Source organism: Suncus etruscus, chromosome 14 (assembly GCF_024139225.1).
Source record: "Suncus etruscus isolate mSunEtr1 chromosome 14, mSunEtr1.pri.cur, whole genome shotgun sequence".
Taxonomy (NCBI): Eukaryota; Metazoa; Chordata; class Mammalia; order Eulipotyphla; family Soricidae; genus Suncus; species Suncus etruscus.
This window is the reverse complement of record NC_064861.1, coordinates 86,145,744-86,198,475: the sequence shown is the minus strand read 5'-3', so window position 1 is coordinate 86,198,475 and position 52,732 is coordinate 86,145,744. Positions and strand designations below refer to the sequence as shown.

The following is a 52,732-nucleotide window of genomic DNA, read 5'->3' as shown; positions in this document are numbered from 1 at the left end:
TGGGCTTGAGAGGGCCACATGATCTGGAGATCAAACTCTCCTGCCTTTCTGTATTATTCCCAGCTCTGCACCTTTGCTGTTTGTTTCCTCTTCTTGGGACACCACCACCCTCCTTCTGAAGGGCTGTTTCCCATCCTTAAGTTTCCACTAAGCAGAGACCTACACCCCAGCCACTCCTCCCATCATATGGCTGTTATATTAGCCTCTTATCACACATGGCAACGGTCCTGTTTATTTATATCTTTCTTATCCATCCCCTCCCTGTCTGGAATGTTGACTCCCAGGGCAGCATCCTGCTCACCATGGAAACCTCAGAAAACACAGCACTGCCTGCAGGAGGGATTTGGGACCACACCCAGCAATACTCAGGGGGTTACTACTGGAGCTGTGCTCAGGGATTTTTCCAGGCGGTGCTGCATGGGGTTGGGGCTTTATTGAGATGTTGGCTTTATGGGACCGAGGCTGCATTCGAGGCAAGCGCCCTACGTTGTACTATCGCTCAATCCGTGTTTTATCTTCTAGACACCACACTTGACATTTTTCCTTGTCTTGCTCCCTTCCTTGTTGTTTTTTGTTTGTTTTTGGTTTTTTGGCCACACCGGCAGTGCTCAGGGGTTACTACTGGCTCTATGCTCAGAAATCACTCTTGGCAGGCTCAAGAGACCATATAGGATGCCAGGATTCGAATCAATGTAGCTCCTGGGTGGGCCGCTTGCAAGCCAAAGGCCCTGCCGCTGTGCTATCTCTTCGGCCCCCCTTTTGTTTTTTTGGGCACTCAGGCAGCACTGGGAGGTTGGCTACTCAGGGGTTACTCCTGACTGTGCTCAAAAATCACTCCTGGCAGGGCGCATGGTTAACCCGGGACCAACCCGGGTTCGATCCCCAGCATCCCATATGGTCTCCTGAACCTGCCAGGAGCCATTTCTTTTTGTTTGTTTGCATGCAAGGCAAATGCCCTACCCATTGTACTGTCACCTTAGCCTCCACCACCTTTTTATTTTTATTTTTTGGTTTTGGGTCACACCTGGCAGCACTCCTGGCTCTACGCTCAGAAATCGCTCCTGGCAGGCTCGGGAGAACTTATGGGATGCCAGGATTTGAACCTGACCTTCTGCATGCAGGGCAAATGCCTTACCTCCATGCTATTTCCCTGCCCCCCCCACTGCCTTTTTAAAGAAATTTTCTGTCATAATCCTTTTTTTTTTTTTTTATCACTCCTGGCAGGCTCAGGGGACCATATGGGACACCGGAATTCGAATCGATGACCTTCTGCCTGAAAGGCAAATGCCTTACCTCCATGCTATCTCTCCGGCCCCATCATCATCCTATTTTAAGGAGTCATCAAGCTGAAGGAACAGGGAAGTTTAGGTGAACTGTGAATGCAGTCTGAAGGAAGGATTCCCCACTCTCCTAGAAAAAGAGTACAGATTAGAGAGTCTCTGGAGAGACTCAGAACAATCCCTAAATGTTGCAAAAGTGTGTGCGTCTTTAAGAAGAGAAAAGAAGACAAGAAAAGAGGAAGAAGGGGAAGAAGAAGAAAATGAAGAGAAGAAAAATAAAAGGAAAAAATAGAAAAGGAGGAAGAAGAATGAGACAGAAGAAAAGGAAGAGAAGGAAAAAAGGAAAATGAACTGAAGATTTATTTATTTTTTTTTTTTTTTTGGTTTTTGGGCCACGCCCGTTTGACGCTCAGGGGTTACTCCTGGCTATGAGCTCAGAAATCGCCCCTGGCTTGGGGAGACCATATGGGACGCCGGGGGATGGAACCGCGGTCCGTCCTACGCTAGCGCTTGTAAGGCAGACACCTTACCTCTAGCGCCACCTTCCCGGCCCCGAACTGAAGATTTATTTTTAATTTTTTCTTATAATAGTGTCTTTGTTTAAGCACAGTGATTATAAACATGTCTGTAGTTGGGTTCCAGTTAAAAAATAAAAATAGGGGCTCGGAGAGATAGCACAGCGGCGTTTGCCTTGCAAGCAGCCGATCCAGGACCAAAGGTGGTTGGTTCGAATCCCGGTGTCCCTCATGGTCCCCTGTGCCTGCCAGGAGCTATTTCTGAGCAGACAGCCTGGAGAAACCCCTGAGCACTGCTGGGTGTGGCCCAAAAACCAAAAAAAGAAAGAAAGAAAAAAGAAGGAAGGAAGGAAGGAAGGAAGGAAGGAAGGAAGGAAGGAAGGAAGGAAGGAAGGAAGGAAGGAAGGAAGGAAATAAATAGGGGCCAGAGAGATAGCATGGAGTTAAGGCATTTGCCTTGCATGCAGAAGATCACTGGTTCAAATTCCGCCATCTCATATGGTCCCCCGAGCCTGCCAGGAGCAATTTCTGAGTGTGGAGCCTGGAGTAAGTCCTGAGCACTGCCGGGTGTGACCCAAAAACTAAATAAATAAATAAATAAATAAAAGAGGAGGGGGAGCTGGAGAGATAGTATGGAGGTAGGGCGTTAGCCTTGCATGTAGAAGGATGGTGATTCGAATCCCAGCATCCCATATGGTCCCCCGAGCTTGCCAGGAGCGATTTCTGAGCTTAGAGACAGGAGCGCCGCCGCGTGTGACCCAAAACAAACAAACAAACAAACAAATAAAAAATATAAGAGGAGAGGGAACTGGAGAGATAGCTAGAGGTGGGGTGTTTGCCTTGCATGCAGGACAGTGGTTCGAATCCCGGCTTCCCAATTGGTCCCCCGAGCTTGCCAGGAGCGATTTCTCAGCGTAGAACTAGGAGGAACCCCTGAGCGCTGCTGGGTGTGACCCCAAAACAAAACAAAAAAAAACTAAAAACAACTAAGAGGCGGATTGGGGAAAGGGGGCGTGGCCACAAGAAAACTGAATTCCAATTGGCTGGAGTACGGAAACACCCGCCCTTTCCGCTTACGTAATACCAAGATGGCGGCGCCCAGTATGGTAGGTGACCCAAGCTCCTAGCGCCCCTAAATGAACTCCGCTCGGCCCTCAGGGCTTCTGCCGGTGCCCTGAGCGCAAAGAGCGGTGGTGGTAAGGAGGCCTCCGCTCCAGCCCCGTGCTGACAGTGCGGACGTGTGGCCTTGGAGGCCGGGAGGAATCAGCGCCGGTTGCCGGCATTGAGGGGCGTTGGAGAGGACGAGGAGGCGGGCACCAAGCGTGAGAGGAGCGGAGGGGAAGTGGGCTTGGTCTGGGACGGGCTCAGCCAATCAGGGAGCGATCCGACTGCGCGCACTTGTTGGTGGGTGGGCGTTGGGAAGCTCTGGCAGAAGGCCAGGGAGGGAGGGATGGATGAACTGGCATTTGGCATCTCTTGGCCACTGACCTAAGGATGCACTTTGGTCAGAGTTAGAAATGCTGATAGGGCCCGGAGAGATAGCACAGCGGCGTTTGCCTTGCAAGCAGCCGGTCCAGGACCAAAGGTGGTTGGTTCGAATCCCGGTGTCCCATATGGTCCTCCGTGCCTGCCAGGAGCTATTTCTGAGCTGACAGCCTGGAGTAATCCCTGAGCACCGCCGGTGTAGCCCAAAAACCAAAAAAAAATTTGCTGATAAAGAAAAATAAAAAATGTTGATTAGGAACCAAGAGGTGAACTTGGGAGGTTTTTTTTTGGGGGGGGGGTCATATCCGGCAGCGCTTAGGGACCACTCCTGGCTCTATGCTCAGAAATCGCCCCTGGCAGGCTCGGGGGACCATATGGGATGCCGGGATTCGAACCACCGTTCTTTTGCACGCAAGGCAAATGCCTTACTTCCATGCTATCTCTTCGGCCCCGAATTTGGGAGTTCTAAAGGAAGGACATTAGGAGTATTCAGTGGAGCGTTTGCACTATTCTAACGGTTCAGAACTTGAAGAAAGTCTCAGAATTAAGTTAAGAAAGCTTAACGTCCAAGTATGGGTGGTTAAGAGTAATTTGGATTGAAAAATAAAGATTTGGGGCCGGGAAGGTGGCGCTAGAGGTAAGGTGTCTGCCTTGCAAGCGCTAGCGTAGGACGGACCGCGGTTCGATCCCCGGCATCCCATATGGTCCCCCAAGCCAGGGGCGATTTCTGAGTGCATAGCCAGGAGTAAGCCCTGAGTGTCAAACGGGTGTGCCCCCCCAAAAAAAATAAAAAAGAAAAAGATTTGGGCCGGAGCAGTGGCGCAAGGGTTAAGGCGTCTGACTTGCCTGCACTAGCCTAGGACAGATTGTGGTTCCATCCCCCCAGTGTCTCCCATATGGTCCCCCCAAGCCAGGAGCGATTTCTGAGCGCATATCCAGGGGTAACCCCTGAGCGTCATCGGGTGTGGCCCAAAAACAAACAAAAAATAAAACAAATCTTTGGGGACCAGAGAGATAGCACAGCAGTAGGGCGTTTGCCTTGCATGCAGTCGATCCAGGATGGACAGTGGTTCGAATCCCAGTATCCCAGATCTCCCACCTCCCAGGAGCGATTTCTGAGCACAGAGCCAGGAGTAACAACTGAGTGCCGCCAGATGTGACCCAAAAACAAAACAAAACAGAAAAGGAATGAGAAAAAAAGAAAATAAAGATTTGGTTAACATTTGGATTAAAGAGGAATTGAAGGGTGGGATAGTATTGCCATTTGGGTGCAAAGCCAACCTGAATTTAATCCCCAGAATCTCATATGCCCCCCCCACAGCATTGCCAGGAATAATTCCTGAGTGCAGCTGCAGAAGTAACCCTGGAGTGTTGTCAGGTGTGGCCCGAAACCTCAAAATAAATAAATAGGATTTGAGAGAAATTGTGCAGACTAAGAGAAGAAGTTTGAGGAGAAATTGAAGCAAGAGTTTAGCAACTTTAAAAGGAAAATTTAGGATGGGGAAATCTCAGAGGAATGAAGTTCAGCAGGTGCCCCTTTACTCTATAATATACAAAGCAGCCAGTGGACCATGCCTTGCTTGTATAAGACCTTGGGTTCAACAAGGTGTGGGTTCACACCACATCCCAAAAAGTAAAAGGGGTTATTTGTACAGTGCATGATGAAACTTATTCATGCTGTATATAAGGCAGGGGTCTCAAACTCGTGGCCTGCAGGCCGCAAATGGCCCTCCATACAACATTTTGTGGCCCTGCCCTACAGGAATCTTTTTTTGTTTTGTTTTAGTTGTTTGGGTCACACCCCCCAAAGTTCAAAGCTTACTACTGACTTTGCACTCAAGAATCACCCCTACTTTGCCTCCTGCGGCCCCCAGGTAAATTGAGTTTGAGACCTTTTTTTTTTTTTTTTTTTTTTTGGCCACACCCGGCGGTGCTCAGGGGTTACTCCAGAAATAGCTCCTGGCAGGCATGGGGGACCATATGGGACACTGGGATTCGAAGAGACCTTATACATATGAAACCTTATACATATGAGACCTTGTACATATGAAAAACTATGCTATAAGAATTTTTTTTTGTGGTTTTTGGGTCACACACGGCAGTGCTCTGGGGTTATTCCTGGCTCCAGGCTCAGAAATTGCTCCTGGCAGGCATGGGGGACCATATAGGAAGCTGGGATTTGAACCGATGACCTCCTGCATGAAAAGCAAACGCCTTACCTCCATTTTATCTCTCTGGCCCCACTATAAGAATGTTTAAAGAAACATCGTGTCTCCCCCCCACACACACACACCTAGATGTGCTTTGAGCTATTTACTGGTTCTGCACTCAGGACTCACTCCTGGTAGTACTTGGGAGACTGTAGGGGTTACCAGTAATGATCCTGAGTTGGCCATGTATTAGCTCCAGCCCCAATGTTTTTTGTTTTTTTTTTTTTTGGCCACATCCGGCGTTGCTCAGGGGTTACTCCTGGCTGTCTGCTCAGAAATAGCTCCTGGCAGGCACGGGGGACCATATGGGACACCGGGATTCGAACCAACCACCTTTGGTCCTGGATCGGCTGCGTGCAAGGCAGACGCTGCTGTGGTATCTCTCTGGGCCCCCCAATGAAGTTTTTCATTTTTAAATAAAAATGGGTTGGAGAGAAATTAAAACAACATGTTTATATATTGTGGGAAAGGTTATTGAAGACAGGAGGGAAAATTGGTTATAAACAGGAGAGGGTCGGAGAGATAGTGTGGAGGTAGAGCATTTGCCTTGCATGCAGAAGGACAGTGGTTGGAATCCCGGCATCCCATATGGTTGCCTGAACCTGTCAGGGGCAAGTTTTTTTTATTTTTTTTATTTTTTTTTTTGGTTTTTGGGTCACACCCAGCGGTGCTCAGGGGTTACTCCTGTCTGCTCAGAAATAGCTTCTGGCAGGCACGGGGGACCATATGGGACACCGGGATTCGAACCAACCACCTTTGGTCCTGGATGGCTGCTTGCAAGGCAAACGCCACTGTGCTATCTCTCCGGGCCCAGGGGCAAGTTTTAAGTGTAGAGCCAGGAGGAACCCAAACAAAAGAAATTTAAAAAAAATTTAGGGAGGCCAGAAGCCTGGAGGGTGGAGGATGCTCCATGGGGCAGAAACCGGACCCCTTGCTCACAGGCTCAGTTCCTCTTCTCTTTAGTCCCTGCATCTGGTGAAGCCAATATGGAATTGGGGTACCAGGAATGTTCGTGGCCTGAGCAATGGTGTGGCCCCGGGGGGCAGTCAGAAGAGCTGGACCCTGCTGCAGTTCCTGAGCGATCAATTCTCCGACGTGACGTTCCTGAGGGAGTACCTGCACCGAAGGCAGATGGCAAATGTGCTCAAGAAAAATAGGTGAGAACCTCTGGCTCAGGCCTCACCAGAGGGGACATACACGCACAACAGAGGACACACATACAGCACAGAGACACACAACACAGGCCTTACCAGAGGGGACACACACACAGCACAGAGACACACACCAGAGGACACACACACACACCCAATACCTGCCTCTATCTCCAGCCTACACACACACACACACACACACACACACACACACACACAATACCTGCCTCTATCTCCAGCCTACACACACACACACACACACACCCAATACCTGCCTCTATCTCCAGCCTACACACACACACACACACACACCCAATACCTGCCTCTATCTCCAGCCTACACACACACACACACACACACACACACACACACACACACACACACACACACACACACACACACAAATACCTGCCTCTATCTCCAGCCTACTTCTTTTCCAAGCACCACAGTTCCTAAAGGCAGTCAGCTGGCCCGTCTCCTCTGTGTCACTGGCACCCCCAATCTAACATGATCCCTGGAAAATTTGCTAAAGCCCAAGCCTTCCCCATCTCAACAACCACTGCACCCTTGCTTGTGGAACCATCCAGACTCTGCTCACCCTGCACAGCTAGCTGACTGTCAAAATGCGAGACCATCCCTACCTACTAGAACCATTTCTCCCTCCTTCCTTATGTGGGCTCTAGACCTTCCTTGGCCAGTGAATCACAGCAGCTCATTGGTCACCTGGTGCTTCCTAATGGCTATTAGTTGGCAAAGCAGCCAGAAACTCCAAATAAAATAGGGGCCCAGAGAAAGCCCACACACACTGAGAAGAGTGCTTTGCTGGAATCCTAGGCTCTACTGCCAGCACTCATGGTGCTCAGAAACAGAGAATGAAAGTAAAATAGAAAAGATTACCCTTGGCTTAAAACCCTCATCTGACTTTTGCTGCTAGAATGAAAGTCCAAATCCAGAGATCATAGTGAGCCCCTCCCAGGGCCACCACACACCCCATTTATGTGGCATACCCCTCTCACTATTTACAGTGGCAGGGGTGGGACCCAGGGCTTTGAGGGCTTGAGTGCTCAGCTGCTGTCCCTGTTACCGTCCTGATTGGAGCTTCCATGCAGCCTGTGCCCACAACTCAGGTGTCCACTCAGGAGTTCTCCATTCTAGCACCATTTCTTAGCATCCATGCTAAGGGAGTCCCCATGCCAGCTTTGTCCCTTTGTGTCACTTTCACTTCGGAATCAAGACTCAGCTACATTTTCTTGCTTCCTGCACTGTGTCTGCTTCGAACAGCCCCACCATCTGCTTTAGCCATGCCCGTCTCCTGGTGCCCAACTCAGAGACACTCAGTGTCTATATCTGTAGCTTGAACACATATGTTGGTCGCTTTGCCTGTCTATCCTGGTGTGACCGACTTTGACCCTCTCAGCAGCTGTGGGGTGAGGTGGGCCCGTGTTCTAGCCTCACCACTGGCCTCTTGTCCCTCGGCAGATCCTTCACCCATCTCAAGAAACGCTACGGCCCAGACATCGCTGGCGCCTATTTCATCCTGCATCAGGGAGGCTCAGTCAAGTATGAAAGGGGCATGCTGGGGTGTGCAACTGGGAAGAAGGGGTGGGGGATGGGCTGGCTTCCAGGAAGCACACCCTGTCCCCCAGCTGTGCAGTTTGTGTTCATTCTCCAGCTTCCGTTTTTCATCTGTAGAATGGGATGATCACTTGGGAGCCATACCCAGTGACAGTGCTCAGGAGACCCTATGAGGTGCTGGGGATTGAAGTCAGATTGGCCAAGTACCCTACCTGCTGTGTTATTACTTCAGCCCCAACAGTGAAAAACTTTTTGTTTTTGGGTCACACCCAGCGGCCCTCAGGGGTTCCTCTTGGTTCTATGCTCAGAAATCGCTTCTGGCAGGCTCAGGGGACCATATGGGATGCCGGGATTCAAACCACCATCCTTCTGCGTCTAAGGCAAACACCTTACCACTGTGCTATCTCTCCGGCCCCGAAAAACTTTATTTTTAAAATAAAGTTCCTATTTGGGAAACTCCTCCTGCCCCTTGTTTGTGAAGTCCCTCTAGTCCATTATTTTAGCTCAATTTGACTCTCTGTCATCCCTCTGGCCCTCAGCCTTCAGATTTCTAAAAGTGACCAAACTCGCTGTTGGGCAGCAACTGGCAGCCATACCATTTTTGAAGCCATTAGCATGTACAGGAAGGTGCCACAAAGGCTGGAACCTGCCACATGCCTGCCCACTCCTTAGGTTCCAGGGCCATGATTGGTTGGACTCAAAAGGGTCTGGTCACTCTGACATCAGAAAGTTCCAGGACATCCATGTGGAGGCTGTGGATGTCAGTGGCTGTGACATCAACTACCAAGGCCTGGACAACCTCAGTGAGTATTGGGGGGGGGGGGGGCAGGGACTGATCAGGGCACTGGCTTCGTTCATAGTGGGCTCACTCGTGCTGTCACCCTCTCCCTGCAGTGAACCTACGGGCTCTCCAGTCCCTTTGGCTACAGCGCTGTCCCTACATCGATGACTGGTGTCTCAGCCGCCTTTATCAGCTGGCCAACTCACTGCAGGAACTCTCGCTGGCTGGGTGCCCCCATGTCTCTGAACGGGGCCTGGCCTGCCTCCACCACCTCCAGTGAGGCCTCTGCTTGTGCTGGGCCCTGAGTCAGGGCATTTCCCATCCCCCCATGGACAGGAGGGAAAGTGGGGAAGGGGCTGGAGGGGTCCCCCATTTGGTCCTGCTATGGGCGTCTTTGGGTGGGGAAACACAGAAGAGCCACTGCTGAGCCTGTGTAGGAATGAAATTCCTCCTCCCTTGTCCCTTGCTTTGATGAAAAGTCTTACTTTCAGAACTGGGGGGCTGCGAAGGGTTGTGTGTAATGAACATGGTTGATTTGAGGGATAGCTCCTTCTTGGGACATCCTCCCGATCCTTCTGTGGCCCCCCTCTTGCCTCCTCTAGGAACCTCCGCTGGCTCGACATCTCAGACCTCCCTGCTGTGTCCAACCCAGGCCTCACACAGATCCTGGTGGAGGAAATGCTGCCCAACTGCAAGGTGGTGGGAACTGGCTGGGATCAGGGGCCTTCTGGAAGCACCACCAGCCCCTCTCCTACCTGTCCTTCAGCCCTCTCCCCCTCTAGCTAGGTCTCAGCCAGAATGCAGATGTGGACAGGCAGAAAGGTTGCAGGACTTGTGGAAGGTTGAAGCACGCTGGTATCAACAGTGCCCAACCTGGCCTTTCCCTGAGTTCTGGCTCCAGTTGGGTTCACTGAGCCTCTGGTTCAGTTGGTAAAGGGCTGTAGAGGAGGGAAAGCCCAGCCCAAACCCCATGGGCTGTCTGCTCCCACCACAGCCATCGAAGTTCAGGGCTCCGGGCCCTGCCCTGCCGCCAGCAGCTCCTTCCACTCATGCTTCTTCCCGCCTCTTCTTCTCCAGCCTCCTAGGTCTGGAGTGAGGGACCCTGGCTATTACGGAGCCCTCAGAGCTGCAGTTTTCCCTACTCTGTATGCTACTAGGTCAAGTGACTTGACCACCCTGTTGGGCCTGTGCGGAGGGTATCTTCCCATGCAGGGCTGCTCAAACTGGGCACCCCAAGATCCACGCTGTTCCCTCTTACTGATGGACTCCATTTGGCTCCAAGTGCAACTTCCTGGTCTGCTCTGAAAATTGATCTGGATTCTTCTATGCCAAGTGGCATGGCTAGCTGCCAGCAGAGGGTGCCAGGAGGCAAAACTTCATGGTGCCAAACAGCTGAGCCAGTGCTTGCTCAGGGCCACAGGAATGCAGTGGCCCAGAGCTGCCCCTGGAACCTGAACGAGGCCCCTTACCATTGGATCCTTGTTACTTCAATTTGCTGATAATGTTGATTAATTAGGTGTATTAAACTTGCCCTGTTGAAGTTCCTATGGGTTTTCTTTGTTTTCTCCCCCTTAGATGGGAACCTGGGGTCTCACATGTCCTGCTGAGCTTCTTCCCAAAGAAGCCCCTGTAGTTTCTCCTGACCGAGCATGGAGAGAGATGGGGCTTGGCCGTGGAACAGGAGTGGGGAATCCTGGGCCCTGGAAACGGTGGCAGGGCTGGGTACAGCTGCAGACAATGTTCGAGTCCCCGCCCACGGCCCAAGGCTTCTAATGTGAGGCACAGGTGGGCCCTGGAGTGCCCTTGACCGCAGACAAATGCAGCCTGTTGACTCCCTGTAGCGCTTCCAGCCAGCCCCGCACCCCAGCCTATCCCTTCCCAGGAGAGCACAAAGCTCAGAGGTGTGTGCAGCCCCAATGGCTGCTGTTCAAGGCTCCTGGGACTTGGGCCTGTGGTTTCAGTGCTGCTCGGAGGGGCTGAGTACAGGGGACAGAACAGACTGGGAGAGGTTTTTACCCTGGAAACCATGTGCCAAAGCTGGAGCAGCAATGAGGGCATTTACCTCCAATGTGGCTAATCTGGGTTTGAATCCCAAAGGGTCCCCTGAGTACTGACAGGAGTGATATCCTGAGTGCACAGCCAGAAGTAAGCCTGGCGCATCGCTGGGTGTGGCCCCTAAACAAACAAAAGAAACTCTTGCCTGAATGGAGAGGACAATCTATTTCTAGAAAGGGCTGTCTGGCTGCAGACCAGGGGTGCCAAGTCCCCTGTGCACAGTCCGCTGGCACCTGTCTCCAGGCAAGGGCTGTGAGCCCAGATTCCCGAGCGTTCTGCGTCCGTAGAGTCTGGAGAACCAGAGAAGGGGAAAGGAGGGGACAGGAGCATTCTCTATGTTCCCTAGGGTGCATGCCCAGCGGAGTTCACCTGTTTCTAAAGTTGGTTGTGAGGTCAACTGTGACACTCAGAGAGAATCCTTGCACCCTCAGCAGTTTCCTGGAAAGGGGCTTCCTCTGTTGGTTCCCAAGCACCCACAGCTGGGGTGGCCCAGGGACAGGCCTCCTAAGTGATCAGAAAGCGGAAGCAGTGGCTGAACAACAACAAAAAGAGCCCATGTGTCCAAAGGGAGGGGGGCCATGGGGAGAACTGGGGCGTCAGACCAGTGGGTGGGGTCACAGTCAGTCTGGCCGTGTGCACAGTAGCTGGACACTGGAACCCGGATAAGGCAGTTAATGAGGCGAGACGCAGGAAGTGCTGCCTGGGGGGCAGGGACGCTGCTGGGTCCCTAGGGGGACCTGTGCTCCACTCCAACATCTTCCCTGAAAGGAGCCTCAGCTCCATCCAGACTACCCGGGCTTCTCGCTCCGGATTGGACCAGACTACGCCCTTGGCAACCAGTCCCGGGTGCCCTGGAGATTCCCAGCACCCCCAGGAGGGGCCCTGTGAGCTTGGCTTGAACCCAGAGAAACCCCAAGAGTCAGGTGGGCGCAGGGCTCCCCGCTCACTGCCCCATCTGGAGCCCTGAAGGGGTGGAGGAGGTTTGGAAACCTCGCAGGGGCGCCCGAGGGAGCGGGGATGTGGCTCAGCTGCTTGGCCTGGCCTGGCCTCGAAGGCCCGGGGCTCCTCTTCCGCACCACATGAATAAAGCAGCAATTTCTTAAGGTGTCAGGGCCCTGAGCCCAGCCCCACCCCGTCCTTTCCCCTAGTTTCCCGGCAGCTTTTCTCCGTTCCTGGTCCCTACTTCCTCCTCTCCCTCCCCTCACCCCTCCAGCAGGCCTCTGGGGCTTCATTGCTCAAACCCGGGGAGTAAGTCGGCGCACGGTCAAACGGACAAACAACTGCCGAGGGTCGAGGATCGCGGGGCCGACCTGGGCGCCACCCACCCGGGTGGTCTGGGAGGTCTGGATCCAGCTGGGGGAAGCGGCGGGTGTGACCCGGGCCCGTGGGAAGGGTGGGTGGGCTCCACCCCGCCTCCGGCCGACCCCAGTCTCCACCTGCCCCCGCCCCGCCCCGCCCAGCCCTGCGGCTGATCGTCCGCCGGCCCTGTCCTCTCGCAGGCACGGTCGCCGGCCCGGCCCGTCTCCGGCTCCCGCCTTTGCACTTCGGGGCTCTGCCGCGCCCGTCCACCGGACGCTGCATCCCATCCGGACCCCAGCCCCAGCTCTCCCCGTTCACCTTCCCGCCGCTGAGGCCCCACGAACCAGCCCGGACACGCCGCCGAACCCCGACAGTGGGTCCGCCCCGCACCCGCGCGGCCCCGCCCGGCCCCCGGGGCCCGCCCGCCTCCTGCTCCCCAAGCCCTGCCCTCCCGGCCGGCGGGGCGGGCCGGGCGGACGCGGCGGCAGCATCGCAGACCCGGCTTGCAGGAGGACACGCCGGGGCGGCCGGACGGGGCGGCCGGGGCGCCGAGCCCGCGGGAGCCCCCACCCGGAGGTAAAGAGGCGGAGGAGCCCGGCCGGGCCATGGGCACCGCGAAGGTGGCTGGCCGGGGCACCCGAAGAGCGGGGCTGGGCGCGCAGCCGGGGCTGAGCCCTCTCTAGGGTCGACGCTGGGGCTGGCAGGGGCTGGGGGTCCGTCCCTGCCCCCGCGAGGCCCTCCGGCGCCCTGCAGGCCCGCTGAGCCGGGCCATGCGCTGCTCCAAGTGCCTGCTCTGCCTGGCCGCGCTGCTCACGCTCCTGGGCCTCAAAGTCTACATCGAGTGGGTGGCGGAGACCCGGCAGAGCAGGGCCTACCCGGGCCCCCGGGGGACCCCGCCGGGCCCCACGCCCGCCAGCCCCGAGCCCACCCTGCCGGCGAACCTCTCGGCCCGCCTGGGCCAGACCAGCCCGCTGCCCTCGGCGTCCTGGAACCAGCAGCAGTGGCACCTGGGGACGCTGCCCAGCTCGGACTGCCAGGCATGGGGGGCCGCGGCCGCCGCCCGCATCCCCGACTTGGCCTCCTACCCCGAGGCCCTGCGCCGCTTCCTGGGGGCTGCCGCCTGCCGGAGCTTCCCGCAGTGGCGGCCGAGAGGGGGCGGCGGGCAGGTGGCCAACTGCTCGGCTCGCGTCCCCTACCTGCTGCTGGCGGTCAAGTCGGAGCCGGGCCGCTTTGCCCAGCGCCAGGCTGTGCGCGAGACGTGGGGCGGCCCCACTCCGGGTGTCCGGCTGCTCTTCCTGCTGGGGTCCCCCGAGGGCGAGGCGGGCCCGGACCTCGGCTCCCTGGTGACCTGGGAGAGCCGCCGCTACGGTGACCTTCTGCTCTGGGACTTCATCGACGTCCCCTTCAACCAGACCCTCAAGGACCTGCTGCTGCTGGCCTGGCTGGGCCGCCACTGCCCCGGCGTGAGCTTCATCCTGCGTGCCCAGGACGATGCCTTCGTGCACACGCCGGCCCTGCTGAGCCACCTGCGTGCCCTGCCCGCCAGCTGGGCCCGAAGCCTCTACCTGGGCGAGATCTTCACGCAGGCCAAGCCCCTGCGGAAGCCCGGGGGGCCCTTCTACGTGCCCACATCCTTCTTCGCCGGGGACTATCCGGCCTATGCCAGTGGAGGCGGCTATGTCATCGCTGGGCGCCTGGCCCCCTGGCTGCTTCAGGCCGCGGCCCGGGTGGCCCCGTTCCCTTTCGACGACATCTACACTGGCTTGTGCTTCCGGGCCCTGGGCCTGGTGCCCCGGGCCCACAAAGGCTTCCTCACATCGTGGCCGGCTGACCGCGCCAAGGACCCCTGCACCATCCGCGACCAGCTGCTGGTGCGGCCCCTCAGTCCCCAGGACAGCATCTGGCTGTGGAAGCAGCTGCAAGACCCTCTGCTTCACTGCTGAGCTCGGGGTTGGGAGGGACAATGGAAGGACATCAGAGGGCTACCTGAGCCACTCCTGGACTGCGTGGGTTGGGCAGGGACAGGAGGATGCTGTGATTCTGTCTACTTTGTGCTCTTGAAGAAACCACACTCACATGGCGAGGCCTGAGTTGTCTTTGCGAGAGCACAGACTCCACCTGGGGACCTCTGGCTCCCCAGGGGGCATCAGGTCTGCCAGGCTCAACCACATTGGCGGCCCGTTTCTAGGGGAGAGCAGAAACTACAGCATATGCACAGACCTCCACTCCCAACCCATCTCAGGAAGCTGAACCTCTCAATGGCCTGAGCTGAGTCGGTTGTAGAGAGGCTGGGTGGGAGGGATCCCCAAGTCCCATGCGAGCCTCAACTCTGACTCCAGGAAACAGACCAGATGCAACAGGGCCCAGAGCAGAGACGTGGTTTATTCACGCACAGACCTGGGGACTCAGAGCCCACCCTGGGGGGCCCCAGCGAGGAGGCTTCCTCACAGTCCCTGGGGTGAAGGCACTCAGGGTAGGTGAGTAGGGGCTGCTAGAGCCCCCCCTCAACTGTAACAGCTCTAAGGGGCGAGGGTGGTAAGCTCCAAGGAGGATCCCATGCCCCTCACCCCCGCCAGCGTCCAGAGGCAGTGGAAGGGATGGGCAAGCGGCCTCACTTGTCGAAGTGCTCCAGTGGGTAGTGCTCGCCATAGGTCTGTAGGTGCCGGGTCAGGGCCTCCTGCTGCTTGCGGAGCTGTGCGGGCATCTCCTGGTACACGTCCGAGAAGAGCAGGCTGACGCTGGGCTTTGGCTTCCGCTCGGCCTGCTCAAAGGCCTCCATCACCTGTGGGCATGGCAGGGAGTGTGGTGTGGGCAGCCTTGGGGACCCCGGGGGGCTTCCTCTCAGCCTTGTCGGTGGGGCCGGATACCCCAGCAGCCTTGTCAGTCTCCCCCATCCAAGCTCTTCCCTTGGTCCTTTGCACTGTGCTAAGTGGGTGGGATTGGTCAGGCCTCCTGGCTGCAAGCTTGAAGAGGGAAAAACCTGAGGCACAGAATGAGGGTCTCGGGTGCCAGAGCAAAAGTGGGGAGGGCATTTGCTTTGCATGTGGCAGACCCGGGTTCAACTGCCAGCATCCCATCTGGTCCCCGAGCCTGCCAGGAGTGATCCCTGAGCACCAGCAGGAGTGGCCATGCTGCTGACCAGAGTCACCCGCCGTCGGCCACAGTCACCTTGGAGGGTGTGTGGCGTGAACTTCCACCTACTCCTGCAGTGTCTTGAAGTGGGAATCTCGACCCCCCCCCCCTTCAGAGGCAAAGCAGCTCAGGGCCAACATAGGAGCCACACCAAGGGATTTCACTTGAGGTGGATCCTGCATGCCCCCAAGCTCAGCTTTATTCCCTATTCCCTGACGCTGCATGCTGGGGTATGGTTGGGGGGGGCAGCAGAGTAGAGGGGGGTGCTTGCCCTCACCTTCTTGCGGGACTGCTTCCGCCAGGCCTTCTCCTGCTCATCGTCCCACCAGCCGCGGCTCTGCATATAGTGGCGCAACCGCGAGATGGGGTGGTCCTGCTTGTCCCAGTAGTTGACCTCGTCCACCGAGCGGTAGGCTGAGCTGTCATCACTGGTGCTGTGGTGCCCGATCCTGCAGGTGATGGAGAAGGGGTGGGAGTGGGGTAATGGCAAGGTGGGCACAGGATGGGGCCCTGGGGCTGACAGGGGCAGGGGAGGCACCTGTAGGTCATGGCCTCGATGAGGAAGGGCTGGTTCTCGGCCACGGCCCGACGCCGCGCCTCCTTGGTGGCGTTGTACACAGCGAACACATCATTGCCGTCTACACGGATGGACAAGAGGCCGTAGCCAGGGCCTCGGGCAGCTGCAGGGATAGACACATCGGTGAGGACCCGGGGTCAGGGGGACATGGGGACAGGGCAGGACAGCCACGCACCGATGCCATCCCCGCGATACTGCTCCGAGGTGGGCGTGGAGATGGCGTAGCCGTTGTTTCGGCAGAAGAAGATGATGGGGCACTCCAGGGTGGCAGCGAAGTTGAAGCCAGCATGAGCGTCGCCCTCACTGGCCGCACCCTCGCCGAAGTAGCAGATGACGGCCCTGTTGTCGTTGGCCCGCTTGGCCGCGTAGGCAGCGCCTACCGCTGCGGGGAGCAAGAGAGGCCTGAGCGAGGGTAGGCACCCCAGAGAAGCAAATACTCACCCCTCAGATGCACACACATCTCACCCACACATCTCTCAGACATTCACGTCATCCCCCCATACATCTCACTCCGCACCCTTCACTCACCCCCGCCTGACACATACACTTCACCCCTCAGACACGTATTTACCTCACCACACACCCTCACCTCAGACTAATATACTCGCCTCATTCTATGCTCACCCCTCACATACTCAACTCACCCCATACTGACCCCTCAGACTCACACACCTTATCTTCCCCAGACTCCCCTCATCACACTCACCTCTCAGGTTCACTCACTTGCCCACCACCTCCGACTTCCCACACCTATTCCCTGTTCAGAGGCAGCCATTCACCCTGAGCCCCTCTGGGCCCCACCCTGGCTTCCCTGATGCTCACACCCCAATCCGACTGACAGCTGAGGCCCCTACACCATGGGCCCAGTCACCCCCAACCATGGCCTCCCTCCCTTCACTCCCACTCTCAGTCCGTGCTGACAAGTCAGAGGTGTCAGCAAATGACATCCCTGCCTCATGCTCCCTGGTGCCACACATGACCTGGGACTCCTCAAAACCAGGCCCTTCCTTTCCCCACTTCTGGTCTGCACCATCACGTCCCATTCCTCCTCCACTTGGGACTTCCCTCTCCCAAACCTCCCCACATACTCTGACTGGCCCCCATCACCTTCCTCCCATAGAAGCACCATCAGGACCTTGGCCTTTTGGTCTCCTGTTCCCAGCACCAAAAATGGAGCTCTGAGATAGGTCAGCCAAGGCTGTATGGAAATCCTGTCCCTTCAGGCAAATGCCACCTTCCCTGCAGCTGCCTGCCCGCCTGCTGCTCTGCCCAGCCCTGCAGATGTGTCAGCCTGAGCCCCAGACAATTCGGGACACAATGTGTCTCTCTCCACTAGAGCCCAAAGCTCGACCCCCTTGGATGAGCTATGCTTCTGCACCTGGGTGCAGACCTGCTTCATCCTGAGGGATGATGGGAATTGGCATCGGTGGGTTCCCCGGGGGCTCAGCATACACCTTAGGAACAGCCACAGGCTGGGTCTGAAGCACAGATGGGGAAAGTCACGAGTGGGGTATTGTGGGCTCCTGCCTGGCCACAGGGGTTGGGACCCAGTCTCTGGGGCCACGAGCAGGGCCCTGTGCTCACCCTGGGGGATCTGTGTGGCCAGCGGTGAGGAGATGGTGACAAAGTGTCGCTCCTTGCAGCCGTAGTGCACAGGCATCTGGCGGCCCTTGCCCAGGTCGTTGACATTGCCATAGCACTGGGCCATGAACTGCTCCAGGGGGAAGTCCCGGTACATCAGCACGCCTGGCGGGGAGAAGAGGGTGGGGTGTCAGTCAACCCTGTGGGGTGCACTTCTGTCCAGCTCCCATCTCCCAGCCCTTAAGAGAGCTGGACCCAGACCTGGCCAGGGGTTCAGGGCTGACTTCGCTGTTCTGGCTTGCCCCAACAGCAGCCACTGCTCAGAGCAGCTGCCCAGGGGACAGAGGGCCTGGATGGGGTAGAAGCAAACATTGGTTCTTTCTCAGGTCAGAAGTACCTGGGACTGGAGTAACAGTATAGCAGGGAGGGCACTGTGTGCTGCTGACCTGGGTTCAATCCCTGGGACCCCGTATGGGCCCCCAAGCCTACCAGAAGGTGATCCCAAAGCACAGAGACAGGAGTCAGACCTGAGCATTGCCAGATGTGATTAAAACACCAAAAAAGGGGGCTGGTGAGGTAAGGTGTCTGCCTTGCAAGCGCTAGCCAAGGAAAGATCGAGACCGGGGTTCGATCCCCCGGTGTCCCATATGGTCCCCCCAAGCCAGGGGCATTTCTGAGCGCTTAGCGAGGAGTAACCCCTGAGCGCTGCTGGGTGTGACCAAAAAACAAAAACAAACAAAAAAAAAAAACACCAAAAGAGAAAAAAGAAAAAAATCTAAGGGGCCGGAGCCACAGCACAGTGGTAGGGCGGTTTGCTTTGCGTGCAATTGACCCAACACGGACCTGGGTTTGATCCCTGGCATCTCATATGGTCCCCAAAGCCAGGAGCAATTTCTGAGTGCATAGCCAGGAGTAACCCCTCAGCATCACCAGGTCTGGCCCATAAACAAAGAGAAAAACAAATTAGGGGCTGGAGAGAGAGCATGGAGGTAAGGCGCTTGCCTTTCATGCAGAAGGACAGTGGTTCGAATCCTGGCATCCCATATGGTCCCCTGTGCCTGCCAGGGGCGATTTCTGAGCATAGAGCCAGGAGGAACCCCTGAGTGCTGCCGGGTGTGACACAAAAACAAAAACAAAAAAACACGAAAGAGAAAAAGAAAAAAAAATTAGGGGCTGGAGAGATAGCATGGAGGTAGAGTGTTTGCCTCGCATGCAGAAGGACAGTGGTTCTAATCCCGGCATTCCATATGGTCCCTTGAGCCTGCCAGGAGTGATTTCTGAGCACAGAGCCAGGAATAACCCCTGAGCACTGCCGGGTGTGACCCAAAAACCAAAAATAAATAAATAAATAAATAAATAAATAAATAAAAATAAATAAAAAGAACTTTGGAACCGAAGCAATAGCACAGTGCCACAGTATGGCATTTGCCTTGCACGTAGCTGACCTGAGTTCAATCCCCAGCATCCCATTTGGTCCCCCAAACCTGCCAGGAGTGATTTCTGAGTGCAGAGCCAGGAGTGACCCCTGAGCACTGTCAGGTGTTTCCCAGAAACTGAAAGGAAAAAAAAAGAACTACCTGTGTAGATGTGTATATTAGGGGAAGGGAGCATAATGAACCAGGAGGTTCGAGGTGCTCAGGGCTTATTTCTGGTATTGTGCTCATGGATCATATCTAATGGTCTGATGGCATTTGGGGAGCCATCTGGGATGCCCTGGATCAATCCAGGGTCAGCTGTGTGCAAGGCAAGAGCCTTACCTGCTATACTCTCTCTGTCCCCTCCTTTTTTAAACTTGGGGATTGATCTCTAAGCAATGACCCCTGAGCATTGCCAGGTGTGGGTCAAAAACAAAAGAAAGGGGCTGAAGCAATAGCACAGTGGGAAGAGAGTTTACCTCACACCTGGCCAACCTGGGTTCAACCCCAGCATCCCTGAGCCTCCCAGGAATGATCCCCAAATGCAGAGCCAGGAGTAACCCCTGAGCACTGCTGGGTGTGGCAAAAAAATCAAAACAACAACAATAACAAAAATCTGATGAGTTAGAGTGAGGGTTCAAAGGGTGGGAGAACTGTGCCCAGGTCCCAGCATGGCATGGTCTCCCAAGCATGCCGGGATGGAGCCTGGTGACAGCAGCACTGCTGGGGAGTGGGGTCACATCATCAGAAGAACAAATGAAAGTAGGAGCCATGAGTCTCCGTCCTGTGAAGAGAAGACACTACAGGGCCTGGCCCTTGCAGCTAAGCCCTCTCTCAGCTGGGACGCTCTACAGAATGTGCCTTCTGCCTGTCAGAAGGGCCCACTGGGGCAAGGGAGCCTGATCTGCCTAGGGGAATAATGGGAGTGGAGCTACTACCAAGAGCCACTGGAGCTCCTGTGCCCTGTGGCGAAGGCTGAGACGGTCACCCCCACACCCCACAGGGACAAGCCCAGTGTCAGAGGCACAGCGGCTCCTAAGCCTCCCACTTTACGACACCTGGCACCCTTATACCTCTTTGCAGCCATGTCTTGGACCTGGATGGACTCGGGTGGATCCAGAAGGACCTGGATGAACCAGACATGCGGCTGCCCAGATTAACAGCAGGAAGGTACAAGGGGGGCATAGTGGGCACAGTTTGAGCTTTTAGACATGGCATCCATCTGCAAGCACCATCTATGAGCACTGTCTGTGTGTGGACAGGGGGCTGCTGCCAGGCAGAGTAGGAAAGCACCCCAGTACAGGCTATGGGGTGCAGTTTATGAGGGTCAGTGAGGAGCAGGACTGGCTGACCAACAAAGACAACTGGGGCCCTGGGGTGCTTGGTCCCCCTTCAATGTGCCCTCCTGGTGTCTGTCCCAGGCCTGTCATAAGCACACGCAGAAAGACTCACAAATGCAGCACTCAGGAGCAGCTGTAGGGATGGGTATGAGGCCCTCAGGGCTGGCCACTAGCTCCTGAAATGAGCTTCCCCACTGTATGCCAGGCTGGTTCTGGCAGGGAGAGGGCGGAGCAGGGCTGCAGGACACAGTTTGCCAGACCTAGCTCTGGGGATCTGGCTTGCACTGGCCTGCAAGGTCCCATGGGAACCACAGTGCTGGCTGGAGGCGGGCGGCCCCACAAAAGCCCACAGGAGTGCCATTTCCTGCCAGTGTCCCTGCGCCCTGCAAACTCCTCAGTCTCAGCATGTAAATAAGAACTTCAAAGACTCGAGGAACCAAGCTGACTCTGTCCCATCCCATACCCTCAGTGCAGGAAATGCCTCTGCCACGCTCTACCTCCAGTGGGGATAGGGTGGCCTGTACTTTCAGGTCTGAGAATGGTGCCTCTCGAGTCCTGAGGACCCTTTTCCACTCCAGCCATGGGGGGACCCTCAACCCCCTGAGTGACCCTCCTCCAGCCCCACTTGTAGGCACTCAGAGCTGGAGGGCTTTTTGGTTTTTGGATAACACCTGTGCAGCCAGGGGTACTCCTGGCTCTGCTCTCAAGAATCACTCCTGGGCCTGGAGAGATAGCACAGCGACGTTTGCCTTGCAAGCAGCCGATCCAGGACTAAAGGTGGTTGGTTCGAATCCCGGTGTCCCATATGGTCCCCCGTGCCTGCCAGGAGCTATTTCTGAGCAGACAGCCAGGAGTAACTTCTGAGCAACGCCAGGTGTGGCCCAAAAACAAAACAAAACAAAAACAAAATAAAACAAAAAAGAATCACTCCTGGTGGAAATCGGGGAACCACATGGGATGCCAGGGAAGAAAACCAATGGGTGTTTCAAACCTGGATTGGCTGCTCCAACCCCCCAAATGTCTTCTTTTGGTTTAGGGCCACACTCAGCAGTGTTCAGGGTTCACTCCTGGCGGGCTTGGGAGATCATAAGGAATGCTGGAGAAGGAAGGAAACTTACCCACTGTGCTATCACTCTATCCCTTGGAATTAGAAGGCTCCAGTAGCCCCGTGGGGTGCCCAGGTTCCCAGCACAGACCCCCAGTCCCTGCATCTCAGAACGGTTCTCAGCCCTGGCAACAGGGAAAGACCCCGCAGTGCCAGCAGCCAATACCCAGGCCCGGTCATCTCGTATTTGAGACCAAGAGTGCTGCCCCATAGACAGCATGGACTCCCTCCAGGCAGAGGGAGTAAAATGGGGGGCCAAGGGGCCGGAGAGATAGCATGGAGGTAAGGCGTTTTTGCCTTTCCTGCAGGAGGTCATCGGTTCGAATCCTGGCGCCCCATATGGTCCCCCGTGCCTGCCAGGAGCAATTTCTGATCCTAGAGCCAGGAATAACCCCTGAGCACTGCTGGGTGTGACCCAAAAACCACAAAAAAAAAAAAAAAAAAAAAAAAAGAGGGGCCAAGAGAAGCTGGACAGGAACCCCATGCTGCAGAGCTTCCTGGGCAAGAGCTGCTGTCAGAGCATGGCCTCAGCTCTCCAACCCTGTGATTCCCCCCTCTGCCGCCCTGGAGGGCTCCTCATCTCCCATTATGAATGAGAAAACAGAGGAAAGGACAGGTATGTGCCCTCAGATGCCCTATAGGGCTCCAGAGTCAGAGGCCCTACAAAACACCCCCCAATACTCTCTCTCTCCCTTCTCCCTCCTCCTCTCTGTCTCTCTGTCTCTCTCTCTGTCTCTGTCTCTCTGTCTCTCTCTGTCTCTCTCTGTCTCTGTCTCTGTCTCTCTCTGTCTCTGTCTCTCTGTCTCTCTGTCTCTCTGTCTCTCTCTCTGTCTCTCTGTCTCTCTCTCTCTCTCTCCCTCCTATTGCATCTTCCTAAGTGCCCATCGATTTCCTTCATTCCTTGCTGTCTCTGCTCCTCGCACTTGGCAGGCAGCCAGCTCCTTACTGGGCCCTGCCAGGCAGCCCCTCTGGCTCCCCAAGGACCAGACTGGAGGGAAGCCAGGAGAACAGGCGCCAAAATGAAGCTGCCCCCCCTCCCCCGACTCCCAGCAGCCCCACCATGCAATTACCAGGAATGTACAGGGCAGAGAGGGGCCAACAATGGTCAACGGAAAGTGACGTAAAGCGACACACTCCCAGCCCTTTCCTGAGGGTCAGAGAGAGGGTGTTTGCCTTGCATGCTACCAACCAGGTTCAATCCTGGCATCCCACAGGGTCCCCCAAGCACCTCCAGTAGTGATTCTTGAGCACAGAATCAGGAAAAGCCCCAAGCACCACCAGGTATGGCCCCAAAACCAAATAAAAACCAAGAGTATTCCTGCTAGAAAGTCTCTCTGGTCTCCAGCCCCTCCGACTGGCTATGCATGGGCCTTGATTTCATGCCCAATGCCACCGGGCTGACCTGTCCCGCGGGCACTGCAGGCCTAGGTGCTGGCATCATTCTGCCAGGCCAAACCACCAGCAGACAGACGTACCTGCTTCCCGGTACTGGCCAAACACCAGGTCTGTGTTGTCCATGGCTGCCGCGCTGCCCACGTGCGTGCCCTCCTCACCATAGTTGGTCATGTAGAAGGAGATACGGCCCTGTGGAAAGGCAGGGATCATGCCAGGTCAGCTGGGCATTGACTGGGGACCCACAGACATAACCTCAAAGCCAGAACCGAGCCAGGCCTAGTGGGGTGCCGGCATTCGGAGGGAGATGGCCTATATGGCCAGACCAGTGTGACAGACATGGGACATGGCAAAAAAGCTGCACTGGGCAAAGGTGGGGGTGGGAGTTTCGGGACAGAAGAGATGAGAAGTGAGGACGGAGGCCACAGACAAGTGGGCAGTGAGCAGTGCGGGGCAGGAAGTGGAGCAGCCCCTCCAGAAGCATCTCAGACTGGCACGGGGGTGGGGTGGTGGTGCTGGTGGCAGAGGTTGGGGGACTGAGGGGTGCAACTGAAGTGTAGGAGGCAGTGGGAAGAGAGCTCCCCAAGTAGTGGGTCCTGCTGCAGAGCCCAGGCTGACTCCTTTTTCTCAACCCCCAGTCCACAGGCCTGGAAAAGCCATTCTGGCCTCCTTTTCTTTTCTTTTTTTTTTTTCGGGGGGAGTACACCCAGTGATGTTCAGGGGTTACTCCTGGCTCTACGCTCAGAAATTGCTCCTGGCTTGGGAGACCATATGCGATGCCCGGGATCAAACCCAGGTCTGTCCTGGGCCAGCCACGTGCAAGGCAAACGCTCTACAGCCTTGCTATCCCTCCGGCCCCTCTGGCCTCCTTTTCTGACATGCAGAAACAGCCCTGGGTCCAAGCTCTATCTGGAGTTTTTACTCTGCTGGTTCCTCCAGCAGAAGTCAGTGGACTGGGGTAGGGTGTGTTCTCCCAGGTAGTTCTATGCTTAGGCTTGGTGGTGCCCAGAGGGTCACCAGGGCTACCCCAGAAGTGCCAGAACCAGGAGGTCTGGGGATCAAACTTGGGGCCTGCAGTCCTGGGTGTCAGCTCCATGGGGTGACTGTTTGATTTTCCAGGGTGTACCTGCCCTTCTTCATTGCCCACCTGCAGCCCAGACAGCACTGAAGCCAACACACCAAGGGTGAAACAAGAGTGTGGAAGAGTAAGTGCAGGGGTCAGGGATAGGTATGGGGGTGGCAGAGAGGATTTGGGTGCATAGCGAGGCTTCAAGTCTCCCTGGGCCTGGCCTGAGGGAAGCAGAGCAGGCTGAGGAGGAAGATTCCACTGCTATGTCTGGACAGACTGAATTCAGCACAGCACATCTAGGGCCAGGAGGACCTGGATTCAGTGGCTGGAGCTGTGTGTTGGGGTTGGGGGCCAAGAAATCAGCCCCTGCCTCTACCCTCCCCCATAGCATGTCCACGGAGGAAGGTATGTCCGTCTGGACTGTGTTCTGCAGGCCCGGCTTTATGTCCCTGCCCAAAGTGGAAGAACCCGACTTTCTCCCATATGGGAGCCAAGGAAAAGTTTGGGGACCTCCCAGTGCCAAGTGAGTAGGCGAGAGGGCAATGAGGAAGGGGAGGGGAGGAGCCAGAACAAGGGCCGGCAGAGAAGACAGGATCTGAGTTCGCCCAGGGCTAAGGTAGGCCACTTCTGCCAGATCCCATTTCTCAATTTTCCTTGCAGATTAACTCAAGTATGAGCAGAGGGTCACAGAGAGGACTACCTAGAAAGTTCTATCCAGGTGGGTGTGGAGGAGAGCTGGGATGTGATAGCTGGCAACTGCCCTGCCTGGAATGAGATGTGATGGTGGGTGCAACAGGTGCCATTTGGTTCATGAGAGGCCTGGTTCAAAATCACCCCTGGACTGGAGAGATAGTACAGTGGTAGGGCTTTGCCTTGCATGCAGCCAACCCAAGAGGGACCTCGTTCGGTTCCGACATCCCAAATGGCTCCCCAACTAGCCAGGGGCGATTTCTGAGTGCAGAGCCAGGAATAACCCCTGAGCGTGGCTGAGTGTGACCCAAAAATCAATCAACCAATCAATGAAGTTTAAAAATTAAATAAATCACCCCTGGCTTGGGGGACCATATAGGGTGCCAGGGACTCTCTTTCTCTCCCCCTCCAACCCCAGGTTTACACTATTTGTTTGTTTGTTTTGGTTTTGAGGGCCACACCCCCCAGTGGTTTTCAGGAGTAATCCTGGCTCTGCACTCAGAAATCTCTCCTGGCAGGCTCCCCTCCCTGGGCCACACTGGTGCCTGGACACCTTGTTTGTAGAATGAAGAATGCAGGGACAGGAGGGGCTGGGAGCTCAGCTGGGGTTTGGGTGGCAGAGCCAAGGTCACAGAGGAAAGGAAGCACAGTGGGGACAGCGCTTGCCTTGCACACAGCCAACCAGGGTTTGAACTCCAGCAGCCTTTTTTTTTTTTTTTGGTGGTTTTTGGGTCACACCCGACAGTGCTCAGGGGTTATTCCTGGCTCCAGGCTCAGAAATTGCTCCTGGCAGGCACGGGGACCATATGGGACGCCGGGATTCGAACTGATGACCTCCTGCATGAAAGGCAAACGCCTTACCTCCATACTATCTCTCCGGCCCCACCAGCATCCTTTATGATCCCGAGCACCCCAGGAGTGATTCCTGAGCGCAACGCAGGAAATAAGCCCTGAGCACTGCCGGATGTGGCCCCCAAACCAAATCAAAACAACAAACTCAAGGGAATACGAGAGAGGTTAGGTGAGCCAGACAGATCTTCTAAGTGTCCAAACTAGGAAACCAGAGGGAACAGCCAAGTTCCCTCCTGGTCCAGCGATATGGGGGCCATCTCACATTCCCCCACCTTTTCAACATCCCAAGCCCTGGCTCTAGGACTCACAGGGCAGTTTCCTCCATTGGTTTCTGCCAGGAGCATGGGGGTGGTGGTGGGGTAGGAGGTTAGCCAGGAGCCTGGAGGGCAGGGAACAGAGGCCCAGGGACCCTGATAAGCACTTGGGGGGGAGCCAGCTCCTGAACCTGGCCCAGCAGGCGCCAAGAAAACAAGTGATGAGCTGACAGGGTTCCTGGGTCAGAGCCAGAAAACAGCCAAGCAAGACCTTTAGGGAAACGGCTCTGTGCCTGAGTCTGGACCCCAAACCTGTCCGACACCTTAATGTGCCTGCGAGGAGAGGGGCACAGCCCTCGGGGCCTGTGAAGGAAGGAGCCAAAACAACAGTGGTAAGAAGGTTCAGCTCTGCACACTGGGGTGGGAAGCGGGGATTGGAGCCAGCAGCACATGAAACAGGGCCCGCAGAGCCAACACACCCAATCTGTGAAGCTCATGGGTAGAGCACAGGCTTCCAGCATGGAACCCCTAGCTTGGCCCCAGCCTCCAGAAACCCGAAGGGTACAAAGCCTAGTGACAGGACTTGGGTGAGCCTTAGTCCAAGGCAGAGGATGCTGACCCAATGTGGAGGGCGGCTCTTAAGATGGGAATGGGGCTCCCCTCTCCCACTCCGCACATAGTGGGGGGGCTATGTGGTGTGCCCCACTCACCCCCTTTGCCCACGCACCTGCCGCTGGGACTCATACAGGATGCGGTCCATGGTGTTGAGCAGCGTCATGCTCCGGTAGAACTTGAGCACCTGCTCCTGGCTCAGCTGCGGATGCAGGAAGACAGTTGTGGGCGGGTGACGCCACAGAGGGGCCGGGGCATAGGACAGGTAGGATGGGGGCACCACTCACATGGGGGTCCTCGCTGGGGTTGATGATCTGGCCCTGGCGGTCCATGACACGGTAGATGGGGATCCCCGAGATGACATTAGGCTGGATGAACTCCAGTTTGTCGATGAACTCGGCCGAGGCCCCCGGGAACTGGGGCTTGTCATCCAGGGAGGAGAAGTGCTCCTGTTGCCTCTGGGGGTGCTTCAGAGGGAAGAATGGGGTGGGGTTGGGGCCACTAAGGCAGAGATGCACCCACACATGGACCCGTGCGGGACTCCTGCCTCTGTGACCTAAAAATCATGTGTGTCTCAGTCCTCCTCCGTGAAACCAGGACACAGAGAATCAAGTCCTCGGCCAGAGTGACAGCACAACAGGGAGGGCATCTGCCTTGTACACAGCCAACCCAGGTTTGATCCCCAGCATCCCATAGAGTCCCCTGAGCCTGCCTGGTGATATTTCTGAGCACAGAGCCATGAGTAACCCAACTGCCGCTGGGTATGGCCCCCAAACCAAAATCAACAACAAAATAAGGACCATGCTCTGGCAGGGCAGGCACTCGCCTTGCACACAGCCTACCCAGGTTCGAGTTGTGCCAAAAGGTCCCCCAAGCCCACCAGGAGGGATGCCTGAGTGCAAAGACAGAAATGAATCTGGAGCACCTCCAAGACAACAACAAATACAGAAACAGAAGGAAGGCAAAGGGCATGGCACATACACGCAAATATACCCCAAGAAGGCAACGTGGACAGATGAGAGAGTCAGGGAGCAGCTGAAAGGGCTGGGCACAGGCTCTGCCTGTACTGCATGGTCCCAGCATAGAGTTAAGTAGACTCCCAAGAGTACTGGCTGACTCCAAAACAAACACAAGAACTTTTTAAATTAAATGAGTAACTTGGGAGGTCAGAGTAATAGCATAGCTGGGAAGGCATTTGCCTTGCTAGCAGCTGACCCTGGTTCAATCCCTGGCACCCCATATGGTCCCACATGCATCACTATGAGTGGTGCATCACTAATTCCTGGGTGCAGAGGTGTGGCCCCCAAAAACAAACCAACAACAACAAGTGGGTAACTGGGTTCCCAAAAGGCAGTACAGCAGGTGGGGCTCTGGCTTTCCAGGCAGTGATCCTGGGTTTGCTTCCCAGCACAAGGAGATCCCTGGGGCCCACCAGATATAAACCTTGAGCACAGCTAAGTGCGGCCTCCAGACAAAAACAAGCTCCCTGAAATGGGCAGCTCATGAACCACTGGCTGTTACCATCAGAAGCCCAAATTCTTGCGACATTCACGATCTGCTTTGCCAGAGCAACAGTACAGTGGGGAGGGCGTTTGCCTTGTACGTGGGTTCAATCCCCAATATCCCATAGGGTCCCCTGAGCACCCCCACAAGTAAACCCTGAAGACAGAGCCAGGAGTCAGTCCTGAGCACCAACAGGTGTGGCCCCAAAACCAAAATAAAAGAAAGTTGTGTCCCATGGCAACCGTAGAGACACACAGGGCCTGTACAGAACATCTGTCTGCTGCACAGGGGTGCTCTCCTCTGGGCCTCCCAAACAGAGCTGGAGTCTGTGCACTCAATTGGCCTTGTCGAAGTCCCTGTGACTAGTCACGGACCCTGGGATCATACCGCCCCCTACAGGTTCTCTTGTTCTTCAGGAGCAGCGAATCCGTCAAGTACGGATGGATGGAAGCCTGGTATGGAGAGCCGAGTCCCCTGCAGCACACACAGCCCCAGCTGCCTCGATTTCCTTGCCTGCCCCAGCCCCATCCAGACTGGACCTGCTGACATGCTCAGCAAATATTTGAGCATCTGTATTCACCCATGCCCCGAGCTGGGAACCTGAGCACCACAGGCCTTGCTGGCGGCTTGAAGGTACATTGAATGGCAGAGCGAGAGAGAGAGAGGTAGTTTCTGCCAAGGATGCTCAGGGGATAGGGCTGAGCCTTGGTCTGCTGCAGGGCCCCAGCACTGCCAGAGTTCACCCCACAATGATTAAAATAATAACAGAGAGGTCAGAGTGGCAGTACAGCGGTAGAGTGTTTGTCACTGAACACTGTCAACCTGGGACAGACCCGGGTTCGATCCCTGGCATCCCATATGATCCCCTGAGCCTACCAAGAGCGATTTCTGAGCACAGACCCAGGAGTAATCCTGAGTACCATCAGCTGTGGCTCATTCCTCCCCAAATATAATAACAGAGTCTATAGAGAGAGAAAATGAGTTCAGGCATTTGACTTGGATGCAGCCAACCCAGGTCTAAGCCCTGGTGCAGCACAAGGTTCTCTGAAACCTGCAGAGGGTGACCCATAGGGGCTAAGCAACAGCAGGGAGGCATTTGCCTTGCAAGCAGCTGGCTCAGGTTTGATTCCCAGCATTCCATAGGGTCCACCAGTCTTCCAGGAGCTCAGTCTTCCTGAGAGCTGAGCCAAGAGTAAAACCTGACCACTGCAGGGTGTGGCCCCAAAACAAAACAAAAGAAATAATAAAAAGAGAGATCCCTGAGCACAGAGCCAGAAGTAAACCCTGAGTACCACTGGGTTTTGCCAAGATAACAAAAATCAACAAAATAATGAGAATGTACTGTGCCACATTCAGAACATTAAATAAAAAATTATTTTGGACTTTGCATGCGGCTAACCCAGGACAGACCTGGGTTTGATCTCTGGTGGCCCATATAGTCCCCTCAAGCCAGGAGCGATTTCTTTTTTTTTTTTTTTTTTGGTTTTTGGGTCACACCGGCAGTGCTCAGGGGTTACTCCTGGCTGTCTGCTCAGAAATAGCTCCTGGCAGGCATGGGGGACCATATGAGACACCAGGATTTGAACCAACCACCTTTGGTCCTGGATCAGCTGCTTGCAAGGCAAATGCCGCTGTGCTCTCTCTCCAGGCCCCAGGAGCGATTTTTGATCGTGTAGCCAGGCATAACCCTTGAGTGTCACGGGATGTGGCCCAAAAACAAACAAGCAACAACAACAGAAGAATTTTGGGGCTGGAGTCATAGCACGTTGGGTAGGGTATTTGCCTTGCTGACCAGGCTGACCAGGGTTTGATCCTCCAAGCCTGCCAGGAGTGATTTCTGAGAACAGAGCCAGGAGTAACCCCTGAGCACTCCTGGGTGTGGCCCTTAAAAAGGAAAAAAAAAATCTTCTCTGAGGCAAAGTCTTGGAGGGTACCAGTGAGCAGCTGACATGGGAGGGGGAGAAAACATGTGTGTGTGGGAGACAGTCTGTGGGGAGACAATGACAACAGAGCTGGTTCCTTGAGGCACCTGGGAGAAGCAGTGGGTGGGGCAGAAGGATCCCTGGGGAACAGAGGTTGAGGAGGCCTCAGGGGCCCTGTTTATCGCCCCCTGCCTCACTCCATCTCTGAGCTTCACTTCCCAGAGAGGCGTCCTTCGCTTTCTCCAGAAAACTAATTCCCCGAGGCCCAATCAGTGCTCAGAGGTCAGAGAGTCGGAATGGGGCGGGGGAGAAAGCAAGAGAAAGAGTAAAATGACTCAGGTGTTCACTCTAGGTGCTCCCAGGGCATTGATTCCCAGCACAGTCGGTTGGGCACCAACCCTTAGTAGTCATGATGGGTGCAGGACAATGGCTCTAGGGCTGGAGCAAGCTCGAGGCCCTGAGTTCAATCCTCACACATGCCCTCCCCCAGGTGTGTGGGGTCCGGTATGGCCATTAGTCCCCAAGCACTGAAAGCTGAGCAGCACTGCCAGCCTGAGCACTAAACTGTGCGTCTGGGGGGTGAGTTGGGAGCTGGAGTGGCATCAGGCTCACTGAGCATGGCCTGGGAGGCCCAAAGAGTCAAAACTGGGCTTCTAATGGTGGCCCAGAGGACCCCAAAACTGCTGCTCCAATGACAGTTTCCAGATCCAGCTCCCTCCTGGTACAGGTAGGTGTGGGCTTGTGCATCCATCTCATGGTGGCTTGGCCTGAGGATTCGTCTGCCATCTGCACTGTAGTGAAGGAGGGTGGGGGGCACCTGAGGCAAGGAATCCCCACACCTAGCACTGGGCAGCTCAGCTGGGGCGTCTTCCCTCTACCTGCCAGCCAGGGAAGCGGGCACCACCAAACCACGCAGGCTTCCCAGCTCTGGAGAGGACCAGAGGCACCACTGTCTGTCTCCCCACAAATTCCAATTTCAAGTGGGACTACATAGGCCACAGACAAGGGCTAGACTGAGTGTAGGGAAGGTCCCACCCTTGGAACCAGGTTGGCCAAGAGCTAATTTCTTTTTTCTTTTTGGTTTTGGGGGCCACATCAAATGGTGCTCAGAGATTACTCCAGCTCTGCATTCAGGAGTCACTCCTGTCTATGCTCAGGAATGCCAGGGATTGAACCTGGGTTGACAATGTACAAGGCAAATGCCCTCCCTGCTGTACTGTGCTCTGGCTCTTTAGTGCTAATTTTTAAACTCATGGCCGGGATATCTGCAGAAACACGCATGCTGTCCCCGGTACTTTTTGCTATTTCCCCAAATTTCCTCATGTGACTACAGCTCTGCAAAAACAGGCCTGCTAATCTCTGAGAAGCAAAGCAAATTGGCTGAGATCCCGCTTGTTTCTGGGGTGTAGGCCGAGAAACCAACTCAGGACTCCTTAACAATCACGTTTCCTTCCTCCTCTTCTCCTTGAGCTCTAAAACAGCTGTGAGCCACTGGCAGAGAGGAAGGGAGGGGGCGTCAGGACAACCTCCAGGGCAATGAAGAACTGAGTACAAGGTAGGGTAACAGAGGGGCTCGCAGAAGGGGGACGCTTGCACGCCCCAGTCCTGCCCAGGTCACCGCCACACAGACTCCAGCCTGCCCCGTCTCCCGGCTCCACCTAGATCATCTAAAATAGTATGATCCAAAGAGAAAGTCGGTGGCCACTTGTTAAATTTAAACCCTGTAAGTTAAAAGAAGGTGAAAACTTCAGGGTGACACTGGGGCCCTCTGTGCCCAGCAGCTCTTGAGGGCAAGTGGCTTCGGCCCTGACACTGCAGGGTTCACAAGGGTGCCACTGAGTTCCGGCTAATGTCAAAACTCCCCTTCCCTAAATGCTGGATTCTTTCCTCCCACCCCCACCAACCCACCTTCCCCACCCCCACCCCCACCCCCATCCACCCAGTCTCCTTTTTGTTTTTGTCTCGTTTAATTTTAGGGCCACACCCAGCACCACTTACGCTTGACTCTGCACTATGACAGGCTCAGGGGACCCTATGGGATGTCTGGGATAGAGCTGCGGCCAGCCACTTGTAAAACAAATGCCCTACCCACTTTACTATCTCTCTGGCTCCCCATGTCTCTCTTGCAAATCTCTCTCTCTTCTCTCTCTCTCTCTCTCTCTCTCTCTCTCTCTCTCTCTCTCTCCTCTCTCTCCTCTCTCTCTCTCTCTCTCCTCTCTCTCTCTCTTTCTTTCTCTCTCTCTCTCTCTCTCTCTCTCTCTCTCTCTCTCTCGGTTGTAAAGCCACACACAAACTAATTTCACTTGTAAAACAAATGCCCTAACCACTTTACTATCTCTCTGGCTCCCCCTGTCTCTCTTGCAAATCTCCTCTTCCTCTCTCTCTTCCTCTCTCTCTCTCTGTTGTAAAGCCACACACACACACACACACACACACACACACACACACACACACACACACACACACACATTTTTAAAGCCCTGAAAGATTTGCTCTCTCACACACACACTAAATAATTTTTAAAGCTCTGAAAGATTTACTCTCCACACCAATAAACAAGTAATACAAACTAAGGGCAACAGGGCCTGAGGCAGAGAGGAAATCATCCTGGTGACCTTTCCTTCTCCTGCCCCATAAGAGTCCTCCCGCCCCACAGGCCAGCCAATGGGCACCTGGCACTGAAATCAGCTATGCAGGATCTGATTGTGCCAGGAAAAAAAAAGCACCCAGCAGCCCTTCCAGAATTACCTGCTTCCAGGGCCTCCCTGCCAAGGTCCCCACGTTTCAACCCAGGCCCATCCTCTTTCCCCTCTTCCTGGGAGCTGCTGCTCACGATTTCAGCTTCCCCTCCTTAAGGCTTGGAGGGTGGAAATCAGCCCCAATACCCCTAAATCTAGACCAATTTCCATATAGGGCCTTCACCTAGCCAGGTCACCTACCCAAGGTCACCTCCTTTCTTCTCACAAATTCCAAGGTCAGTTTCCAATTCTTTCCAGCACCCTCACTGTTCACAACAGCCAACACTACCCCTGCTCTCACTATGTGCCAGATTCAATTTCCAGTGCCATCCTCAGGAGTGTCTAAGGATGCTGCCCTAGGATGTGGGTGTGGTGACCATTTGACCATCCAGAACCTAGTTGAGTTCTGAGAGAGGTGACCCCTAGCCAGGGTCTGCAGCGCTGCCAGCGGCAGATGAGGGAGAAAAACCCCTGTGATCGAGCTTCACACGCCCAACACACACAAGTGACCATCACTCCTCTCCTGTCTAGGAAGTTTTGATTCCCAGCTCTTCTGAGGACCACAAGCAGGAGCTTCCAACTAGATTTCTGTTGCAAGAACTTGTCACTAGCAGCATCAAAGGGAAAGAATAACGACCAGTTAGAGAAAGGAAGTCGTATCTAAGAGACAAAGGCCACGTTGCAGTAAAGCACCTCTAGGCAAAGTGAAAAGTCCCTCTTCCTCCTCCCCTCTTTAAATCCATAGACTTAACCAACCTAACTGTTCGACCAAAACAGACACGATCCCTACCTGACCTTCCATGAGAACCAAGAGACCCATGAGCAAGTGATTTTTCATGACACAGTTCATGATGACATCAGAAGCAAAGCAAAGCAATGCAGGACACCATTAAAGCCTGGTGGGGTGGGGGTGAGGACTGGACACCTGATCTCATGGAAATGCACAGGAGTCTCTGGCTAGAAGTGGACTCCCACTAAGTCATTCTCGATCTCCAATTCAACTTTCCAGGTGCAGCCAAAATTCCCACTGCCCTGATATGCCAGGACCAGTTCTCAGGGCTTGCAATGAAACCAATGTTCACAACCCTACTTAGGATCAAGAGTTTCCTCCTCCAATCTGGGTGGCAGGAGGACACCTTCCTCCCTTCCAGCCCACAAAAGAGCTGCCTCGTTTTCCCCATTTTAAAGGGGCAAAAGTCCTGCCCTTGAATGTCCTCTCCAAGCCTTCCTCCAGCCCTTGGTCCAGTGACAGCCCTTTCCCATCTGCAGGAGCTGCATGCCAGGAAGAACAGCGAAGAATGTCCCGATTCTTCCCTTGCAGAAACCCCGTCCCCGGTGATCCCGATTACTCACGGACGTAGCCAGACTCCGAGTCCCATGCGGCCGCAGAAAGCGGAGGCCAACTTGGCCTAGGATTCGTCGTGGCCCGCATACTCGCGCCACGGCAGCCGCCACCGCCATCTTGGCCAGTAAAGCCACGGCGGCCCGCCCCTCCCCTCCTTCTCTTTCTCATTAAGGCTGCCCCTCTCAGAGCCTGACTCAATGCCAGAATAATTCTGCGAAAAAAACACTTAATGATACATCATACCATCTCTATGTCCTTAAAAAGCGTAGATATATATTTTAAAGAAAATATCTTTCCCTAAATTGCTCTCATAGCCTCATTTTAGTTCTTTCTGTAACAGGCAAAGAATAAGACAACCTCATCAGAACCCTAGCCTTTTAGGACTCGGGGACCTCGGGTAGGACAAGCCCCAGCTAAGGCCCGCCCCCTGTTCACTATCGTCCAATGGCTTTTCAGATTTTGGAGGCGGGGTGGTGGGGCCAGATTGTTAGTAAACGAGGAGCCACGTGCGGCGCCGAGTTGGGCCGCCAGGAGGAGGGGAAGAGGCAGGGGGCCTAGTTGGCGCCTGCGTTCTGGGGACACTGCTTGTACGCATGCGCGCTTTCCCTCCCGGAAGTGATTTTGATTGCATGTGAGGCTGGAGATGATCATGGACATGCAGATCGACTCCAAGGTACGCGCTGAGTGTGCAGCAGAGACTGTTCCTCGGGGCCCTGGCTGCAGCCTCCGGCACTTTGCCTGCGAGCAGAACTTGTTGTCCCGACCAGATGGCTCTGCCTCTTTCCTGCAAGGTAAGAACTTAACTCATTTAGCCAGAGCCATGGTGCTATAGTGCATAGGACCCTTGCCTTACACATGCACCCAGGTACGATTTTCAGCATCCCATTGTATGGTCCTGAGCCTCACGGGATCTCTTTTTGCATCTTCTTTTGCATCTGGTGAAGTGTCCCAAAGAGCTGCTCCAGGAACCCCCTCTAAGGAAACCCCGACTAAGGCTGCTCCTGCGCAGGTTTGCTTTGGGGATGAAGGGACATAGGTCTGTCCACATGCTGAGTGTGTGCCCAACACTCAGGCTGCAAGGCCAGTGGGGTCTGTGCTGTCCATCCACGTTGCCGCCTCACTGCAGATTTATTCCCCCTCTTTTCTGCAGGAACTACAGCAGCCCCATGCCAACCCCTTACACCCCTTCCATAGAAACAGCCCAGCTTTGAGACTTATCTCACCAGACTGTCAAGCCATCAAATTTATTTTATTTTATTTATTTTGGTTTTTGGGTCACAGTTGACAGCACTCAAGGGCTACTCCTGGCTCTACGCTCAGAAATCGCTCCTGGCAGGCTCGAGGGACCATATGGGATGTCTGGATTCGAACCACTGTCCTTCTGCATGCGAGGCAAACGCCCTATCTCCATGCTATCTCTCCAGCCCCATCAAATTTATTTTAGATTTATAAATCTTAGATTGCATGACTGAGCAACACCTCAATATTTCATAGTAGTGTTAGCTCAGTAGACTCACAGGAAATCTGGTAGGAAATTTCTATAGAAAACTTCCAAGCTCGTTGAACCTAAACAGTAACACAGAAGAGAAGGCTCAACTAACACCAACCACAGCCCATCAGTCCTTACACATTGACTTTAGAAGCACCATGGAGAAATATAACAATCATGTCACATTAACCCTCGTGATCTAAGTTTTGACAATTTCATCTGATTTTGGGTTGTAACAAACAATATGAAGTAAATTTGTTTGTACCTGCATAGAGGCAGGCTAAAGTGTTGGGTGGGAGATAGGGGACACTGGTGAAGGGAAGGTCACAATGGTGGTGGAACTGATGTTTAAATATTTAATGCCTGAAATGACTACGTTATGAACAATTTGGTAAATCACGGTGTTTCTATAAAAATTAGAAAAAATGGGCCAGCAGGGCAGAGAGATAGCACAGCAGTAGGGTGTTTGCCTTGCATGCGGCCAACACAGGACAGATGGTCCCAAATGGTCCTCTGAGCCTGCCAGGAGTGAGTTCTTTTTTCTTTTTTGGTTTTTGTTTTTGGGTCACATCCGGCAGTGCTTGGCATTACTCCAGGCTCTACACTCAGGCTCAGGGAACCATATGGGATGCTGGGATTTTCTTTTTTTTTTTTTTTTTTTTGAGGGGGGACGTGTTTGGGCCACACCCGGTAACGCTCAGGAGTTACTCCTGGCTATGCGCTCAGAAGTCGCTCCTGGCTTGGGGGACCATATGGGAAACCAGGGGATCGAACTGCGGTCTGTCCAAGGCTAGCGCAGGCAAGGCAGGCACCTTACCTCTAGCACCACCACCTGGCCCCTGAACCACCGTTCTTATGCATGCAAGGCAAATGCCCTACCTCCATGCTATCTCTCCAGCCCCCCAGGAGTGATTTCTGAGCACAGAGCCAGAAGTAACCCCTGAGCACCATCAGGTGTGACCCAAAAATAATTAGAAAAAAATGTAAAGAATATGATGAAATAGTTAAATGAAAAAATAAATAAATAGAGCCACTGCGGGCTCCAAACTGAGCAGAGCTGCCTTCAAGACTGGTTTTCTCAAGGAGAAAGTGTTGGAGCAAAATCAACAAAAAAAAGAAGAAAAATAAGAAAGTGTTGGAAAAAAAAAAGAAAGAAAGTGTTGGAGCAGAAAGCCAACAAGGACTGTATACCAGGCCTAGGTGCAGAGGCGGGGTCCCCATGCCTAGGGAACCCCCAGATATAAAATGAATAGGAACAAGAATGGTAAATGTTGGGTGAGATCTTTGTCTTTTTGGGAGACTACACCCAGCATAGTTCAGGGATCACTCTGGATGGGCTCAGGACCATATGGAAAGCCAGGCATTGAACTCCAGTTGGACATGTGCAAGGCAAACATCCTACCCACTGTGCTATCACTCCAGCCCAGAGGTATTTGCTTTGTTTCCTTGTGCATGAATGTGTAGGAATCTCACTGTAAAATGTATTTTTTTTTTCATTTCTTTTGTTTGGTTTTGGTTTGGGGAAGGTCATATCTGGCTCTATTAAGGGAATAATCCTGGTATGGTGCTCAGGGAGCCTTGCTGTTCCAGGCATACAGTCCAGGGCCTCACATGTGCAAAGCAAATGCTTTACCACTGAACCACACTCCCAGCCCTATTTTTTTTCCCCAGCCCTATTTTTATTTATCTTTCTTTCACTTGGTGGGAGGAGGCCACCAAGAAGTCAGAGGTGACCCTGACTTCTGTGATTAGCAGTTGAGGGAAGGGAACTCGACTGGTGGTTAGTCGGGTGGAAAAGCTATGACACGTTAAGTATGTTGGAGGTTCATCAGGGGGCAGTCTCCCCACCTCACGTCCCCCCACAGGGCAGTGCCTTGACCCTCCCCATTTGACCATTGAGAGAACAGGCTGCAACCACACAGGGTCCCACCAGAGCAGGCTGTGGTGGGGTGATGTGAGGGGTTGCACTACTGCAACAGGCAGATATGCTGAAGTCTCCTTACCGTTCTGCAGGGGACACCTCTGTCCTGGCCGGGGTGTACGGGCCAGCTGAGGTCAAGGTCAGCAAAGAGATCTTCAACAAGGCCACGCTTGAGGTTGTCCTGAGGCCCAAGATCGGACTGCCTGGTACTGTGCTGGCCACTTGGCTGCTCCCTCAGTGTTTCTGCACCTTTTAAGCTTCAGTGACTGCTCTGGCACTGTCTCTCCCCCTGGCCCTTTCTCACTTTAGTCCCCCCAACTCTCTGTCTCTCTCTCCCCTCCCCTCCATTCCCTTTCCCCTCCCTTCTGCTCTCTTTTGCCTTCTTTCCCTCTCTCTTTCTCTCCCTCTCTCCCCCTCCCTCTCCCCCCCCTTCTTCTCCATAAACCTGTTTCTTCCCCCTTGAGCCTTAGTCTTCGCATCTCAAGGGCCCACTAGGGTGGGGGAACAGACAGCAACTGATGTGGGGAGGATGGACTCCATGCTTGGTACTACTGGGCAGTCAGGAATCCTTTCACCCTCTTGTGGGGCTGTAGACCCTTTTCTGAGGGAGGTTGGAGGCACCAGGTAAGAGAGCAGGAGCAACCTGCCTCCCAGCTTCCTCACACCTCCCCTATTTTCCCCAGGTGTCGCAGAGAAGAGCCGAGAGAGGCTCATCAGGAATACATGTGAAGCCGTGGTCCTGGGGGCCCTGCACCCCCGAACCTCCATCACTGTGGTGCTGCAGGTCATCAGCGACGCTGGCTCTGTATCCTTTCACCCCTGAGCAGGCTGCCTCCTCCAGGAAGCCCTCTTTAGGCTGCCTCTTGCCATTGGCAGCACACATACCCTATGTTAGCATCTCCAAACACTTGCAGGGTGTCTCCCATTGAAGAGGAATGGCCGGCACAGTCTGAGTGCTCATCAGGAGCCGGGTGCTCCACTCATATATACAGAACCATTTTATTTTAATTCCTGGTGTGGCAAACAAGGGACTTGTAACCCTGCGAGGTGAGCATAACTACCCAGTGTGGTGGCAGTACCAGGACCTGAGCACAGGCCTTCTGGTTCTGGCTTCTTAGCCCAGCCATTGGTGATCTCACAGTTCTGGGTTTTAGGTGCAGAACCGGGCCCAGAGAGAGGCAAAACCTGCCCAGAGCGGCACTGCCAGGATGGTGGAGACAGGACTCATGCCCAGGTCTCTCAGAAGGCCATGACTTGGGACTAGAGTCTCTGGCTTGGTCTAGAGAGATCTGGTTCTTTGGGCCCAAGAGGCAGAAGTCTGTTTCCAGCGCCCTTGCTAGGGCAATGGGAAGAGAGATGCTGTAACCCATTAAGAGAGAGAAGTCAGGGGGCTGGTGAGGTGGCGCTAGAGGTAAGGTGTCTGCCTTGCAAGCGCTAGCCAAGGAAGGACCGCGGTTCGATCCCCCAGCGTCCCATATGGTCCCCCCCAAGCCAGGGGCAATTTCTGAGTGCTTTGTCAGGAGTAACCCCTGAGCATCAAACAGGTGTGGCCCAAAAACCAAAATAAAAAAGAAAGAGAAGTCAGGCTGGAGTGATAGCACAGTGATAGGCTGTTTGCCTGGCCTTGCATGCCGACCCTGGAGACTGGACTCTGGAGCTGGGGTGACAGTGTTGACCCCAGCAAAGGCAATATACTGGCACTGCCTATGTGCTTGGTAACCCAGACCTGCCACAGGATGAGGTGTGCGGAGGGGCCGCCTGCCTAACAAACAATTTCTCTTTTTGGGCTGGGGAAGGAGCCACACCCAGCGACACTCAGGGTTTACTCCTGGCTCTGCACTCAGGAATCAGTCCTGGCTGGGCTCAGGGGACATATGGGGTTCTGGGGATCGAACCCACTATACTATAGCTTCAGTCCCACAACCTGCCGTTTCTTAACCACTGGCACTCAGCTCCTTGCCTGCTGCCTGAACGCTGCCTGCATGGCCTTGGTGGATGCAGGGGTGCCCATGCGGGCTCTCTTCTGCGGGGTCACCTGTGCCCTGGACTCTGATGGCACTCTCGTGCTGGACCCTACAGCCAAGCAAGAGAAGGTAGGTGTGATGGCATCTCGAGGGGACCACTCCCCACCATCTCCTCTTCCTCTTGCCTCCTGGCTTCCTTCTAAGAGACTCAAAAGTGGGCCATTATGATAGTACAGCAGGGAGGGCATCTGCCTTGCACATGGCCAACCCAGGTTTGATCCCCAGAATCCCATATAGTTCCCCAAGTACTGCCAGGAGTTATTCCTGAGCACAGAGCCAGGAGTAACCCCTGAGCATTACTAGGGTTACTCAAAAACAAACAAACAAACAAACAAAAAACAAACAAACAAAAAAACAACAGCAAAATGAGGAGGCTCAATGGGGCCGGAAAGATAACACAGCAGGGAGGGCATTTGTCTTGTACACAGCCAACCTGAGTTTGATCCCCAGTATAGAATAACATCCCTGGATGGGGCTGGCTCCTCCATCCCATCACCATCCATCACCATCCAAGGGCTTTGATTTAACACCCAACATCCCATATGGTCCACTGAACCCTATCAGATGTGGCCCAAAAACAAAAACAAAAAAAGAAAAAAAGAAAAAGAAAAGGCTCAAAGGTAGGGACTAGAATTCTAATAAAGCATGTAAAATGCTTGTGTGGTCCCCAAAGCCCTGGTAGGAGTGAGCCCTGAGTATCAGCAAGTATGAGCCGCCTCCAAAAACAAGTGCAGGAGCTAGTGAGCAGTTTCCACACACTGACTCCGGGTACTGGCACATATTTATATTTGTTCAGTGCATGCATAGTCCAGTGGGACCTTGAATGCCCAGAACTGGGGTTTGTGGTCCTAGGGGAGCTGCAGGAGCAAGAACAGAGGAGGAGGCTGGTGAGACAGTTTGGTGTGAGGCACTGACCTTGTAGCTGATCTCGGTTCAGTTCCCAGCTACATTGCGGGGTACAGCTCCAAAATTGGAAGAGAAAAAGATAAAAAGCCTGAGAGGGCTCAGGAAGGGTCCTCAGAGTCGATCCCCAGGACCAAGTGAGGCGAAGCCCCAGAGCACTCACCTGAGCTCTGCTGAATATGCTCAAGAAACAGGAAGGAGGGAGGAAGGGAGGCAGGGACAGGTGGTTTGGGTGGAGCTGTAAGACCCTGAACTCTGTGTTTCCCTGGTCATCCCCGATAGCCCTGATGATCCCCAGCACTGCTGGGAATGGCCCCTGTGAAAGACAAACAGACTTTTAGCCAGTCTCAGCTGCCCTGGGTTTGGGTTGACCTGGCTATGTCCTGGCTGCTGAGTGCAAAAACACACATACTATGTATACACACCTACACACGCACAGACACATGCTCAGAGACACATGTGTGAGCACACTACACGCATGCAGAGACATACATGTACACACATGTACAAAGACACTCAGGAGTTCCCTGGAGCTGGGTGTCTGCTCTTGGGGAGAGGGGTCTTTGTTGTGGCCCCTTCTTCCAGCCTCCCTCCAGATTGGCCATAGAATGAGCTAGTGAGGAACCAAGGAAGGGGTCAGTGCACCTGCTATAGCCCCTGGGGCACAGCAAGGGAAGCGAGGGGCAGGAATCCTAATGCTTGGAGCAATCAACACCCCCCCCACGCCAGCATGCGGTGTGAGGAGGAGTGTTTGGAAGGGTGGAGGGATGCATTTGCTGAAAGGCCCCACTTGGCCACTCGGCTCAAACCCCCTCACGAGCTGCCCTCAAGCCAAAGGGCACAGGGGACAGAGCCATGTCCTCGAGGGTCCAGATAGACCAGTTTGGGGGAGACCTATCCTGGAAGAGCCCAGCTCCCACCCTGTGTCCTTCCTCCCCAGGAGGCCCGGGCAGTCCTGACCTTTGCCCTGGACAGCGTGGATCAGAAGCTGTTGATGTCCACCACCAAGGGACTCTACACAGATGCTGAGGTATCGTCCTTATCTGGGGGCAGTGGGGGTGAATCTGCACCCCTAAAGGGGAAAGAGAGCCTCTTCCTTGGGTCTCTTCAGGATATGGGGGGATTCACATTGGGGAGCCACAGGAAGCTTTGTGGAGATTTTCCAGGAAAGCCTTATTGATGGAGAAAATCAGGAGGAAGGGGGTTCCCCAAAGTCCTTCCCCCCAAATAGTTTGGGCCTAATTTCCATCTCGAGGGACTTTTGCAATCTGGAGCTGCCGTGAGTCTGACAACATGTGTCAGTTCAAGTTTTGGGGCTTAGGGGTGCCAGGGATGGAGCTCAGGCAGGGAGCACCTGCCTTTGCACAGGGAGGCCCTGGGCTCCATCTCCCCCTCTCCCAGGCACTGAGAAAATTAGAACAACTTGGGAGTTGCAGAGGCTGTGACTAAAATTCCACCCTCGTCCCATCTACTCAGAAATTTTAGATGCCCAAGTAGTGGGGAACCCGGCGACATGCCTGGAGATACCCCCTCACGTGGGGGTGGGGCTGGCTATAGATGGGTGTGGGGATGCAGGAGGACCCCAGTCTTACCAGCTCTCCCTACCCACAGCTCCAGCACTGTCTAGCCGCAGCCCAGGCCGCCACACACCACATCTTCCGTTTCTATCGGGACTCTCTGCAGAGGCGCTATTCCAAGAGCTGACGGGTCACCACTCGCCACCCCCACAATAAACCAGCCCAGACTCTCCTCTCCGACCTGCCTCCATTCTCTGTTCAATTACCCTGGGAATTGTGACTCAGGGAAAATGGGGCGTCTGGAACTGGAACGATAGTCCAACAGGGAGGGCATTGGCCTTGCAAGCAGCTGACTGGGGTTCAATTCCCAGCACCCCATACAGCCCCCTCAGCCCCATAAGGAATGATCATTGAGTCCTGCTGGATATGACCCCCAAAAAAGCAAGCTGGACTCCTGTCCCAGGTGGGGGTGGGAAAGAGCCAGTGCCCCATTTTCTAAAATGTGGGTCTGACATTCCCACAGCTGCCTGGGCCCCTTTCCAGTGGGACACCTGATAGGCGAGAAAAGAGGAGTCAGCAGCTTTTGGGAGACTTCAGGGGCCGGAGCACAGGCAGGAGACCCAGTTCCCAACCCTAGTTTCCTCCCAGAAAAGCAAGAAAGAAGAATTTGGGAAGAGCTAAGTTCCACACCTCCATTGAGGTTACCCGATCTGGGGGGGATACCTGAGAATGATCTGGAAGGCAGCTGAGAAGTCAGTTCATGGACTCAGGTGGGAACAAATTGGCAGAAATTTGGTGGGTACTGGGGAGTCATCAGATGGCCCATGTGGCTATACAGCAAGAACAGGAATGGGGGAAGGGGATTCTTCAGGGCTTCAGAAAGGTCCAAGCACCACTTCCTTTAATTTTCCCCCTCAAAGGTTCAGGACCATTGGGGAAGTTGTCCCCACACCCACAGCAGTTAGGATCGTACCCAGCTCGTGTGAGCAGCTCTGGGCTTTGAATTCATGGGCTTGTGTTTCCTGGCCAACAGGTAAACGACTAAGCTACTGAGCCTTCTTCCTGGCCCCAATGGCTCAATTCAGAGATCTGGAAACAAGCCCAAAATCCACTGGAAATCTCTAGAGGGAGGCGGAGTAAGAGGAGTGGGACCCCAATCTCCCTGACCAGAGGAATCTGAGGAGCCTGAGTCAGTGGCATCTGTAGCACGATGATGTATGTGGTGGGGAGGGTGTTTGCCTTGCATACAGTCGACCCTGGTTCAATCCCCAGAATCCCATATGGTCCCCTGAGTACCACCAGGAGTGATTCCTGAGCTCAGAGCCAGGAGTAAGCCCTGAGTAACCTGAGAGCATTGCCAGGTGTTCCCCCAAAGAAACCAGTTCCCTAGATTCAAGCACTCGTCATTTCCCCACATGGGACTTGAACAGCCCCTGCTGTTCCAGGAGGAGCCTGAAGGGCCGGCCTGGCTGGTCCTTAGGTCCCCTTTCATTCCACCTGGAATGAAGCCTACCCAGAGGGCCCAGGACAGCCCAGTTCCTTCCTTCATTTGTGCTCATCTGCTTTTTCCTTCTGCAGCCATGGGTGATGGGGGGGAATATTGACACTGGCCATGGAGAACTCGGGGGGGGGGGGGGGGCATTTGCATCTCAGAATTTGGAGAGAAATTAGTTCCATTTTGAAGAGGAGGAAAAGTGAGTCTCTGAAGTCCTACAACGAAAGTGAAAAAGAGGGGTCATAGCAATTGCACAGTGGTAAGGTGTTTGCCTTGCACGTGGCCAACACAGGATGGACCCCGGTTCGAATCCCAGGTCCCTTAAGTCTGCCAGGAATAACTCGAGCGCTGCCAGGTGTGACCCAAAAACCAAAATAAATAAAGTGGAAAAGAAGAGTCTACTGATTGGCTTAAGATTTTGTTGTGGGCCTGAGCTATATCACAGCGGTAGGGCCTTGCACGCTGCCGACCCCCCGGGCAGACCCGGGTTTTATCTCTGGCATTTCATGATCCTCTGAGTCTGCCAGGAGCGGAATAACACCTGAGCACGGCTGGGTGTGGCCCATAAAACCAAAACCAAAAAGCCGCCTTCTGCTCAGTCAGAGTCGCTGTCACTGGAGGTTGCGGGCAGAGGATGGCCTGGGTGTGCATCGCACATCTCCTTTTTGCCTACTGTTTTCTCCAGGAAAAACAACAACAATCCAACCCTCCACCTCCCTGGAGATCCCTGGAGGCCTGCCTCTCTGTTAACAGACCTGCAGGCGGGCCTGGCGGTGGCGCTGGAGGTAAGGTGCCTGCCTTGCCTGCGCTAGCCTAGGACGGACCGCGGTTCGATCCCCCGGCATCCCATATGGTCCCCCAAGAAGCCAGGAGCAACTTCTGAGCGCATAGCCAGGAGTAACCCCTGAGCGTCACAGGGTGTGGCCCAAAAACCAAAAAAAAAAAAAAAAAAAACAGACCTGCAGGCAGGACAGATTCTGTCTCAGAAGGGACACTAGGTGGCGCCAGGCCACAGGACAGCCAGGAGGGCTCTTGCCTTGCATGCAGTTGACCTAGGTTAATCCCCAGAATCCCTTATGCTTCCCTGTGTACCACCAGGAGTGATCCCTGAGTACAGAGCCAGGAGTCAGCCCTGAGCACCGCCAGATGTGTCAAAAAAAAAAAAAAAAAACCCTATAAGATAAAGGAATACTAGGGAGGCCTTGCAAGCAGCCGATCCAGGACCAAAGGTGGTTGGTTCGAATCCCGGTGTCCCATATGGTCCCCCATGCCTGCCAGGAGCTATTTCTGAGCAGACAGCCAGGAGTAACCCCTGAGCACCGCCGGGTGTGGCCCAAACACCAAAAAAAAAAAAAAAAAAAAAAAGAATGCAATGTTATGGGCCTGAGAGATAGCACAGGGTGGAAGGCACTGACTTGTGGCTGATCTAGATTCAATCCCCAGTACCCTGTAGGTACATTCAGCATTGCTGGGTAAGGCCCCCAAACACCTGGCCCCCAAATAATAAAAAGGTGGGGCCGGAGCAATAGTGCAGCAGGTAGGGTGTTTGCTTTGCAGACAGCCAACCTAAGTTTGATCCCTGTCATCCCATAGGGTCCCCTGAGCCAGCCAGGAGTAACTCCTGAATGCCATCAGTTGTGGCCCAAAAACAAACAAAATAAATAATAAAAAATGTGGCAGGTGGCCAAATAAGTTTTTAGGACTTTTAAAGCTCTAAAGGTTATCCCCTCTGGACCACATGGACACACTCATGCTCTGCGTCCCCCAAACCTGAGCTTCCTCAGAACCTCTCTCCTTATCATGCAGGCAAGCCCCCACCCCATTCCACATACGGCTCAGCTCCCAGTCTTGCCCCAGCTTCATGGGGCCCCACTCACCCCCAACAAGGGGTTCATGATCGCTCTCCATTGCTCTCAAATCCAAGACTCCACCAGGCTCCTCACCCTTCCTCCAGCTCCCCAAAACCCCTATCTAGGCTAAGCAGATTCTAATTTGGCCTCCCTCTTCCCAGCACTCAGGTTCATGCCTTAAGCCCGCGCCCATTATCTCCCCAAGGTCTCCTACCCCGCAGGTCCCCAACACCGCGCCCTGGGGAGGTGTGATGTCCCCACCGCTGTTCCTCACAGCCCCTGGGACCATGGAGCTTGGGGCAGAGGCAGTCACTGAGCCCGGGTCCCTGGGGGCGAAGTTGGGGGTACTCAGCTTGGTGCGTGGGGTGCGTGCGGGGCGGGGCGTGAGTCTTTCCCACCCCGCAGCTGGACGTGCGGGGAAGGATCGGAGTTCTCGGAATCTTGCGGGCCTTCGCCCCCACCCAAGAGGCCGGCCTAAAAGGTGTCCCCGATTCCCAGCGTCTCCCTGGCATGCCCCAACCCCCCATAATGAGAGCAGCGGGTTGTGCGCGCGAACACGCACTGGCGCGCGCAGCCCAGTGTCCGCTGACAGGGCACAGGGAAACTGAGGCTCCTTTAGCTGCTGCTACTGTGATCACTGTCGCCCCCTTCCAGGGGTGGGGTGCGGTGCGGATCCATGTGGTTGCTAGGAGTCGCGAAGGCTCTTGCTGTGTGACTGGCGCACTAGAAAGAATTCTCTGAGCCTCACTTTATTTGGTTTTGTTTTGGGGTAACCCACGCGACCATGTTCAGGGGTTACTCCTGGTTCTGCGCTCAGGAATTAATCCTGGAAGTGCTCAAAGACACTCTGGGATGCCAAAGATCCCCCTGATCTCCCCCATACAGGATGCACTATCGCTCCTGCCCCTGAACCCCGGCTTTTTGGGGGGACTTAGCTGGGAGCTGGAGCTACATTCAACAGGGCTCGGGGTGACCTTGGAGACTGTGAGGTGCTGGGATCAAACATGTCTCTTCGCATTGTCGGGAAAGAACCTTTTTTAGTTTTATTTGGGGCTGGTTTGGGGGCAACACCCAGTGGCACTTAGGGGTTACCCCTGGCTCTGCGCTCAGAAAGGACTCCTGACAGGCTTAGGGGAATCCTATGGAATGCCGAGCATTGAACCCGGGTCAAGGTAAACGTTCTGTCTTCTTTGCTATCACTCTGGCCCACCTTTTCTATTTTTTGTTTTGGGGATACACTGCAAGGTGGAGAAATAGAAGAGTCAGAGACATATTTGACCAACTGGGGTCTTTATTGATGGATTGGGTGCGCACCCCAGGTAGCAATCGGGGCTTACTCCTGGCTGTGTGCTCTTTGGTCACTTCTAACAAAGCACAGGGACCATATGGTGATGAATCCAGGCCAGCACTATGCAAACCAAGAGCCATATACACTGAACTATTTCAGTGCCCTGCAAGGCAAGCACCTTAACCCGTGCTATTTCTTGAGCCCAGAACCCCAATTTCTTCTTTTGTTTAGGCAATACCCGGTGGTGTTCGGGGCTTAGTCCTGACTTTGCATTCAGGAATTAACTCCTGGTGGGCTCCAGGAATCATATATGGAATGCCCAGGATTAAACCCAGGTCAGTCACATACAAGGCAAGCACCCTACCTTCTGTCCTATCTTTGGTCCCCAAACCCCACTTTCTTTACTGTTCCTGTAGGGTTTTTGCTTCTTAGATGGGACAGCATACAGTAATAGACAATAAAGCCCTTCATTAGGCTCACTCCTCATGCCCAACATTTTCCCAAAGAAGTAAGCAAGCACTTCAATGGGGCCAGACAGAAAGCACAATGGGTAGGGTGTTTGCCTTGGATGTGGCCGAACCGGGTTCAATTTCTTTTTTTTTTTTTTTTTTTGGTTTTTGGGTCACACCAGGCAGTGCTCAGGGGTTATTCCTGGCTCCAGGCTCAGAAATTGCTCCTGGCAGGCACGGGGGACCATATGGAACGCCGGGATTCGAACCGATGACCTCCTGCATGAAAGGCAACCGCTTTACCTCCATGCTATCTCTCCGGCCCCCTGGGTTCAATTTCTGACATCCCATATGGTCCCCTGAGCCTGCCAGGAATAATTTCTGAGCACAGAGCCAGAGTAACCCCTGAGCACCGCTGCTTATTACTTCCCCACCCCCAAAAAAGAAGTAAGCACTTGGGGCCTGAGAGGTAGCACAGCGGCGTTTGTCTTGCAAGGTTGGTTTGAATCCCGGTGTCCCATATTGTCCCCCATGCCTGCCAGGAGCAGACAGCCAGGAGTAATCCCTGAGCACCACCGGGTGTGGCCCAAAAAAACAAAAAACAAAAAACAAAAAAAAAAAGAGAAGCACTTGATGCTGAAAGATGCTGTTTCCATCATTGCTGTAGATCTTGGGGCCGGAGAGATAGCATGGGATCTAATTAGGAGACCCTCCCTCCCCTCTCCATCAGGGGGCCTCCCTCCCTCCACACACCCCATTATTACCCTTGCTCTCATGGGTTTCCCCTTATAAAAAAACTTCAGGGGCAGTCAGTGAGGATTTCCCTGCTGTCACAAGGCCAGCCAGAGTTCCCGCTGCTCCTGGCCTACGGCTCCTTGCCAGAAGTCCAGAAGCTGGCGCTGGCACGCTCCAGAGAGAGCAGATGCAAGTGCACTTGGCTCTGCCAGAGATTCTGGCAGATGGGCAGAGAGAGCAGTGAAGAGGGATAGGGGGTAGGGCAGGGCGCTAGGTGCCCCACCCCAGGCTTCCCAAGGCCCCACCTCTGCCCGGATATTCCTATGGCTCATCACTTCGGTGAAACAGACACATTAAATTTGGATTTGGAACTGGCCCAAGGTAGGGTCAGTGCCCCAGGGATTTCCGGGGATCCTTATTGCACACCTAGGCTTTTCCCACTTATTTTTAGGTGTGGACATGTGCTCCCCAATTCTCTACAGCACAGCATGGCCCCAAAATCTCTGAGCTCTGGGGGTTCTTTTGTTCCCTAGAGCCTAGACCAACCTGGACCTTCATCACTTCCTGTTACTTCCTGTCTCTGGCCACCATCAACCTCAGTCTCCTCAGTTCCCCCTTCTCTGGAGAATGTGGAGGTTACTGTGGGGGTACCAGAAGCTCTGACTTCTTTAATTCCTGGAGCATTCAACAAGATAAGCAGGGGGCCCGGAGAGATAGCACAGTGGTGTTTGCCTTGCAAGCAGCCGATCCAGAACCTAAGGTGGTTGGTTCGAATCCCGGTGTCCCATATGGTCCCCTGTGCCTGCCAGGAGCTAATTCTGAGCAGACAGCCAGGAGTGACCCCTGAGCACCGCCGGGTGTGGCCCAAAAACCAAAAAAAAAAAAAAAAAGATAAGCAGGGAAAGCAGCTACTTGGTTTGAGGGCCACACCCAGTGGTGCTTGAGGGCTACTCTCCCTGGCAGTGCTCAGGGACTCATCATCTGTGCCAGAGGCAAGCCAGAGTGAGCAATAGGACAGCATGTAAGGCACTTGCTTGCCTCACATGGGGGGCCAAATTGAATTCAATCTCTGGCACCCCAAAGGAGTCTCTCTAAGCACCTTCTGGAGTGATTCCTGGGCACAGAGCCGGAATTAGCCAAAGTGTGACACAGAACAAAACAAAACAAAAAACCACCAGCAGCAAAACCAGAATAAAACCAACAACAAAAGCAGAGTCAGCAGCAAACAAGGCAAGTGCCTTAAACCCTGTGCTACCTCTCTGGCCACTGGAAGGAGCTCTTGTCTCTACCACAGACCAAGAGCATACTGCTATCTTGAATAACTCTGCTCAAAAAGGGCCATACAGTAAGGCGGGTACATCTGGGAGATTGGTAGCTGGGCCTTGAGGGAGCCTCATAGTAAGTACTGCAATACAAGCATCTGCTCTGGACACAAGACATTTGTAGGGTCGGGGAGATGGTTCATAGGGCTGGAGTGAAGTGCTTGCTTTGGTGTGTGTGTTTGGGCCTGTGTTCTGGAGGGTCCCACACCCATCAATTACTCCTGGCTCTGCACTCAGGAATCTCTTCTGGCCGTGCTCGTGGGACCATAAGGAATGCAGGAATGGAACCTGGGTTGGCCACATGTACAAGGCAAGTTCTCTCCGCACTATATTACCTCTCTGGCACAGTGTGTTGGTTTGTTTTAATTTGGGTTGCTTTTAGATGTGTTTCAGGCTTGCTTACTTCTTGCTCTGCTCAAGGATTTCTACTGGGCTGGAGCAGTGGTGTAGGTGGTAGGGCGTTTGCCTTGCATGTGCTTACCTACGATGGACTGTGGTTTGATCCCCCGGCGTCCCATATGATCCCCCAAGCCAGGAGCGATTTCTGAGCACCTAGCCAGGAGTAACCCCTGAGTGTCACTGGTTGTGGCCCAAAAGCCAAAACCAGGGGCCGGGTGGTGGCGCTAAAGGTAAGGTGCCTGCCTTACCTTCGCTAGCCTAGGACGAACCGCGGTTCGATCCCCCGGCGTCCCATATGGTCCCCCAAGCCAGGAGCGACTTCTGAGCGCATAGCCAGGAGTAACCCCTGAGCGTCACCGGGTGTGGCCCAAAAACCAAAAAAAAAAAAAAAAAAAAAAAAAAAGCCAAAACCAAAAAAAAAAAACTAAACAAAATTAAAAGGATTTCTCCTGGAAGTGCTCAAGAGACCGTATAGGGTGGCAGGGACTGAACCTGGGACAACCAGGTGCAAGGTCAACACCTGATCCACTGTATTATCCCATTCAGCCTCAGGGGTGCAGGCTTTGTATGCAAAAGGCACAGCCTGGTCCCCCCAAATACCAAATGGTCCCTCTGAGCACCATCAAGTGTGACCCCAAATAAGCAATAAGAAGACAGCATTGGCAGCATCATGGAGTGGACATGTGCACTTATGGACAAGGAGTGGGACTATATGGGCTAGATTTGCACTATCTGCTAGGCATCTCCAGAGCCCGGGTGACTTAATAGCAAAAATATGTGCACCAGGAGTCAATAAGGAGATCAAAGACATCCTTGTCCAGGGTGACCCGGTCCTTCTGGTGGCTGATCCCTGGAGCAGTGAATCCTGGAGCCTGTGCTTACAACCAGAAACCTACACCTGGACCTGCCAAGAGGGTTAGGACTCACCTTTGTGACAAATGGTTGGAGGAACATGATACTTATTACTCTCAAGTATCTTCACAGAGATAATTATTTATAAAAGGGGGCAGAGGGGCCGAGCAATAGCACAGTAGGTAGGGTGTCTGTCTGCCTTGCATGCAGTCAACCTGGGTTTGATCCCCAACATTCCATATGCCCAAACCTGCCAGGAGCGATTTCTTTTCTTTTTTGGTTTTTGGGCCACACCTGTTTGACACTCAGGGATTACTCGGGGCTATGAGCTCAGAAATCACTCCTGGCTTGGGGGGACCATATGGGACACCAGGGGATCGAACCACTGTCCGTCCAACTCTAGCGCTTACCTCTAGCGCCACCTTCCTGGCCCCTCTTTTATTTATTTTTTGGTTTTTGAGTCACACCGGCAGTGCTCAGGGGTTCCTCCTAGCTCCACACTCAGAACTTGCAGGCTGAGGGGACCATATGGGATGCCAGGATTTGAACCACCGTCCTTCTGCATGCAAGGCAAACGACCTACCTCCATGCCCTCTCTCCAGCCTCGAGATTTCTGAGCACAGAGCCAGTAACCTCTGGGCACTGCTGGGTTTGGCCCAAAACATAAGCAAACAAATAAAAGGGGACAGAGAGGCCAGAGCGATAGTACATAGTGGGGAGGTTGTTTGTCTGGCCGGAGTCTGACTGGTATCCTGATGGTTACCCTGAACACCGCCAGGAGTAATTTCTGAGTCTAGAGCAGGAAGTAGTAACCCCTGAGCATTGTAGGCTGTGACCCCATACACACACACACACACAGAAGTGATGGGCCGGAGTGTGGCACAGCAGCAGTAGGGCGTTTGCCTTGAACGTGGCTGATCTAAGATGGACTGCGGTTCGATCCCCTGGCATCCCATGTGGTCCTCCAAGCCAGGAGCAATTTCTGAGCGCATAGCCAAGAGTAACCCCTGAGTGTCACCGGGTGTGGCCCCCCCCAAAAAAAAGTGATTGGCTAGAACACTTGCTTTTTTTGTTTTATTTTGTTTTGTTTTGGGGTCATACCCAATGGCACTCAGGGGTTACTCCTGGCTTTGTGCTCAGAAATTATTCCTGGCAGGCTCGGGGGACTATATGGACTGCTGGAGATCAACATAGGTCGGCCATGAGCAAGGCAAATGCCCTCCACACTTGCGGTGGGGGCCACTTGCCTTTTTTTGTGCAATCTGATTTAGATCCTTGGCACCACATTTGATGCCCTAGACCCAGCAGGTGTGATCCTTGAGCTAGGAATAAACTCTGAGCACAGTGTCTCTGTGCACTCTGGCTGTGTCCCCAAAATAAAACAAAATTAGTTTAATCTATTTATGGGGGCCTGAGAATTCGTACAATGGGTAGGGCACCTTACATGCAGCTGACTTTGTTTCAATCTGCAGCACACCCTATATGGTCCTCTGAGCTCTGCTAGAGTGATTTATGAGCACAGAGCCAGGAATAAGCCCTGAACACAGTGGGGTGTGGCTCAAAGAGCAAAACTTAAGTAAAATAAAGAGGGCTGGAGAGATAATACAGAGATTAAGGCACTGGCATGAAATGTGACTGTGGGTTAGGAAACTGGTTGGAATCTACAGTGTCACAAAAGATCCCCAGAGCACAGTTATAGGGGACCTCGAACACCATCTAATGTGATGAAAAAAAAATTTCTCTGACGGAGTCAAACAGAATTGTGATTTTGCCCTAGTCCCTTCATCTTAAATAAAGCTGCTATTACTTACCCAGGGTGTGTGTGTGTGTGTGTGTGTGTGTGTGTGTGTGTGTGTGTGTGTGTGTGTAAGGATTAAATGACATACAAAAGGTTCTATCTTCGGTAGCCAGCACAGAGAGCACAGCCAATGATGGTTGTTTACGGTTACCCAGGGTGTGTGTGTGTGTGTGTGTGTGTGTGTGTGTGTGTGTAAGGATTAAATGACATACAAAAGGTTCTATCTTCTGTAGCCAGCACAGAGAGCACAGCCAATGATGGTTGTTTTCTGACATATTGGATTAATTTCTATTTTTGTTTGTTTTGGGGCCACAGTCAGTGGCACTCAGGGGTTACTTCTGTCTCTACACTCAAAAATCAAACCTGGCAGGTTTAGGAGACCATATGAGATACTGGGGATCGAACTCAGGACAGCCAAGGCAAATGTCCTACTGCTGTGCTAATGCTCTGGCCCCATATGTCTTATCTGCTTCACCATCTCTCCAGTCCTTTCTTTGACTGGGGATGCCAGGAATTGAATTTGGGTCGGCCGCGTGCAAGGCAAGTAGTGCCTTGCTATTGCTCCAGCCCCAATTTGCAAATTTTAAGGTTGTTTTTGTTTGAGGGCCTACCCGTGATGCTCGGGCTGACTCCTGGCTCTGCACTCAGCAATTATTCTTGACAGTGCTCTCCCCTCTATTACTCCAGTCATTGGTGATTAACATTTGTAATTTCCATTGTGTTTAAAATAATATCTAACGGGGCTGGAGCAAAAGTACATAGGTTAAGGCACTTGCCTTGCATGCAGCTAACCCTAATTCAATCCCCACCAT

The 52,732-nt window shown here is 54.0% G+C and overlaps 4 protein-coding genes across 4 annotated transcripts; 3 read left to right on the top strand and 1 right to left on the bottom strand.

Annotated features, from left to right (window-relative positions):
* The first annotated feature begins 6,442 nt into the window (after positions 1–6,442).
* On the top strand, positions 6,443–10,542 carry DMAC2 (distal membrane arm assembly component 2). Its single transcript, XM_049787215.1, has 5 exons — positions 6,443–6,647; positions 8,121–8,201; positions 8,889–9,019; positions 9,111–9,273; positions 9,600–10,542. The coding sequence occupies exons 1-5, from the start codon at positions 6,622–6,624 to the stop codon at positions 9,781–9,783; spliced, it is 585 nt and encodes a 194-aa protein (XP_049643172.1). The 5' UTR covers positions 6,443–6,621; the 3' UTR covers positions 9,784–10,542.
* Positions 10,543–13,121: 2,579 nt separating this feature from the next.
* Positions 13,122–14,294, top strand: B3GNT8 (UDP-GlcNAc:betaGal beta-1,3-N-acetylglucosaminyltransferase 8). Its single transcript, XM_049787192.1, has one exon. It carries the CDS (start codon positions 13,122–13,124, stop codon positions 14,292–14,294), a length of 1,173 nt encoding a protein of 390 aa, XP_049643149.1.
* Positions 14,295–14,915: 621 nt separating this feature from the next.
* BCKDHA (branched chain keto acid dehydrogenase E1 subunit alpha) lies at positions 14,916–34,007 on the bottom strand. Its single transcript, XM_049787187.1, has 9 exons — positions 33,887–34,007; positions 26,658–26,837; positions 26,486–26,572; positions 22,977–23,085; positions 17,645–17,806; positions 16,236–16,442; positions 16,022–16,163; positions 15,761–15,932; positions 14,916–15,133 (listed from the first exon to the last, which is right to left on the bottom strand). The coding sequence occupies exons 1-9, from the start codon at positions 33,992–33,994 to the stop codon at positions 14,963–14,965; spliced, it is 1,338 nt and encodes a 445-aa protein (XP_049643144.1). The 5' UTR covers positions 33,995–34,007; the 3' UTR covers positions 14,916–14,962.
* Positions 34,008–34,520: 513 nt separating this feature from the next.
* Positions 34,521–41,970, top strand: EXOSC5 (exosome component 5). The gene is made up of 6 exons (XM_049787206.1): positions 34,521–34,669; positions 37,381–37,494; positions 37,972–38,093; positions 39,241–39,381; positions 41,156–41,245; positions 41,827–41,970. Exons 1-6 carry the CDS (start codon positions 34,522–34,524, stop codon positions 41,917–41,919), a joined length of 708 nt encoding a protein of 235 aa, XP_049643163.1. The 5' UTR covers position 34,521; the 3' UTR covers positions 41,920–41,970.
* The last annotated feature ends 10,762 nt before the right edge of the window (positions 41,971–52,732 follow it).

Bases quoted from the DNA above. Each gene is read 5' to 3' on its own strand.
- DMAC2 (XM_049787215.1), top strand. From the start codon at position 6,622: ATGGCAAATGTGCTCAAGAAAAATAG. The intron at 9,020-9,110 runs GTGAGTATTGGG...CTCTCCCTGCAG, and splicing joins CCAAGGCCTGGACAACCTCA to TGAACCTACGGGCTCTCCAG. The intron at 9,274-9,599 runs GTGAGGCCTCTG...TGCCTCCTCTAG, and splicing joins GCCTGCCTCCACCACCTCCA to GAACCTCCGCTGGCTCGACA.
- B3GNT8 (XM_049787192.1), top strand. From the start codon at position 13,122: ATGCGCTGCTCCAAGTGCCTGCTCTGCCTGGCCGCGCTGCTCACGCTC.
- BCKDHA (XM_049787187.1), bottom strand. From the start codon at position 33,994: ATGGCGGTGGCGGCTGCCGTGGCGCGAGTATGCGGGCCACGACGAATC. The intron at 26,838-33,886 runs GTGAGTAATCGG...TTCCCTCTGAAG, and splicing joins CTCGGAGTCTGGCTACGTCC to CACCCCCAGAGGCAACAGGA. The intron at 16,164-16,235 runs GTGCGTGGCTGT...CTATCCCTGCAG, and splicing joins GTATCGCGGGGATGGCATCG to CTGCCCGAGGCCCTGGCTAC.
- EXOSC5 (XM_049787206.1), top strand. From the start codon at position 34,522: ATGATCATGGACATGCAGATCGACTCCAAGGTACGCGCTGAGTGTGCA. The intron at 34,670-37,380 runs GTAAGAACTTAA...ACCGTTCTGCAG, and splicing joins CTCTGCCTCTTTCCTGCAAG to GGGACACCTCTGTCCTGGCC. The intron at 38,094-39,240 runs GTATCCTTTCAC...ACTGGCACTCAG, and splicing joins TCATCAGCGACGCTGGCTCT to CTCCTTGCCTGCTGCCTGAA.